Here is a 63,677-nt window from a genome sequence, read left to right as displayed (position 1 = left end):
CAGGCCAGGTTTAAGAACCGCCTCCTGATTGCTGCTGACCGGTGCCAGGTGCGAGAGATCGCCTGCCTCCACCTCAGAGAAACTGCTGCCAGCCTCCAGGCACATCCACCACTCACTCAGACCGTGACACTATCTTTATTTAAGTGCAAAATCCAGCCTAAAGAGACTTCAAAATGATCACCACTGCAATTCTACAAGTGTAGGTGCAGATAGAAATGGATGCTAAATTGCTAAGGGGCTCACTGTTCATTACTGCCTTCATTACCTGTTGAAGATCCAGCTTTGGCAGCTGGGCTTGATTCGGCATCCACTCAGCTTTAACATCACTGTTCATGGCTAGCTTTAGGTTAGCATGCTGTCGGTGCAGATGTTTTCAAAGAGCCGTTGTCTTAGCAGTATACTGCGGTTGTTTCTGTCCTGGACCCAGTTTACATGTTACCACAATGCTCTTGACCTTTCACGCAAAAAAAATAAATAAAAGTAATATTCATATCTCACCACTGTCAGGAGTTTTAGACCATAGAACAGGAACATTTGATCATTTTCTTTCTAGCAGTCTTTGTAATAAATATTAACAGCATTAACAACACAAATTATATGTGATTTCTGAGTTTAGCACATTACTGAAAAAAGCGTAAAGTGATTAAGGTGACTAAAATACGAAAGTACTAAAATAACTACTGTGTGATACAGATTGTCCATTAATTCTGTTCTCAAATTTAGGTAATTGAAGCTCTATTATTTTTTTTTAGTCTAGTACTTACTTATTAATCTGAATGTGGCACCTGCAGCTTACAAAACAAACTTTCTTCAATCTGATGACAATTTAGGATGAAATTTTGGGCTGTAGCAGAATTACAAATGTGTTGAAAGCACGTTTACTTTTTTGTGCATGCACAGTTGATAATGCTGCGGTGCATACGGTTCACCTAGTCAAAATTTCACCTTTGCAGGTGACTTACTTGGACCCCAACAACAAAGTGTTTAATAATACAGGGGACTGAATGTGAGATACACCTTTCATCTTTGCATGGCTACTTCTGCTTCTGTGGTTTCCATGTAATAAATAAACTCAGTAAAGAAGCTTCTGAGAATGTAACTGGAAGGTAACAAGTAGCAACTCTACAGCAGCTTGTTGTTTGCTTGTTGACCTTTGTGATGAACTCTATGTACTCTTACAGTGATGCATAAAGAACTTGACTTTCTTAAAAATGACAAGTTTAACTATCCAGCTAACCTTGAAAATACATTTGAAATGCATTGTGTGTAGCCAGAAGAAGAGGAAATGTTTTTACCCAAATGTGTAAGATGACATTAAGCCTCTGTGGAAGACAGCTGACTCAAAGTCTGAATCCTGAGTGGCCAACAAGGCTGTGTTCATTTCACCAACAATCACACAAATTGCCCCTGCCATCTATTGACTCATGCCTAAAAACAATTTCTATCAACAAAACATACGAATTAGGGCGAGAGTGAGTCCATGTGATGACAGACTGTTTACGTAGTCCTGAGAAAGGTCGCTGTGTCCCTGTACCCACTGGGCTGGAATCATCGTTCCAAATTTCTAATAGTTGCCGCATCTCGGGTGATTTCCTCAGGGGTGCAAACTGAAATGGACTTTTCTCAACTCAGGATACATCATATGTTTTTCCCATTTCCTCTTGCTGGTGTGATTTTTTTTTGATCCCTTTACACAAAAGTCATATGTTCTGGTTAGAAAATATGGGTTGCTGTTTTGTTAAATAGACTACAATGAATATATTATTAGTAATCAATCGAATAGTATGAAAGGAAATGCTGTTCATGGAAACCGCTTCTTGAGGTTTTTTTTAAAATCTAAGTCTGATATTATGATGTCGTCACGCTGCCTAGGAACCACTGTACTGACCCATTTTTCATACACAGATAATTTTATTTAAAAAATATCACTATCATTGTCACTTTCATGACAATAACATCTAATTTATATCTAAGACTGAATATTTAGATGTTATGACAACATTACATTGCTTAACAACCACCTTCTAACATATATATGTATGTATGTATTTTTATATATATATATATAAAAAAATACATACATATACAAGTTTATTTGTATAGCACAATTCAACACCAAGGTGATTCAAAGTGCTTTACAGAGACGTTAAAAAAATAAAAAATAAAATAAAAAGCATGATTTAAAATTGATTAAAAAAAACAGTAGATAAAATCAGTAGTTAAAATGTAAGTTTTGAAATTTAAGCTTAAAAGTGTGGATTTGGTGTTTTATTCAAATGCAGCTGAGAATAGGTGAGTCTTCAACCTGGATTTAAATAAACTGTTTCAGCTGATCTGAGGCTTTCTGGGAGTTTGTTCCAGATATAAGGAGCATAAAAGCTGAATGCAGCTTCTCCGTGTCTGGTTCTGACTCTGGGAACTGATAAAAGACTTTACCTCATATTAGTGGAGGAGGGAAAGACTCATAGAGGGAAAAAGATGTTGAAGATAATAAGGCTGCTCACAGCTTCTAGGTCAGGAGGCTGGGACTGGTTAATTAGAGGGCTATGGTTTGGGCTTCTGTAGCCTGCAGTGTGTGTGTGTGTGTGCATGTGTAGTTATGTGTCTTCCTGGCAGGATGTGGGGCCTCGTTCCTTGGCTGTGCCATTGGCGGCTCATGGTGAGGCTTTGTTAATTTGCTGAAGTAATCGCTGCCAAAACACCCCAGGAGCTGTCACCTTGGAAGGACAAGAGGAGAGGCGACAGTGTGTGCTTTATACTGTTGTTCACAGGATGTCAGCAGCGTGACACCTGCTAATCACAGCTGCCACTTTCATGTGAGGAAATCAAGATCTTCCACAGAGCTGATTTATTCGTCAGACAAGGTGGAGCAGAGCTTCTGTGTTTACCTCTGTGTTTCTTGGTGAGGTCGCATCTGATGATATATAGGCTGTGTACACACAGGCCAGACCCTGATGTGCTACACTGAAATTACTCCCCAAAAAACTCATTGAGAAACTGGTGTGCCTCAGGATTGGGGCTTCTGGTCTAATAGATACTGGTGACAGTTTGGGAGGGATGAAAAATTCAGCTAATCAATAAGAAGCTGAGGAAAATGCCGTGTGAGGTGCAAGACATGGTACCACACTCCCATTTTTCCACCATGTCTCCTAGAAAGTACTTATTTCTTATCTAGTACTCATTTGGGTTGGTAGGAAGTATAACTGTTGCTCAGATTATGTTTACAGGCAACAATTTTTTCTTCGTTTTTGCTCTTATGAGCAGTGGTAACAAGGAGTCTGGCGTTAATGGGGTTAATATAAACAGCAAAAGATTTTTACATCCTGCAAAGAAAGTGTGGGTGTGTTTTTAATATTGTAGCTTGAATTAAGGTTGTAACCTAAGAGATGTAGCCACTATGGAGTGAGCTTACATTTTAAAGCCTTGGTTAGCATTTTGGCTTCATAGTCTGATGTGTTCCCTTGTCTTTTTCATCATGCTTGTTGCTGTGGGTTTCATGTTTTCCTTATCATCCTGTTTTAATATTGATTATTATTAGCACCTACAGCTACAGCAGTGTCTGCATATACTCCGCCTGTCCCTCAGAGCAGCCATGTCTCCAACAATGCAAAACTTTAAGCTTTAAAACAGATTAAACTTGGAAATTACATTGAAGAAATCACTGCCCTCTGTAGTTGTGATGGAGGGGAAGTTTAGCTGCAGTAATGCTGGGCTGCTCCAGATCTAGCTATTCTAACATGGTTAGACTCACTATACAAGAGTCTGTCGTAGTCTGAAGAAAAAAGGACAAGCAGCCTACTTTGATTAAAAATGATTAAAGAGCAGAGAAAAAATGCATTTCAGTAGTTTGTTTAAACACTAGATAATTGATCTGTTAATTAGGTTGACACTGGTCTAATTCAGTTACATATCTCTGTGTTTAAAATTCCCTGACCAAAATTGATCTCAACTTAACAAACAGTAGAGTTACTTTTACACCAAAGCATTTATTGTCTATGATTGTACCAGCTGTTACAGAAAGTAGAAGCAAATATAAATTTTTAAAGCCAAAACGAAAATTGCACATCCAAACGTGCTCTGGCCTCCATCTGTATTGTTCTGCTTATTTGATTTCCTTCTCCCTCAAAACAGATTTGAATCACAGCCTCGGCCTTCCTGAATGGCCGAGCTCATTCCCCTCCCAAAGATGGGAGTGATTGTGGGGCATGAGCCTGAAGATTGCTGAAGTAATTAACGTTCCTGCCGGCTGGCAGATCCAATCGTCTCGTCTCGGATACAGCGGGAGCTGCTGCATGCCCGCACGTTCACGCACACAAGCACGCACAGACATGCACGTGGAGTCTCAAATTCAAAGTTTAATTGCATACTGTAGCACAATAAAATATGTCCTCATATGCACAGACAGCTGTCACACTCAGAATGCTGTACTGCTTTGATGATTTAGTTAATATGAAAGCGAAAGTCAAAACAACCAGAGCGTCTGTCATCTACAGCATGTTCTTGCATGTACGTATGCCAGTGAAATAGCAATGATGTTGTTTTTCAGTGCTTGTGTATCTCTCTTTAATTTTAATAAGGCCATCATTACAAAATTGTACTCCTTCACGCAGCTGTAATTTCACCCAAGATTTGAAGATGCTTGGGATCTTTTCACTGGAAGGTTTTCCACATTTCCTGGTTTTCCATATTGTCGTCCTGCAATTCAAATGATAATCCTTCCTCTGTCAGACACAGAGAAATAAATCTTTCCTTACCTCTCTTTGCTCTCCTGCACACTTCCCACCTGTTCTCATATCAGCTGTCCTAATATTTTTCTCTTATCCTTCTCCTCTTCTCTCCTCATTCCCTCCACCTCCCCTACCTTATTCTCTCCATCTCCTCGCCGAGCCACCTCATCTCGTGCCCTCCTCCTCGCTTTCTGTCTCTCCTCCTGTGACAATTCTCAGCCATCTCCTTTGCCATCTCTAGTTTCCCTCGACAATCTTTTTTCCTCCCCTCAACTCTTGCTCCAAATATTTTTCTTCTCTTCATTTCTACCCACACATTTTGTCCTCTCATCTCATCCCTTCTTCCTCTTTCCTTTTCCTTCTTCTCACCTATCAGGGAGGGCAAGCCAGCCTTTTGTCTCAAGGTGACTCAGAGCATCTGGAGCTGTTGCCGCGATATGTGAAGCAATTTATTCGCAAGCGGGAGGTGTGAGGAGACCGGACTCCGGCTCTCTGGTGACTCCAGACGTTGTGGCCGTCGACCCTGTCAAGGTTGCTGCTTGTTTATATCCGTATATTTTAAAAAAAAGAAAAGCATATGCATAATTAAAAATTAACTGGGCTGCCAGATTCAGTTTGTGCTTCTTGGCATTAATTTTATTTAAAAAGAGGTCATAAACAAGCAGATTTACACACTGGATGAACGAGTCGAACATCCCAGTGTGAAGTGAGGTGTGTCAGTGCAAATGACAAGATGAATGGATGAATAATGTTTTACCTTCAAGGGTGTCTTTATAGACTACTGTGTCCTGACATGAAAATTAAATCAGCAAGCTGTTAAAGGTGCCTAATTGTTCTTCATTTCTTCATGTGCTTCCCTCCCCTTTCATCCGTGTCTGGGATTGAGATGCCATATGTTTATGTGTGTCAGTATGTATTTATAGATGGAAAAAAATGATTTGAATGTGTAAATGTTGTGCAAGTACTTCATATTAAAAACATGTCAATGTGTTGGTCTCTGTGTGTGACGTCGGCAGCCTGTCCCAGGTGCTCCATTGATGTTTTCATATGCATGAGTCACATCTTTCATCATTTGGCAGGACAGGTCCTTCATCAGTACTGATGGAGCCTCTACACACGTAATCAAGACACAGGCACACAGACACACACACACTGGAATACATCCAGGTTTCCAGGCATTTAGTCACCTCAAGGAATGCAAATGACTGTGCTTATTTTTTTTTTAATTCAAAGCACTCAAGTAAAACACTGAAATGATTTTCTGTACAGTGTCTCTCACAGTTATTGTGTGGCTATTACCATTATCTGCTAGCTGTGCCAGCCTTTTCATGCTGTGCAACAACAACAAAACAGAAGAGTCTGCAGCCGTTTTTGCTGTCCTTAGGCGCAGTGGTTCATCGAGCAAGTGTCGCAGCCTGCACAGTTTGTGTATACAAAGACATATGACTTGTTAAAAAGAAGAGACTTGTTGGAATTAAAAATAATCAAATGACTGATCATCAACAAGTGTGACCATCTCTATGAAAGCTGTGGTTTTCACAGTGTTAACGCAATGACACAATCTTCGCGGCAGTGAAGGCCCCAGCATATACACCCTAAGATCAGACCATGCGATACTGGGCTACATCTGAGACTCTGCAGGCTTCAGTTGTTAAAATGAATAACAGTGCAGTTATAAAAAGACTAAAACCATATAGGTTTGTTTTCTTTTGTGAAGGATTTCCAGGAAAAATCTTAATCTGTTTAAAACATCCGCTTTATCTGAGACCGGGTCGCGGGGGCAGCAGCCTAAGCAAAGAAGATGGATGAAGATGTTTAAAACATTTTTTGGCCATAATGTGCATAGTTCAGCCGAAGTCCAGATCTCAGTCTGATTGAAATGCTATGCAGGACCTTTAGAAAAATGTCTATAAACAAATGTCTGAAAACCTCAATGAACTGTAAGAAGAGTGCGCTTATTGGTTATTGTTGCTAAAGGTGGTTCTGCAAATTACCTAATCATGGGATTACTTAGTTTTACTTCGACTGCAAAGAGTCCAGTGAAGATACACCAAAATCTTCATTTTGTCTTTTTAACCACTCAGAGGAGGCTTGCTTTTATGTTTCTGGCCATTGTCTTACTGAATAACACAAGTAAGGCTACGCTTCAAAGCATTTCCTTCAGGATTTTCTAGTAGACAGCAGAAATCATGATTCCATCAATTATAACAAGTCGTCCAGGTCCTGAAACAGCAAAGCAGCCCTAGACCACCACACCACCTCCACCACGTTTAACTGTTAGTATGATGTTCTTTTAATAAAATGCTGTGTTAATCTTATTTGGGCAAGTGTGGCATTCAGATCTTCAAATGTTGTTCCGGGTTCTTCTGTGACCTCTTGGATGTGGTGGGCTCTTGGAGCAATTTTGGTGGTCCAGTCAATTTTACGAAGGTTCACCCGTGTTTCTCGCTGTGACTTTTGATTTTTTTTTTTTAGATCCATACATGCTCCAAAGGGTGGCTGGCCTCTCCCTTAGAGATAGGGTGAGAAGTTCAGCCATCCGGGAGGGGCTCAGAGTAGAGCAGCTGCTGCTCCACATCGAAAGGAGCCAGCTGAGGTGGTTCGGGCGTCTGACAAGGATGCCTCCTGGGCGCCTCCTGGGTGAGGTGTTCCAGGCATGTCCCACCGGGAGGAGGCCCCGGGGCAGACTCAGGACACGCTGGAGAGATTATATCTCTCGGCTGGCCTGGGAACGCCTTGGTGTTCCCCCGGATAAGCTAGAGGAGGTGGCTGGGGAGAGGGAGGTCTGGGCCTCTTTGCTTAGGCTGCTGCCCCCGCGACCCAGCCTCGGATAAAGCGGATGAAGATGGATGGATGGATGGATGGATGGACATGCATAACAATCCATAGATCCATAGAGATCAGGACAATTTAAAATTCAGACTCAATGAAAACCAAAGTTTTGACAAAGAGTTTTTATGAGTCATCTTAAGGTTAGTTATTAGTTATATTCATGCAATAGTTAAAACTTTTCACTAACAACTAAAAAATGTGAACTGTAATTTAACATATGGTAAATATAAAAACAATATGCAAGAGCTAAAGAATGGCAAAAAAAAAAAAATGGTGCTGATGTGTTACAGTTACATAAATGTGGAGAGATCTGGTCACAGAGCCCCAGATGGCCTGATAGCATGTAGAGGGTGTTTACTGATGGCTGGGATGAATTACTTTCCCCACAGCAGAATGGAGAAGCTCTTCCAGATGTTAATGTGTAACAAAGAAGTGAAACGTGCAGTTCTTAAAACCTCCATCTGAAGAAGGTTATTTTAGATTATGCTATATTTAGATTATGTTTTTATTAGCACAAGTACATCATTCTCCACTGTATACATTGCTGCTTCATAGATTACAAGTTCAAATTCAGAAGCATCCATTTTTTCCTTCTCACCAACAAAAGAAAATGACATAGATGCTTTATGATATAGAGATGGGCATCTCTTCTAACTATACTTTCCTTTTGCACAACAATGCTATCAGATAGTTGTACCCAAAAAGATAAAATCCACCTTCACCAGTTCAAATCCAGGCTTTTTATCTTGGGCCAAAAAGCATGTCTTAATTACATAATTACCAAAGCCCGCTGAGCCTCTTTCTGATCTTCTAGGATGAAAAGCAGTCCAATTACCTCAAATGCTAAAAATATGGGATCAGCAGCAGAGAAGAGGATTAAATCAATATTATGGTCCAATCTAAGGCAATGCTCCAATAACAAAGAAGAAAGTAATGGAAAAATCATAGTGCTCAATGTTTTTGCTCCCGAACATTACTCATCTGGCTTCCTCAATGGAGTCTTATCTCGTTATGACAACAGCATGGAGTAAAAGGTCACCTTGGACTGAGGTATGTTATCTTTGGTTGAATTTGCTTCAGGCAGGGGTTACTGGAGAGTTAACAGCGTGCCATGATCGCCACTCTGTCAGGTTTGGTAAACGCTGACAGAAATTATGTCAAAAGTTGAAAAGTTGACAGCAGATTAGAAGTGACAGAAGAACATCACTGCCAGTTGATGGTATCTTTTTTTCTGCCTTGTATTTGTGTCACCAGCTGACATGTGACCCAAACACCAAAAGGATATTCCTCCCGGATGCTGCAGCAGATGATTGACCTCCATATGACAAGATCAGCGAAGGAGGCTTTGATCTGTGACCAGATCCTCATCTTCGTCCGCTAGTCTGTCTTTCCTGTCCTTTCTAACTTGTATATTTTCTAAGTTCTTAGTTATCAGATATCACTGTTGTGCCATTGTTTGATATTTAAGTATGTTTAACTATATTTTCTACACATATGTGTTGATTTTTGATATGTGATCAGAGGTTTGGCAAATAGAGAAGTTAGTTCAAAAGTCATGTATGTATTAACAGATGTGTATTTACAGAGAAGTCTGAATTAAGACACTGAACAGCAGGCACTTAGCTGTGCCTCATAATCTACCACAAAATCTCTGTAACATACACACAATGACATGTTTGTATATTTTCAACATGCAACAATTCTTTACAAAAACAGTACTCACCCCTCAGAACTTGATCTTTTGTCACAGCAAAGTCACTGATAACTCAGATCCGAGGTCCTGGTGACATAGTTACTCTGCTCTCTTATCTCCTTCCTCCTTTGATCACTATTACAGCGGTCACCAACCCCTGGGCCATGGACCGGTCCGTGAGTCGTTTGGTACCAGGCCGCGAGAGTTGAGGCTCAGGTGTGAAATTTATGGTTTTCAGGGTTTTTATCATTTTTTGGCGTTATTTCTTTTTTTATTGTTTTTATCGTTAACTCTGTTTCCCTGGATCTTTTCCCGGGTGTTATGAATAAATCTTCTCTTTTTTTTGTACTGGTACTGGTTTTATGTTGTTGCATTTATCTGCAACACCTTAAAGGCTGGTCTGTGAAAATATTGTCGGACATAAACTGGTCCGTGGTGCAAAAAAAGGTTGGAGACCGTTGCACTATTATATTACTTTACCTGCTAAACGTAATTTATAATGCCACTGTGCTGACGACATTTACTATAAACAAATTATTGCATCGTTGACGTCAACCGGTTCACGAGCGTTTTCTACAAATGACAGGAAGCTAAATCAAGAAGCACAAGTGATACATTTCCCAGCATTCCCGTCCACCATCAAAACTTTCCTGAGGCAATGCTTGTTTTAAATAATTGAGTGCAAAACGCTTGAATAAATATTTGATGCATAAAAAAAGGCTTTGGTTCACAGTCTGTCCACCTTAACATAATAGTGAACAATGTATTCTGTGTAACCTGAAGGATCCGTATGATATTCCTTTTGATTTGACCCCAGGGCTGAATAAGATTTGCGATACAGATGTGTAGCTAACCAAAATCTCTAAGGAATGTTTCCACCACCTTGTACTATGAAACTTTCTATGCTGTGATGAACTAAGGTCATGGAATCAAGTATCAGGCTACCCAGAGTACTGTAATATGGCTTTGTATTCTATTAGAATACAAATGTTCCTCAACAAAATAGGAGCAACAAAGAAGAAGTACACATGCATATTCTTTCAAAAAGGCTCTTTAATTGGTCTAAGTGATTAATTACAGGGTGAGGGAGCCAGGTAATATAGATACTAGAATAGCTTTCAATTACCTCATTTAAATTTGATCATTAAACAGTTAGAGGAGATGGGAAATAGGGACAATGAGGGAATATAAAAGAGTGGAAAAGAGGGAGTGATGAAAATCGTAATATAGGCAAACTGTAGAGTTAATACAGTAATAACAAATGTTTCAATAAATCAGCGACAGCTTTACAAAAAGAAAAACTCAGAATGTGCCAGAGGTGTATTTAGAAAAAGAGTGACTATAAATTCCTATCATATGTAGAATACATGAATATGACACTAACAGCCTCAATTAACACATTTCTCTATATTGATATAGTATTTAGGATATAGAATTGATTTAATGTCAGGCCCTGTGCGATGTTGTGCTGTACTGTAGCCTCACAGTGAGACACAGCGAGGAACGAGAGTCCATAGTTTAAGACACCTAGTGCTGGTCAATCCTGTCCTGTCGCTTTCACCAGTTTGCAGATTGTGTTCACATGGACTGCTTTCACATAGTCAATCCCTTGTCTGCCTCATCACTACATGAAGACGTGAAGATTTTAGCTCCAAAACATTATGAATATTTAATTAAGTTACCTGAAAATAACAGATGTCTCAAAATGATTATTACTTCAGTTTAGAAAACTGCTGCTGCTTTGTGTTTCTGGAATACAAGCATTTTAATACTGAATGTTTCATGTTGGAATAAAACTCTCCACGTCTGCTTTGCATCTCTCTTAAAATATCTTGCTACAATGGCTGCTTGTTTTTGGTGGTTGTGTTTAAAGATAGTCCATCTATTCGACACCCAAGACTAAATCCCAACCATCCACAATAAAATATACACAACACACACAGCATGAAAACTCTGGTTATAGTTTAACCATGCACCAACACCATAGACTGCTGTAAATTTTGGTGCACATTGAAGCACAGAAAACACATAAGCGTTGTTCATAAGAAAGCAGCAAGTGGGTTTAACCTGCCAACGTCAGATTTCGGTAGCTTTCTTGAGGATATATTGGTAACAGTGCAGTCTTCTTTCTGTACTGATTATCGCGTCAGTTCAACATATCCGTAAAATCTGGCGAGCCAAAACTTTGTTCTTTACCACATAAAGTCACATCGAAAATCAACAGTTACTTCAAGTCACACACTTTACCCTTTTACGTTAATCTAACCAATAAACTCTCTCCACAGTGGTAATGTTTTAATGTCCTGTCAACTGTATAACCACAATTTTCACCTTTTGAGGTCCTAGAGGTGTCCAATCAAACTTCAGATTCCAAGCTGGACACCCGTCGCCAGGGCCTAAGTACACAGGGGCTCCCCACAGGCTGCCCCCCTGCTCCCTGACCTACCTGAGCCTCTGATCCAGTCTGGGACCCCTGATAGACCCCGTAGGCTCCATACACACTGTCCTGGTACAACAGAGCCCGCTGCCCCCCACACCCCCCACCACCACAAGCCAACAGCTGGCAAACTGGGCTGGATCCTGGGTGATTGCTAGCAGTCTGGCTGTGGTGCTGCAAGTCCAGAGGACCATGGTAGAGGGGGAGTCCAGGGTATGAGTTCAGGTAATGTGCATACTGTCTGCTGAGCAAGCTGGTGGCTCTCCGTACCACGCCCCGCCCTATCCCAGTCCCATGTTGCACTGCTTCTCCATATGTTGGTAGGTGGGTTGAGTGCGAGTAGCGCAGCCGCTGGCCCTTACGCCCATTGGGCTTCCTTTGGTCCTCCCTTATATGGAGGTAGGCCTGGTTCCTCGGGAGGCACAGGTTGTTTCGAAGATGTGCAGGATTGTATGCCTTAGCAGGTGTAGTTTGAGTAAGAATACATGGGAAGAGGTCTGGAAGGGTTGAAGGTGATTGACTGGACAGGGAAGACTGGGATTCATCAAGCTGGTGGATCTGCTCGCTACCCCATGTTGCTTTGAGAAAAGAGGGGCGTCTGTGCCTGCGTCTGCCTCTCAGCACAAGGTCCTCCGGTGGCCAAGAGCCGTAGTTCTCTACACGCGGAGGCATCGTCTCCCCTGTGTAAATATTGTCAACGCTCGGGGACGACATGTGGTTGTCTTGGAGGTGGTTGACTTTAAGCTCACTCAGACACACAGGACTTTTGTCACTCTTTTCCTGCTCCCCGTGTATTCTCCTCTCCACATCCCCATCGTCAAACTGAAAACTCTTGGACCTCCTTTTCCGTCGGGAAAACCCCAGTTGAACATGCTGGTTTTGGGGTGAGGAGGCTGGGTGAGAGGTGTAGATGTCAGGTAGCTGGAGATCGGTGCAGGGAATGAAGGACGAGTGTGAGTGGGTGTCTACATAGAGTCTCCCGGTGGTTTGGTAGTGGTGTGGATGTTGATGAGGGAGTGGCTCTCCAACGGCCAAGTGGGGACTGCTGAGGCTGGAAACAGGAAGTGGTCTGTCATACAGACATGAAGTAGAGCGTGTTGGTAGTGTGTAGCGCAGTGGTGTGGGCCTGCTCATACCCCTCTGCTGTTTCAGAGAGGTTACAGCAGTCAGAGGTGGGGTTAGAGACTGCTGAGGAAGAGAGCAATGATTCTCTGTAATATAAGCAAACCCTGCTGGTACAGCTTCTGTGGCAACTTGTGGAACACGAACAGGCAAGCTGCCACCATGTCGACTCAGCTGTTCAATGGTCTTGGTGGCGTTGTCCAGGGAGCTCTCTACATTAGCGGTGGAGACCAAATCCTTTGCAGTTCGAAGCATCTTAAGCATATTTGCTTGCGCGTAATTGGAGGTCAAATCAGGTTTGGCCAAACCAGACGAACGCCCAGTATCCTCCACTCCATTGAAGCAACTGTAAATACCCTGAAAGATAAACGAGAGGGACAAAAAAAACAAATAAAGAATGAAGACAAGACGTGAGAAAAATTCTTTGCCCCCAAAGATCTTTTTAAGGACTACTTTGGCATTACCTTGAAATACTGTTTAGTTTCTTTTATATGTTTGTATTTCATCTGATCTAATGAGAAAGGCTGAGCTGCATTACAATACAATGTTGTGTGTTATAATAGACCATTGCTGGTTATAACTACAGTGAGAGTTGGTGAATCCTTATTTATAGCTGCTGTCTGTGTTTCTAATATTAGGAAGAAACAGTGAACATAGTGGTGGTTCAGGCAGGGTTCAAGAAGTCAATCTCTGCAACAGTCTTGGCCACACTACTGAAGCTGCTTTAGGCTACTCTCAGCTGTGGTGTGTCTGCAAGCAACTTTGCAACCCACCTCCATCTCAGCTTCTCCTCTTAATGATGTCAGTGATTCTGGCTGTAGCTGTGCATTGGATGTTAACCTGACATATGTTGGTTGCACATATCTGAGGGAAGCACAACAGGTTCAAATAATACTAGTCCTATTCTAGCTGGATATGTCTTTCACAGATTGAACCAACGGAACATATCCAGCCACAGCTTCATCTGTCACAGCAGGAAGAGAAGCTACCGTTCTGCTTACATCCAGATGTCTACTGTCTGTACTGCAATACTTCTCTCAATTACCACAGACAAGAATGACTCAAAAGACAAGAAAACAGAATTTAGGAATAAATCAAGAAATCACTGGTTAGCCACAAACTGTTTAACTTTGAATCGCCCTAGTGGGAACAATTTGACAGATGAGATTTCCCCCATCTTAAAGTGATGACCCACCTCTTATATACTAAACATCCCATTGGCATAAAAATAGATTTCATTAATATCTTATCTTGTCACCAAGGCAAGTGTTAGTCACCAGTAAATTATGCATTCTCCCCGAACCCAAGGAAAAACTGTTTAAGCTGAGAGGATTGGACCAATAGTGGCACATGGGGACACATGCCTAAAGTCCCTTACAGAACAAACTGTCTCTAACTCTAACAAACAAAGAGCCAAATCCCATGACTGTTCTCTGCTTACAGTTAGCTGAGACATCCTGAAAGAGCCAAATTTAATTTGGTCCTTGGGGCCGCCCCATATGGATTAATGATCAGATAGTCATTTAGCCGTTAATCTGATAAAACCCAGATCCAGGCACAATGGTATGATTACACAGTAGAGGAGGCTGGAGTCCATAGACATTTTCCTGGCTGTAACTGAGGCCAGAGCATTTTGCCTCAATAACCACATTCCAAAACAACTGCATCAACAAACTGGGTAGTGATTTAGGCTAATTGAACATTAGGCAATCAAAGTTAAATGCTGAGTAAACATCAGAATTAGAGCTGCTTTTCATCCTTTTTTGTCTCTCCCCTCCCCTCTCATTCTTAATAAGAATACTGTACCATTTTAGCTAACATTATAACAAGGCCTTTCAATAACGCAATGTAATTGCATGCAAATACACAGCCATTTGCATTAATTTATCATCACATAAAAGCCACTTCGTGTAAAACAACATGTTAAATGAAGAAAAAACCAACCAACCACTTAGAGCCAAAATAATATACCAGCCAGTCTTTCAATCTCTCCAGCAAGCTGTTATACAACTAATCAAATTACAGGGGCCAATCAGTCACTTAACTAAATGATCAATGCAAAAATCAGCGAGGCAATTTCTCAATCCCCCTTCTGTAAATCATGCAATCAGTTATCAAACCAACCGAGGATGCATAAACAACCCAGCTCTCTCACAAAAACAACTTAATCAACTGACAAGAGGCAACCTGATAGCTGAGAGGTTAGAGCACATAACAGCCATCCATCCATTTTCTTCATCGCTTATCCAGCCAGGGTCAGAGTGAGGCTGGAGCCAATCCCAGCTGACACTGGCTAAGAGGTGGGATATACTCCGGATAGGTCACCTGTCCATCTCAGGGCTAACACAGAGATAGACAGGTGTTCGAGCTAACATCAACACATACGGCCAATTAACCTGAGGCAGGAAGCCTAAGCACCCAGAAAAAAGCCAGGTGGGCACAGGGAAATCATTCAAAGTCCACAAATAAAGGCCCCAGCCAACCAGCAGGTCAGAACCCAGCGTTAACCTCTGTACCAAAGAGCCATATCAACTGTTAAAAAAGAAGATTTAATCCAATATATGTAATATATTCATTATATATATTAAAATCAATATGTATGTCTAAATCTTTTTTGCATTTTCTGTGTCCTCACTGGACCACAGTGCAACCCTGGAACATACCAGATGTGCACAAATGCCATCAGCAGTGATCCCATCCCAATTCCCGCTTGATTTTTGCTGCCTGCTTTCTTTCTATCCTGCCTGTTTTTGTTGCTCCTATTTCCACGAAGGCAATAAATAAAACAACAAAAATCAGTGAACAAACTTGCAAATCTCACCCTGCTGATGGCCAACAGGAAGTCGAGTTTGTGAGACTTGTGAAGGGAGTGTCTTAGTTTCCAGTAAAGCAGGTGTTCCCAGGCAAAGACCAGCAAGCTGAGGCCCATAGCCACCAGTAGCATGTAGAATACACCTGCCATGTTGTCGATGTCCAACTTGCTGCTCATTACTTCGTTCTTCTCATTCTGGCAGATGCCTGACAACCAAACTGTCTCTAAGCGCTCGGTGTCTCCTAAAAGGGATGAAGGTTTATGGGAGTTAGTCAGAGACATGGCAGCTTTATAGTAACCTGAAGATAACCATTTCCATAATGAACATGTCATATGTTTTAGAGGTTTTTTACACTGTAGTTGGACAGAGCTAACTTCAGGCAACTCTGAATTCCATAGTGTGAATGCTTGTTGTAAACAAAGCAAACAATTATTCTGGATAGATGAAGTTTTTAAGGTGATTTAAGTTTTTGGAGTAGAGCAAAGTTTTTGTTTTGTTTTGTTTTGCTTTAGAAAACAAAATATTCAAATGTCATAGGTTTCAATTTCTCATAATAAACCTATGATAATTATTATTCAGTTTGCATGACTCATTCTGTATTGCGGCCTAGGAATCGTAACAATTGGGGGCTCGTCCAATATTCCCACCTTTAATTTTGGGAAAATGTGAGTAAATATAGTCTAGTTGTTGGTTTAGTGGACTGTATGATTTGCACTTGTCTTTCCACTTTCCCTGGCCACATTAATGGCCCAGTCACAGGGCAAAGGGTTATTAAATGTTGATGATTTCCTTCTATTAAATTAACCCTACATATTGGGGAGAAATGTGCTCAGATTGGAGTGTGTTTAATTTGGTTTATTGTTCTTTTTGCACACACATCATATGCCACACACTTGCCAGCTCATCCATGCACTGCTTCACACCACTGATATGAATTTACACTCATCATGATTATTATTAAGTTTAATTAACCTGTGGTAATCCTTATTCATTTGGTGGTGCAACTTCATTCTTTGTTGCCTATGAGCTGACCATATATAGTGGAGATCTGTGTGGCTGGAACACAGGTATGTCTAACTGAAGTGAATATTTCCATCTGTGGAGATACTGTATAGCTTTAATGTGAATATGTGAATTATAAAGGGAGATATTAAGTGCATATTATACTGTATATTTAGGTAATTATTAATGTTTTTTAAAATTCAACAAAGTTTTGGACCAAAACTCAAAGATATGTATGCATAAGGTGTACACAAAAGCTTTATACATATGCATATTTTGTCTTCTTTGTTTTTCTGGTCATGTTAATGCATTCCCCTGTTCCAATACAGCACCCTTTATATCAGAGAACGTAAGGTCCCTGAACATATCTCCATTAAATATCATTACCACAAAAGCCACCCCTCTAGGCCTCTGAACAGGTGGCCACCTCTTGAGCTGAGCTCTCCCCAGCGGCCCATTTTATCACCCAGTTACCGTATGTTGACCATAAACACACTGTTAGTTACATCATCACGGAAAACTCGGAGTGAGTGTGAGTGTGTGCGTATGCGGGGAGGGTGCTCTTAAGCTCTCAGAGGAGGGAGGATATTAACTCCACACCGGCGGCAGCCACCATGGTGAATGTGTTTGTGTGTATGTGTAGGTAGGACGTGTATATATATGTGTGTGTGAGTGTGTCACAGAGATAATCATATCCCTAACATTTCCTGCTGTTCTGCAGGATATTAACTCTTCCCTGTAAGCCCACTTCCCTGCTGATACAGCACACACTGAACTGGACTGACTCCAGATACATGGTGCACATACAGTGTGCCACAGAGACAGAAATAAACACAGACGTTTACAGTTGAGGAAAATCTAAAAGTGTGTGCAGGTACGAGATGTACTTTTGAAAATGAAAGATTTGGATCTGTGCCTACCATCTCCAAGGAACTGCAACAGTGCTAGATCAATAGGTCGTTTCCAGCGTGAGTCTTTCTCCAGAGCGATGCCATACCCCGTGGTGGCAAACACTTTCCCACTGCCGATGGTCACCAGTTTGCAGCCCTCATCCTTCCCGGCCATGTAGTTTAAAACAGCAGCATCATAAATGAAGGCGTCCAGCTTCCTGCATGCAAATGGAGTATCTTAAGTGTAGTGGCTGTTTGATGTTTTTATATATACATATATATATTACTTAAAATGTTCTCTGTATGATTTTATTTCCACCCTGATGAAGCTTCAAATCCAAATGCATCAGTCAGTCAATAAAGTTATTCTATATATTACAAGTTCTGCTGGATTTTTCAGACTGTAAGCTGTCCTCATGAACCACAGACGTAGGTGAAGTTGTTCCAGAATCCCCTGCACCGTGTGTTTCACTGCCTAACTTTACCCTCCTTCTGATTTCTCTTTTCCGTTTTGCATATTTGTCATATTTGCATGTGTTAGATCATGAACACATTTTAATATTAGACAAATATTACAGAGTAAACACAAAATGTATTTTTTTTAAATAATGACTTCTTTTATCAAGCAAGTAAAGTTATCCAAACCTACCTGGTCCTGTGTGGAAAAGCAGTTACATCCTAAACGTAAGTAACTAACAACCTGGCTGTGACAAGAATTGCAATCAAGTGTTTGTGAAAACTGGCAACTGATGGCAGCAGATGGCCGCCCCACCCTGAGCCTGGTTCTGCTGGAGTTTATATCCTGGTAAAAGGAGTTTTTCCTTCCCACTATCGCCAAGTGCTTTCTCCTCGGTGGTCTTTGGCTGTATTATTGCAGGATCTTTATCTTATAAATAAAGCGCCTTGAGACAACAGATTAATTTTGTGCTATTTGAATTGAATTGAATAGATGAAGGCATCTTGAAGCAGCAAAGCAGCCCCAGACCATCGCACTACCACAGCCATGTCTGACTGCTGGTACCATGTCAGGACTCAGAGCTTCCAAAATGTTTGTCTTGTCAGGCCACTAAATATTTTCCCCAAACTCTTAGGGATGATCAAGATTTGGCAAATGTGAGAAGAGCTTTGAGTTCTTTTTGGTCAACAGTGGTTTTCGCCTTGGAACTCTCCCATGAATATCATTTTTTCCCAGTCTCTGAAGGCCCAGTGAGGCCTGCAGTTCCTTAGATGTTGTTCTGGGCTCTTGGAATAACTTTGCTAAACCAGCCACTGCTCCAAGTTTTGTCTATTTGTGGGTAATCACTCTCATCGCAGTTTAGTGGAGTATCAAAGCCTTAGAAACTGCTTTGTAAAGCTTTCCAGAGTAATAGACATCAGCGTGACTTCAGTGTCTTTAGAGGGTGGCATAATTATATGATGCTTTTTCGACAGGTGTAACCGTAATCATGCCTAAGAATGGTTTGTGACATTTAACTCAAATTAAAACAAAAAAAAGGTTAATCGCAGTTAATTCATGTTCCAACAAGAGTTGGGTGTATTTTTTCACAAAGCACCAGCATCAGCTTCGATAGAATTTCTCCCTTAGTGAATTTTTTTTGTACTTACTGAGTTGTGTACTCTGTGTGTAGTTTGGGGTATTTTAGCCTATCAAATAGGAATGTGGTATTTTACTTACTACAGCCCACATTCTGCCTTCTAGTCCGACATTACTGTTAGTTAATTTAAAAAGCAATCAACTAGTTTGAATCTTGTTTGATAGTAGAAATTCATCAAAAAGAAGCTTTACTCAGCTTTTTTTTAAAGTATAATGCCAAATTTAAATGCACCAGTTGAGAGCCTCTCTCTTATAACACTCTGAAGAGTCTCGAACAGAAACCCAGGCTGTCGGATACAAGGATATCGTTGGACCCCAAAGCTACAGCTAGAGGCTCTGTGAGGCTGAATTAAGATAAAAAACACTTTGGGCAAAGAGGAAACGTCAACGGGTTCACAATGACAGGCAAGTATTCACGGGCTAATATCTGTTCCCTGCAGACAGTGACTGTCTGCAACAAAATTGAGTTGGTTGGATAAAGTTTAAAGTTAGGACATTGCATTAGATTAAAAAGTCAAAGGATCAACACAATAGTTACGATTTATGCTCTTGGGCTCATGGATACCTGCACTAAATTTAATGGAATCTATCTCACTCTCTGACACCAAAGTATCTGATACAATTACTTCATCATCTCGCCACCGTGAATGCTTTTGCAGAATTTCAGAGCAGTCCATAAGTCGGTGGTCTTTTACGTCTGGAACTGACTGACAACACACTCCATCAGGTGCATTACTAATTAAAGGTAAACAAGAAAGAAAGAAAGAAAGAAAGAAAGAAAGAAAGAAAGAAAGAAAATGTTGGATCAGATGTCTGAAAATCTATTTTTATTTCAGAGGGAAACCAAGAAAATCAGTAAAAAAAAATATAAAGAGCGCACAACTGGTTTATAAAAAATGTCCCAAATCACCTGTATGGTTCTTCAAAAATGATCTGGTCCTTTGTGAAGTTGGCATTCCCGACAGCTCTTTTCTATACAAATTAAGCTCTACTAGAAATTACTTTAAACCTAAAAATACACCCATCAGATTGGCCTATTTTAGAAATAGATACATAGAGCATCAAACCTCAAGTGTACTATACAAATTCTAATAATTATTACTATGTCTTTACTTGGATGAGGACCAATTAAATATAATTTTCTATCAAAATGTGTAATATATTTAAAATGTAATTAAAACTTTACCCATTTTTGAGGCTTTCTAGGGCTTCCTCCACCCCTTTCTGGTTGTATTTCACCATGTATGTATGCATGTCGGGGTAGTTGCTGCGGATGTTTCTCTCTGTGCTTCCATTTGGGACGGTCCCGAAGCGGAAAGGAGGATAATGCTCATGTGGTCTCTGGAACTGCAGGGAGACGGAGGAAGAGAGAAAAGGGAAAGGGGAGAAGACGCATGAGATAAGTGAGACATAGTGAAATAAGAGACTTTCAGTGAGGAGAAAAACATAAAGAGAGAAGGAGTAAGCAGTGACAAGAGACTGACGGTAGTCAGGGAAGAATATGGAAGTGGGAGAGAACAAAAAAAATGCTGATGAGGAGAAGAGCAAAAGGGGAAAAATATATTTTAAAATGTAGACAGGGAAAACTGAGGAGAGTAAAGAAAAATGAAGATATGAAAAAGGAGTATGGGCTCAAATTGTGGTCATAAATATTTTGTACTTGTAAATCAGTTTTGTATGTGTAAAAAGAATTTGTGTGTGTAAAAAAGATTTGTATGTGGACTTAGCCAAAAAAAATACGTGTGAAACTCTGCAAGTTGCAAGTACGAATTTTGACCCTATTTTTCTTCCTTTCATCTGATTGGTCAATGTCATGTCAATCACATATTTAACTATCCAATCAGAGAACAGATGGGTTTGGCTATTGGAGGGGTGCTTTATGGAGCTTCAGGTCCTTGAAGGGAATAAATGCCCTAAAGGAGTGTCAGAGAACAAAAAACAAAGGAAAGACCAAAGGATGTGGAAAAGAGGAGGCAAAAGACGAAAGAGCAGAAGAAACAGGTGAAATAAAATGAAGATGAAGGATGTGCAGAGGAAAGAATAAAAAGGAAGGAAAGGGGAAAGAAAAAACAAGAAGAATTCAGGAAAAGGAGAAAAGGAAACATAGGGAAATTAGGAAGAATCTTAGGCAAGAAATTGTGAATCAATAAATGGAGAGGAAATTAAAAATAAACTAAAGAGCAGACATAAGTGTGAAGTAACATGGTAGAAAGGAGTCAAAAGGATGAGGGACTACTTAGAATAATTTATTTCAATTTCATGAGCTGGACCACACCCCAAACACTTGAATTTCTACAAATGCCTGCTGGCACCACGTACTCTCTGCTGCCATTTTCCCTGGCTCAACGTCTCTCAAAGGTATGATGGCGATTTGCTAGGCCCAGAAGCCACCACCGATCCTTGGTAAAGCCTTTTCCAAACTACAGCCTCTGCCCAAGCTCCCTGCTTCATCTTCAATTAACGCCTGTCATTCATATTTCAGGTTGAGGTTCTTGCTAATGAAATCCATCTTAAAGTCATTCCATCTTTTTCCAAAACTGATCTTATCGGCGACTAAACGTAACGCTGTATAAATGGAATGGAAGCCACTCACTCACCTCAGTGTTATTAAAATCTGATATCAACATGCATGAGTTCGAATCATTTCACTGCACAGAGATGATCCTAGCGTGGTTCAATCTGTGGCTGATCGAAGTTCGCGTTTGATTAGATGATGCAGAGAGCAGAATGAAGCCGAAATATGTCTGTTAACGCTCAATTAGACTGTAAACAGCAAAGAGCTATTCATCTTGGTTACAGCGTTGACCTTTTGCGCTGAGCACGAATGAATGGGCCAATCAAAATGTGAGCGTACGAGTAGATGTGTCTATGTGTGTTCATATAATCACGCTTTAGCTGCATTGCAATGGCTTTCGATGAGAGGCTTTTTGTTATAATGAACTATTTGGGGAAAAAAAAGTCCACATCACAGCCAGAAGATTAGAAATTACAGGATAGGTTCACATTGTGCAAGTCTATCTTAATTTGACACCCATACATACAACTGAAGAATTATTGGTTGCTGTAATTGCTGCTCCCGTCCATGCTGGCCATCAAGAGATTCCCTCTAAAAGCAATTTCATTGTAATTGATGGGGCGGCGATGTCCTGAGCTCCTCTTGTGTACAAAATTGCAGAGTGTGTTTAAGTTAATAAAATAATAATATGTAGCATCAACAGCCTTTTAGTGACTAATTGCAGCTTTGGAAAACAGTTTCTGTGGAAGCAAAGGGCAGAATTTCACACAACAATTCCTGAACTTGAAAGCTTACTGCAATTTTATACAGATCAAGGACTACAGAGTTTGTTCCCATTAGTTTGAAATTACTTTAATAGAAAAAAGGGCAGTTATGCATGTCTCATATTGTATGTGGGCATTAAAATACACTTATTTTAGTACATAATGACTGTACAAAAAGTCCTCTTACTGAGGAAACTCTTTAGGTTAAATTTTAGGAAATAAATTTCTATCATTAGGATTAAGCCAGTAATCTCGTTCAGCAGTGCGTCCTATAACCTTTTTTTTTTTTTAAAAAGTACAAATGCCTCATGGTAAACTTAAAACCTCATGATTGCGATTATAATCACATCACAATTATAATCATCCTTTTACCTTATGTATCATCTGTTCTTATTTACAGCATCAGAAGATTCCCATTTCATCTGAGCTGGAGACATTTTTCCAAACCTGAATATGAAACACCTACACTACAGTGATGTGTATAATAAATCCACAGCTCACAAATAATCCCCTCCAAAAAGTATTTCATCCTGTTTGAGAAATTTCAGAACTTCACGGGTGGTAAGGTGGTGCGGTGATTAGCATTGTTGCCTCACAGCATGCAAGTTCTGGGTCCTCCTTAAATATTCTGTGTGTAGTTTGTGCTCCCTGTGCCTGTGGATTTTCTCTGGGGATGCCAGTATCCTCCCAAGGTCCAAATACATGCTTGTTAGGTTAACTGGTGATCTGAAACTGACTGTAGTTGTAGATGTGTGATAGATAAAGCACTGCATGAATGGCTTTAGTGACTTGTTGTGTAAAGCGCTTGAACAGTAAGACCACAAGCCTGCTATGTAAGTGTTGCTACACTTTATTATTATTAGCCAGCTGTTTAAGAAAATTGAAAACTTTATTTTTCAATAAAAAAAAATTCTTGTCATCTTTTTCATCACTGTGAAGTCACCACAGTACTGCAAACTAACCTGTTTATCATGCACTAAATAACACACCATTTAAAATTATTACAGCTTAGTTTGTTTTGCAGGATGTTTCACAATATGAAAATACATACTTTATCCAAATGCATCATATACAATTCAAATATGTGATGATAATTATGGCATTACACATAAGCTTTAAATCTGCAATTTAGTGCTAGCTAGATTCTGGAGTACTGCAAAAGACACCTGCGCTTCTTCCGGCCCACTTAAGCTCCAGAGTTAAACCAAAAGTAATGAGTCCATTTTTAAAATGTAAGAAGTAGAAAGTACACATATTTGTTTAAAATTTTAGGGAATAACAGTAAAAAGTTATCTGAAAAATAAATACTCAAATAAAGTGCAGATACCTGAAATTCTATTTAATTTTATTTAATATTTGCACTTTATTACTTCCCACCTGTGGCTATTAGCAGAGATGGACAGTAACTGTAATCTGATTACTTGTTTCAAGTAACAAGTAAGGGATTATGATTGCAAAACAGTAATTAGTAATTAGTAATCAGTAAAGAAATGGCATTACTTTCTTGGAGAAGTAATCAGTAATTAGTAACTAATTACTATTTTCAAGTAACTTGACCAACACTGGCTCTTAGTAACTTAAACCCTATTTAGTCCAATTGGCTCATGATAGAGAATAAATAATAAAGAATGATCATATAGTTATGCATGCTAAACTAAATATTGAGATATATTTGGGTTTAAATAAAGCTCTTCTTTTAGATAGATTCATATTTTGTCCATAGTTAGTGCCACAGAGCAGATTTCTTTCTATTAATTTTCTTTGGAAATTCTAGGAAATTATGATGTTATTTTCAGAACAAGACATATTTCAAAGACTCCTAATTGTGTGTCCTTTAAACCTGCAACATGTAAACCTAGCGAGGGTACGATCTAAACCTAACCAATCTTTTGTTGTGCTGAATTAAAGGAAGGTGCGGCTCTATGCTGTGCAGGCTAATTAATATCAGTTCTGGAGCATAATGCATTTGCATAAAGTTAATATAGTCAGTTAATACAGCCATAGATCACTGAAGTGGCTCTGCTGATCCCTGCCTGGGAGATGTTTATGCTATGTATGAAGACAGGCTTTCTTGTAAAGCTCCTCTGAGGACCTGCTTCCAGGTTGAGTGTATGTGTGTGTGTCTTAGTATGTGCATGCACATTTAAGTAAAGTATGTGGGTGTTCTTTTCTTCTGTTGACCCTTTTTTGTTGCTGTTTAGTTTTTTTTTTTAAATCATTTGACATTTTCCGATCTTGTTTTAACAGTGTGAGCGAGACAAGCGATGGAGACGGCACAGAGAGAATATTGATGGACAGACCAAAACACTGACAGGACAAGTTGAGACTCAGACACCATCTGTATTGACAGAAGGGAGTAATTGATTAGTCATTCATGCCACTGGGCTCCCCAGTGATAGGAAAAGGACAGAGACATTCACATCAGAGTCTTTTTACTTGACTTCATCTTAAAGGCTTTCTGTGAGTCTTTTGTCTCTCCTCCATTCACGGCTTATTAGTCAATGCGGAGTGACAGCGAGCAGATGATGTGGTATAAGCTGGATTTGAACAAAAAGACATGATTTTCTCCATATCTCACAGCTCCACGAAAGCTCTCTGTGTTTGAGAGCAACTGTTCCACCTCATTGTTCCTCCAAGTGAAACTTTGTTCAGTGTCTTACCTTTTTGTCAGAGAGCCCAGACACGGTGTCGATATATTGCTCCTGGATCATGAAAGCAGCCAGGTTGGCGGTGTAAGAAGCCAGGAAGATGACGGCAAAGAAGGCCCACACCAGGACCATGATCTTACTCGTGGTGCCTTTAGGGTTTTCAATCGGGACAGAGTTGTTGAAGACGATGCCCCACAGCAGCCACACTGACTTCCCAATAGTGAATGTTGGACCACCGGGCGCTGATGAAATAGAAACAGGAGATAGTATCATCTAACCATGCAAGTTTTATCTTTTAGAGTAAACTAGTAGGACCTTGAGCTCATCTTCCTTTATTGGATTAGTGGAAATAAACAGCGAAGTGGGAAAACTGTGGAACTGTCCCTGGATCAGTTGCTGCAAATAAATGCCACTATCTTCAGTTAACTGTCTGGATTGCACTGTGATAGACATTTCATATTTGTTTGCACTTTGAAAAATGATATTTGCCAATTATGTGATGTGATGTAAAAGTAAAGGCTTTGCTTTGGCTTAAATACCCACGTTTCAAGGGTCAGAGAAGAAATTATCTGACGTCAGAGTTTTCTTGACCAGTACCTCTACCCAGATCTCCTCTTACTGCAGACTTTGTCCTTCCATGTTCTTTCCTTCTTTGCTCCTGACAAACTAAACTAACACTCCCTGCAGTTGCTTCCAGGCTTTTTTCAGTTACAAAACCCACTGCGGCTGTCATTTCCTCAGCAGAACAGTCTTGTTTTCACTGGGGATTGGGGCTTTCTTCAGCCAAAATATAATATAAAAAAGAAATCTCTAAGCAAAGCTAAATTATCTGCATGGTAAAATACCACCAGAGTTAAGGGGAAATTAAGTTTTGTTTGTTTTCTTTTTACGTGGATGAATGGATTCTTTAAGTGCAGTATTTGATGACAGTGTTCAGCCCTTTTCTTTATCTGGGTTCTTTCTTCACACAAAATATGTCTACTGTTCACTGTGTAAGTATTCATCAGCCATCTCATGCCCTTCTACAAACTTCAAGATGACAGAACAATTTCACAGCATCAGCCGGTTTCCATCGCTCTCTGCCACCATTGCTCATGTGCAGCAACGGAGGGTGCCACCGCCATCAATCACACTTCGATTAGTGAAGCGACGAATGCTAATTAAAACAGGAAAATGACCTTTCGGACCTGGAGACGAGGCACGCTCTGTCAGCGCTGAATTCTGGGATTGATTAGCCCTCCCAAACCCAACCCAAAATTTTGGGTTGCAGGACATGCTAGCGGGAAGGGGCGGGATTTAGAGGCCTGTAGGCAGGCTTACTTTGAAATGCTTGGTGGATTCAAATTGAATAGCTCTGAGCTATTCTGTGGATAGTTTTAAAAGAAGAAAATACTAATTGACTCCATTTGACACATTACACTCTGAAAAAAACAGACTTTGCCTCTGCTTTAACGATGATCTAGTAATTATGAGTCCTGTATTATCCATCATAAATTCTTCCAATAAGAAGATGTAAGACTCACCTTTGGCGCTCACCAGACTGCGATTGTAGCCAGCTGGGCTGAAGTATTCAAACACAAACACCGTCACAGCCACCACAGTCAGGCACATCACAAACATCATGACCCAGACTGCTGGGCTATAAGGCTCTGGAAGAGGGGGAGGAGAAGTGAAGGAACAAACATGGGTTGGCGTGAGTCTCTTTTGTGGTTCTGTTTCAAAACCTCAGCCTGAGATAGGCGGGATCAACGTGTGTGATAACAGGATACCAGGAGGGAGAATGAAGCTGAATTTTGTTGTTTGGTAAAGAGATTTAGGTGTGTGTGTGTCATGCATTAGGGGATTTAGTTGTAGGCTACAGTCATTGGTGGGATAAAAGCTTAATGAAAAGTTTCCTAAAGCGTCTACGGAGACAGAACTCGTTTAAGTAGGCCACCCTGCAAGAAAGTGGTTTGAAAGACGGCAACATCGCACTCCAAAGATAACAAATGATACAACCAGCTTGAACAGAGGAAATTGTAAATGTGAATGTGCTTCTCACCAAGAAAAGCAGACGGAGATACTGTTCCGTTGCTGCGCGCAACCATGACGCTGATGCCCGTCTCGACAAATGGCACAGAGAAGTCGATGATTTCAGAACGCTCCTCGTTGATAGTGAGAGAGCCAATGGCCATGTCAGCCCGCCTGTACAGCACCTGAGAGAAGAGACATAAGCAGAAAGCAAACAAAACCAACACAGAAGCACAACAGTGAGCCAGCTGTAGTGGTCAACAATTTCCCCCTCTTTATCCTACATGTGCTCTGCTTAAAATAGAAATATTTACACATTTTACAAGCAATCCTTTTAAAACAGGGAAGCCACAAGCAGCAAGCAATAAATGAAAAACATTTCTTTCATCATTTCAGAATCCACAAGGAGAAAATGCTGCATCTCAAGAGCTCTCACATCCAAGCCAGTTTTTCTGTAAAGCATTTTTTACACACATACACACACACACGCGCGCAATTATACAGTTCCAAAGCACAACGCCTTCAGGCACAAAAACACAAGCAAAAGTCTCTCCTGAGGAACACCTGTTCAGGTGCTTCACTTTCAGATGCAGCTGTGTTGGACGTGGCTTGGTGTGTGCGGGGAAAATGATGTATTAGCACCGTATGCATATGCATGACATCACACCACTGACCTAAAAAAAAGCCCATCCAAAAAACCAAAACTCTTGACTATTCTTGACTCTCAACTATCATTACTTGAAACTGTATTCGTGCAAAAGTAGGAAATCACTGCCTACAAATGCTCAAGTACTGTTCTCAGGTACTTTTACCCTGACATTTTTCATTTTAGCTGGACTAATGTTAAAATTTCCAATTTAAAAGATAATAAAATATAATGGCTTCAATATTAAAAAAGTGTACCTGGTGTAAAAACATTTAAAACGTTCCAGTCTTGTTTTAGTTTCATCACAAATTGTATTATCTGACAAGTATCTGATAGGAAATTATTACTCTGATCCCGCTCTACTTGATGGGGCTTACTCTGAAGTACTGTTTAGTGAAAATTTATACTTTGACACTTTTTAGTTCTATTTTTTATGTTAACAGTGAATAAAATTTTTATTTAGTATGACCACAAGTTTTCACCACTGACTTGTGGTGAAAAACCCACAAAGAATCGTCAACCTCTCTGTACTTTCATTCGCTTACACAGAGTATTATAGTGTCTCAGTTCAGTCGTCGGGTTTTATAGCCTGTGGGTTTAACCTTTTACTTTATTCTCATTACTCTCATCAGCCTTGTTTCCAGCTTTAGCACGCAGCGCTGGTTTTAAGTGAAAAAGCTTTTATAATAACCACTATACGCTAAGTGCACCAGGGAGCAGCTTTTTAGCAGCTAAAGAAGAGGAGGATGGTAGAAATCAATGTAGATCTACAAGAAGAGTGAGTATTGTAATTAGATGTATTGGGGGGGGGCATGGAAACTTATAATTGTCAGTTACAGCTTTCTGCACTTCCTGCAAGTAACCCTAAAATCAGCCTCATACATATTTAAATGGTTAAAATGAATGTTACTTTGTGTGTGCCATGCTTCTAAATACAGGAGTCTCTCTTTTTAAAGTTGGACTATTTCTGAATTCAAGAGAACTGCTTTGGTTGAAAGGAGTAGACAACTAAAGAATAATTGTTGCTGTGTGCTGTATTTGATATTCAGTGCTGTTTTTGGCTGATGTCTAATATGCTACTCATAAATAACTTACATTTATGTTACTAGGGCAGGCTGTAGCCTAAAACCTCCATTTATTGTGGTTAGATCTGTGGCTGAACATCTTCATACACCTTTTTTATAATAATTGTCTGTTCAACGCCAGCAGGCAGCTCAAGAAAGCTGTAATGTCTGCTGGATTCAGGGACTTCTTGTTGTTTCAGTAGACATATGTCTCACCTCTCCAATCATCCCGTTCCAAACGCCGCGGACCATCTTGCCATGTTTCCCATTGGTAACCAGGTAAAGGTCATAGGAGAACTTGATGGTGCGGGACAGCTTCTTCAGGGTGTCTATGCAGAAGCCCTTACAGCACAGCTTTGTGTAGGACTCTGAGTGGCCAATAATGCTGCAAGAAGGGTGAGAAAAAGCAGAGTCACACACACGGTTAGTACAACTTTGCTTAACCATCCTGTGATCAAAGATCCTCGCTGGCAGCTGGGACAGTTGCTATCTTTAGCATCAACACCAATGCTGTTGTTTTACTTTGCTTCAGAGAGCGAGTGCTAAATAGTCGCAGGCTCTCATGCTGACAGACACCATCGTCTACAGCAGCAAAGTGAAGGGCAGGCAACGGCTGCTTCATTAGCTGGAATCAATGTCGGTTAACAACACGTCTTTCAGTGAGATGGAGGCGATGCCTAAAAATGACAAACAAGCACAAATACACTCGCACACTGTGTGACAGAGGCCACAGCGAATGGTTGACTGACTGTGATGGCCTCTAATCAAAGCCCATTAAGGTGTGTAGCATGTGTGGGGTGCACTCCCTTCCTCTCTGTGGCCTTGCTACTTAATGGGGTGTTGAAGAAGAGAACAGAGGGAAAGGAAATTGTGGGAAAAAAATAATAGAATAAAAAATAATGGAAACCTCAAAAAGTGACACCAAACAGGGAAAGTTAAAATCAGACAAAGTGAAAATGGAGTTGACACACTTCCTGAGAAAAGAAAAACTCTCTTTTTCCCCCTCCGCTCTTTCATCTATTCAGCTGCCGAAGAAGTGGGTCTAAAATCTACGAGGGCTGAGTCACTCGGTGTGTGTGTCTGTCTGCGTGCGTCTTTGTGCGTAACTGACTGATAACCTCGGCATGTCAATGAATCAGCATACGAGCTGAAGAACGATAAAGAGACGACGTGAGTGAATAAATGAGCAAGTGATTGAATGAAAAAAGTCAAGTGAGTAATTAACATTAAGGTGATTATTTTCCAAATCTTAAGAGTTCATTTTAGAAACATTTTAAGTGCATTTGGAGGGCTTGGTTCTTTCACGGGAGTCTAGCTCTGATAAACGCCGTGTTAATTAATTGCTTCAGGAGCTGGCCACCTGTCGTCATTATACACACTCCACTAACAATTCACACACAAACACACACAAAAGCACGTGTAAACTGGGCCGTCTCTCTCCGTTTCATACACGAACACATGCACGCATACAGTACAATGTCCCCTGGGGATGCGCAGCAGCAGTTGTGTTGTGCTGTGCTGTGCGGTCTCCACAAATGCCCAGAAACTAGTGCAGCGTGGAGGGGAGCATGTTAGACCAGAGAGAGTGAGAGAAAGGGAAACTGTCAGCTGAACAGCAGACAGGAAACATACGGATCAACAGCCAGACGATGCAGCGATGGGGCAGCGGATTCAGTTTTGAGGGAAATGAGGGCAAGTGCAAAGGAGGACAGATGGAGGCGGAGGAGGAAGAAGGAGAAGAGATTGTGAAATTACCATCACTGTGATCCAGTTGAAATGATGAGGAAAACACTACAAAGTTAATGCCCGACAGTATTGCACCGCACTGATCGTCCTCGTTGCTGCACAGTGCAAACTATTAAAGTTTGTATTTCCATCAGATAATATAAATCTTATATTATTAATCTCATCACTGTTTATCATTTATTTTCTTTTAATTGATTACCTGAAGCAGAATACATTTTATCAAACCAACAGTCAAACTCCAGAGGCACGCTTTGTAACCATAAGTATACGGATACTAAAGCTTTGTGATTCTTCAACATTTTATTACTATTTTAAACCTTTGGATAGAAAGCTGGACCTAATCTAAAATGAATAATAAAATATTTGTCTTATATTACTTTACTGGTTTATATAAGGATATTCAAGCAGAGCTAAAGCTATTCAATGAACACTGTGCCTCACAAGGACTGCAAGTGAGGTAACATTGTTTCGCATTACTTATGAGTCTTGAAGGCGTCTGTACTTTTATGTGTGCTCTTTATGCAATCGTTAATAAACTTTGAAATGGAAAGTGGATTCATTTTCTCAGAAAGACAAATCAAAGACGTGCCAAATGACAGAACTGATGCATAAAGTAAGAGGGAGGTGGAACAGTCAGACATGGACATGTAATAGCCTTCACTCTTCTGGTTTTAAGCTTGCACTGATACTGGTTTACTATAATGTTCCAGTTCAGGTTATAGTGTTAGGTGAGCGCAAGGCCAAGATTCTTCCATATCAAACTCAGAAAACCATTCCTTTATGGACTAAAATTTGAGTGGTCATACTATAATGGTCAATTCTAGCTGCTATACAAATAAACTTGCCTTGCCATGAATTTAAATGTGAATGCCATCCATCCATCCATTCGCTTCCGCTTATCCTTTTCAGGGTCGCGGGGGGCGCTGGAGCCTATCCCACCTGTCATAGGGCGAGAGGCGGGGTACACCCTGGACAGGTCGCCAGTCTGTCGCAGGGCCAACACACAGGGACAGACAACCATTCACGCTCACATTCACTTGCACATTCACACCTAGTGGCAATTTGGATTATCCAATTAACCTATCCCCACAAGCTGCATGTCTTTGGACGGTGGGAGGAAGCCGGAGTACCCGGAGGGAACCCACGCAAACACGGGGAGAACATGCAAACTCCACACAGAAATGTGAATGGTTTACTATAAAAAAACAAAACTGTATTTTAAAGTAATGTTATTTGTCAGTTTATCTTTGAGCAAAAATGCATCAAGGTAGAGGAAGACCAGCGCCTCCAAATGACCTCATTATTAGATACTTCTGCTGCACACAACTAACAGTCATGTGAAAAGGAGCATTTTCAGAGTACTCTGAGCAGTCTGGTGAAATGCCAAGTAAACCCTATGATTCAGTAGTTTGTAGATTTTTACCAGCAATAATTTGAGGTAGTCTCACATATGACTTCATCTGTCTCTTACAACTTGTAGAGGAATTCTGGTCCTCTTAATTACAATATTTCTGAATTTCATTGAGGTGTGTGTTGATGCACAGCTCTCACACCACAGCATTTCAATCAGGTTGAGGTCTGGACTTTGACTGGGCCATTGCAACACCTTGGTTCTTTATTTTTCAGCCATCCTGTTGCAGATTTGCTGCTGTCTTTGGGATCACTGTCCTGATCCACTTTGGGCCAAGCTTTAGCTGTAGGCCAGCTGGCCTCATATTTGACTCAAGAATACTTTGGCATTCAGAGGACGTAATGGTCGACATAATGACTGCTAGGTGCCCAGAAAACAAGCCAAAATGATCATGCCTCCATCACTGGGCTTAACAGTTGGTATGGGGTGGTTGTGTTGTGTATATGATCAAATATCTCCACTTTGGTCTCATCTTTGCAAAGAACAGTGTTCCAAAATATTTAAATGCAGATTTGTAAACCTAACCCCTGCTACCGTGTTCTTTTCTGCAACCCTTCCAAAGAATTAATACTTTTTCAATCTTCTTCTGATATTACTGTCATAAAGTTACCTTCCAGTTTCCTAATACTGACCTTCCAAGTTACTATGGAAACAGTAAGGATGTACTTTCTCAGGACTTCAAAGAGTCTTGTGATCATCATGTGAAGACAATGTAGACAATAATCTTTGAAAATAGTGTTTTCAAAAAACAGCAACTTTTTTTTTACATTTTGTAAAAATTGTGACCTATCAGAGTTCAAAGGTGTTTATAGTATACAATAAGAGAAAAACATCTTAAGATAACATAAGCAACTCTTGTCAATTTTGAATAATCAGTTGTCCAAATTATTTATCAATTATCTCAAATAATAAATTATCTAAATTCCTATCTGTTAATTTTCTGCCCCAGATCTTATCTAATTTAAGAACTGCTTCCCATTAGCAGCTGGTCGCTCAGTATTGGGTTACACCATACTATTTCAGACAGCTGAGATTTGAGACGCTGGATTTTAGTGTGGAATTCCTACTCTTAATCAGCCCGGAGAGGTAGGCTTAGCCTTTTGGCAAAAGAAGCTATCATCTGTCCAAAGAAAGGGTTTTTAATGAGCAAGACAAAAAGTTTTAATCACACTAAACATCTGCTCTGCAGGGAAGCCGCTCAGACCACACAACAAGATTAACTGATTTATAGAGCACCAGTCGCCTCTCTCCCTCTCTCTTTCCTGCTCCCTCTTTGTTGGTCACCGTCCAAATGGGACATGCCAGCCAGAGAGAAGTAGAGAAAGAGAACCAGAAAGAGGGTAGGCTGGGATAACATTGTCCCACTATGACAGATGTCCCCATGTTAGATAGATAAATCTTCTTTACTAGCAGTCAATGTGCCATTGTGCCCAACAACAGCCGCTACATATCTCATTCTATAATTAATGTGCCAGCCATAGCCAGATCTGCAATCTGCATAAATGATACATGCACCACAGACACATGTACACACATACGTGGAGTCATTGAAGTGAGCATGAACACAGCATTAATTAAAATAGTTTATCTGCTTACAATCAGATGATTGAAGATCGGTCAGTTTGTGCAGACTGCAAATATTACACCTAGAAATCTTCACGTTTAGCTGTGATATACAGATACAGATTCCTCTTTACTGCTGAGAGTTAGATGAGAAGATAGACACTGCTCTTGTGTCTATATATTATGCTACAACCTGCACCCAGTTAGCTTAGACTGGCATAAAGAAGTACGTAAATGCTGGACACGTAACATCATTAAAACCATAGCAAGTTCTGGTTTTAGTGGATATTTAAAGATTAAACAAACAACCGATCAACCAAAACCTTAAAACCACTGACAGGCGAAGTGGATGTTGGTACAACACAATTTTCTGCTGGGAAACTATGGATTCTTTCATGTACCATCCAGCTAAACATTGTGGCTGGCCAAGCACGGTGATAACACCTCCCAATGGCAGTGGCCTTCCTGAGCATGACAATGATGTCTGCCACACTGCAGAAACTGCTAAGGAACCGCTTGAGGAACATGACAAAGAGGCTGAGGGTTGACCTGTTCTCTAAACTCTCTAGATCCCAATCCGATTAAGCATCCATGGGATGCACCAGAATGAGCTCAATCCCTGCACACCCGACCGTATAACCTGCAGGACCCAAAAGCTCCACTGCCAAGATCCTGATGCCAAAAGCTACACAACACACCCAGAGGTCCCGTGTCCATGCCATATCTCTCTCTGTCTCTCTCTATATATACAGTTTTGAAAATCATTTCAAAACTGGATAGCACTCTTGCACTCAGCCATGTACCAAGCACATGTCTGATGGTCAGACTCTACCAAATGGAGCAGACCTTACAATCAATAAGGTTCCACACTTGAGCAAACACTGCAAGCAAACATACAAAAATGAATAAATTGTAACATAATCAATAACAGGCAGTGAGATTCCAGTTAGCGATAACAAACTCCCAGAGTACAGGGCTAAGAACATCAAGGAAACTACAGTTACATCCTTTTGATACATTATCATACCAATGCATTGACGTAGCTTGTTTGCTGTCAGTTGGGATAGTGCATCATGATATCTGACTTAATATCCTGCCAGAACTAGTTATTAAAAGGTGCAGAATAAACAGCCATTTTTTTGCTGTCAGTGACCAACTGCAAGGAGTTGCATTGACAAACAGGTTAGCCAAAGGCAGGACATGCAACCCCTTAAATCTCTGGGTAACCACGTTTGATCACAGGTTGCCTGGTGGGAGGCAACCTTTTTAAAGCCAATGTATCAATCGTAACTTCATTGCACACAGTTGCAATACTTTGGCTGTACAGTGGTCTTTAGCTACTGTTTTCCAAATGTGACTGTAGCGTTAAAGATAAGTCCAAAGGCAACTCGGTGCCTATAGATAGTGAACAAGTGGGCTAAATATGTTTATACCTTTCTGAGCATGTTTTTAATGTGATTAACTTATCACCAATACAGCTTGCTTTATTATACAGCCTGTCCAGGCGTTTGTGCTCCAGTTTTTTATGGGTGAAATTCTAATATTTTATTAATCTTGTTGTTCAGCACTAAGTAGCATATATCTATCTGTCCGTTGCATCCCTACAGTTTATGTACCCACCACAGTCAAAATGCAATCAATGCAGTCGATGCTTGTGGCTCATAATAAAAACATCAACATCACTGACAGATTATGAGAAAAAAAAATGCTGGATGAAGATACAGTTTAGTCATTAAAACATAACTTTATGAAATAGAGGAATTAGCAGAACACGAAACAAAGACACAAACACATCCATGCCCCAAATGGCTAAATTATTGGGTTTGAATTATTGGATTGACCTGCCAATTCTTAGTCAACATGGAAAACTTCAGTCCTTTTTCTCTTTCTTTTTGGCACTTAGTAAAACAAACCAAAACATCTTACTTTAAGAGCTAACAAACTAAAAATAATCTGTTCCTGTTACACATGTTCCTTAGATGTAAATTTTATATTCAACGAAAAACTGGTAAGTAAGCAAGCAAAGGCCCTTAATAAAATTTACCAGCACTGTAGCATAGGTGCTCGTGTAAAATAGCTAATCCAAGACACATAGAAAGATTTTTATTAAAAAAAATAGTGTTTGTAAATATATTTATAGTTTCAGTTCTCCCCTTGTCAACTTGATAAGTGAGATGTCAAAGTCGTAAACACTGCTTACAAGACATATCTGTGAAAAAACAACAACAACAACTCGTGATATAGTTTCATTTCTATTGTGTGTGACCATGATGAAGATAGTGTGTATTCTTAATGAACACTAGTTCAGAGGTAATAGCTGTTTAATGGCGGTTTTCTGCCATGCTGTGATCTGTGTTTGACACTGAGGGTGTGATTTTAAAGTGCTTAGACACTCAGCACACACAATTACTCTGAGTTTAATGAAGTGTGGAGGTATGCAGTGTCTACTCAAACCTAAACTGGGGCAAAGGAAAAGGGAGTGAGGGAGGGTGTAGATGTCTGAGTGTGGGACTGCAAATTTGCTAGAAATAGTGCCAATATGATACCTTTGTTATTTGCTAAGTATTAAAACAGTAAAAGCTCATTTAATGACTTTATAAAGGAGCATGTGATGATGGAAGTTCATAACTATGACCAATTCAAATCTAGAGTCATTGAACACTTAGGTACGGCTTTTCAATAGCTTGTTAACGCAAACATCTAATCAACCAATCACACAACATCAACTAGATGCATATAAGCATGTAGACAGCCTGCTGAAGTTCAAACCGAGTATCAGAATGGGGAAGAAAGGTGATTTAAGGGACTTTGAATGTGACATGGCTGTTGGGCTGGTCTGACTATTTCAGAAGCTGGTATTAAAATACTTTCTTAATGGCAGAGCAGAATGACCTGACTGCTTTGAGCTGAAAGGAAGGGAAGAATAACTCAAACAGCCCATGATTACAGATAATATATACAGATGAGCATCTCTGAACACATAACATCTTTAAGAATGTTGGGCTACAGCAGCAGAAGACCACACTGTTTGCCACTCCTGACAACAGGAAACCAGAGATATAACTCACCAAAATTGGAAAAGTGAAGACTGGGAAAACATTGCCTGGTCTAACGTGTCTCAGTATTTGCTGCAAGTCTTAGATGTAGGGTCAGATTTTGGCATAAACAACATGAAAGTATGGGCCATCCCCTTATCTCAGTGGTTAAGGCTGCCGATGGTGCAATGGTCTGGGGGATATTTTCCTGGAACTCTTTGGGCCTTTTAGTACCAACTGTTGCTGACAATCTCTATTCTTTTATGATACCAGTTTACCAGCAAAATAATGCATCATTTATGCATCACCTCAAATCTCAAAGTGGTTTCTTGAACATGGAAATATTCTTTGTGTTCACAGATGGGAGATAAAATATATAAACATGTCATCAAAACATATGGCTAGTTGTATTTTGCCTGTGTAGCCCAACATGCACATTGAGACACAGTGTCTCAGTCTGGGTCAAACTACTGGCAAGTTCTGCTATAACCAAAAAACATGAAACTAGACCATTTATTTTGTATTTTATGAATATATGCTGACATATGTTGTCCTCTTTTCATTGGCCAAGACCACTGCTTCAGAGGTTTTTTTTTGAATGCATACTGAAACAACGCCACCAACACTGTGTCACTGGAATTGCACAGTTTTCATCTATTTAGAGCCACAGCACTACATTTCATGAGACAATGCTGTGGTATAAACATCTGTGACCATGTATTTGCTTACATCTATGTATTTATTAAGCTGTGCGTGTGTTTGTGTTGCCATGTGTACCTATCTGTGTAATTGGACTGACGCCTGCAGGGCACAGTGTTGCGGACACAGGTACCCGTGCCTGGGTCTACATTCTCAACCATGACGAACGGATGCTCCTCCAGCGTAGCCACGGTCAGGTGACGATCATCAGACACATGCTCCAGGAAGTTGCCATACCGAGGCCAGATAGGGTAGCGAACTTGGAGGACGCCCCGGGCATACGTACCCACCTGAGCAAGAAGCGTGAGAGACAAAGATCTCATTGGTATCACATGTGAGTCCCGACCTTCGTGTCAACACCTTCCCTCTTCACCTACCCTGCCATTCCTAACTTCACAGGATGAATAATTTTTACAAAAATTTTATAATGAAAAAATGCATGCGCTGACCTGGAGGAAGAGGATAAGAAGATCAAAGGAGAGTATACTCATTAACACATGCTGAGGAGACTTAAAAGTGTTTGAGAAAGACTTTTACTGGGGAGGAAAAACCCCTCAGAAACTAAAACAAAGAGTAAACCAACTGTATCACATTAATAATACAGCCCAGCATGTGCTGCTTTCGCTGTGTGTTCATTTTGTTGACTGATTATTCAATTAATAATTTTCCCTTTTTTTAGACTAATAAACATTTCGAAATGTCACTATTCATAATGGTAACTGTTCAAGTGATTACCGCTATTTATTTTGTGTGTTTAAAAGATTTTCTGCATTTGTAGAGCCGGTGTAAGTAAAGCTCACTGAACTGAAAATAAATGAACAAACTGAGATTCTGACAGATTCGTTAACGAGATTGCTACTGAAAGAAAGGAATAGACTGCGTATTTTAATGTCACGGAAGCCACTTTTGCACCAGAATTGCTGTACAATGTCACATCACGCAATGGATAGTCCCATAGATGTCGGCGGTAAGCTCAACGAAACTCTCCCCATGAGGAGCAAGACTGTTTGTCACATCAGCCAACCTAATGAGGCGTGCTGAGCTTGGCCAGCGCTGACTTACTGCATATGAAACTCACTCCCTTACAGATTTAATGAGACCTCTTTTTCATACCAACTCTTGATTCTTTCTTCACCTTAGTCATACTAATGTTTTTCCTTCGTCATACATGGGCGACTTAAGGATCTGTATAAAGGTGCAGCACGTAAGGCTGTGATTTGTTTCTGTGCGCCGTCTGTGAACGACAGAATGGCAGAACTGCCAGTTTTGAAGATCAGTCATTTGAATTTATGGGATCCTCGTGTGTCTGAGCATCTTAAGCATCTTAAGTGCTTTCACTGGACCAATCATTGAATACTGGGTTAAAATATGGTGTGATGATTGAATGTGCCACACTCCTATCTATCAATCCAGTCAGGTTTTGACAATAAGTAATGCATTTACCTTGCTTTAAAAAAGAGTCTCTTTGTCAATGCCAAGACAGCACTAGGTAGTAGCAGAGTAGTTTTATGTTTGGAGTTATTTTTTTCTTGAAAATACATCTTTAAAACACGTCAGTTTTCTCGCTCTCTTTTTGGCTGTTTCTGCAGCTATTTTTCTCTTTTTTTACACATTTTATTGTCTGTGAAAAGTGACAAATAATGACCTCTTTCTGCTGACTTCTGTTAATTCAAAACCACTGCCAAGAACCAAAGAGTCATGATTCTAGGATTCACTGAGCGAGTGACAACAATAAGCTGCGAATAACAGATCCTTCAATTTTTTGTAACAGAGCCAGAGAAACTGTCATTACGCTCCCCTATCCTAAGCTTCTTGTTTAGTTTTTCAAATTCAGAAAAAAGGTGCTACTAAACAGCAAAATGTCTACTGTTAGAGCTTCCTGTTTTGCAGTTCCTTCAAAATAAAAGGGTACTTATTGAGCCTGAAAATGAACTGTCATTTTCCATTGTGTTTGCCATTTGTGTTTAGCATCTTGTGTTTTCCTTGTATTGTAGTTTATTATTCTCGCCTCCTCTGTGTCACTGGAATCTTGTTCACTGTAATTTTTCACGTGTCTTATTTTAATTAGATGTTCTTGTTATTTCCTCATTTATTTTCACAGTCAATCAGGAAATATTTCCTGATTTATCTCTCTGTTAATGATCTTGATTATGTGCACCTGTACCCTATTCCCCACCTGTTTCCACTTCTCTAATCACCCCTCTGTATATAAATAGTCCCATCTTACCTTTATTGTTTGTGTACCTTACCCAGGGTGTGCTTTGCTTTCCTGGCCAAATGATGATGAATGATTGCTTGTTGACTTTTGTTTTGTTTGCTTTGTAGAGTTTTGAATTTAGCCTAATAGAAGTTTCTTTTAGTTTGGCTCTGGATGCCTTGGGTCCTGTGTTTATTTCCAACTTTCTGCTACCATAAAACTGTTTGTTTTTTTGTTTTTTTTGTTGGGACAATCTCACTTTAGGTCAGTTAGAGTCTATTTCAGAACAATGGTGAAGTGAAAAGGCTATACTGCACATAGCTTGTGTTTTTTGCCAGTAAGTCATATTCAGGAGGCACTTCACCCCTACAAATTCACCATACAGTAGTCAGGTTTTCCCAGCATTAGCTGGCTTCACAAAACCTAAAACCCAAGTTGGAGATAATGGATAGCAATTTCCTTTATCAAGCTTCAGGCTCTATGTGTGCTCATATAAAATGAGGGTGTCTGATACATCATTCGACTCTTCCTATGCACAAAATGGATCGATGGGGCACAGTCTGTTCCAGTCATACACATTATCAGTGGAAAAGGTGATGGTGCTGCTCTCTAAAGAATACAACACTATTGCTGCAAGTGAGATTAATGTTACAGGAAATCATTAATCAAAACTTCAGAGCAGTTAAATAAATATATATTAATGTGAGTTACTGCTCTGTGCTGCAGCAGTTTAGAGTTGCGAAACTAAACAGTATATATTTAAACACTGAATGTTGTTTGGTGTGTTCAGTTCTGACATTGTCCCATAAATGGGACAATAAAGAAAAATCAATTATTTTATTGATCGAATAGGTATTTTTAGTGATAAATAGCCTACAAAGCTAACTGATCAATTTCAGTTGCAGATGCAGCAGTGTGAAAAATATTAGTTTCGGACTAAACGTAAATCCTTTAATTCAAAGTCCTTTAAATTCCTGAGACACTGGGATACCAGCAGTTTGCACTACTGTAACAGAGGGGTTAAGATCTACAGGTTGCATATAAAAAAACCTGCTCCTTCGGCAAGTATCATACCAACAGGATACTGTAAATGAAACAATATGCAAAATTGTGGCCTCCCAGCCAATTTTAAACTGAAACTCTGAGGATAATCAGCTCCAGATCAGTTTATGTGTTCGCTGTCAGTTACCATGGTGATCTAGCCATGTTAAAACAAAGGAAAGAGGAAGAAAAGAGATCCTCCTCCACTTTATATTCGACTTACCTCACTTATACCCCTCTTGTCTACTCTTTGGGGTTGGGCAAGAAGTCTGTTTTTCCTTTAAACATTGCAGCTCTGTTGTTAATAAAAATAAAAGGCAGAGCTGTGTGACAATTCACATCTCCCATGTATATAATTTTATTGATTATCGCTGCTTTGTATTTACTGTGTTGAGTCTATAGGTGTAAAATTGATACAAGATAAGACCTGGGAGAGGATCCTGGCAGTGAAAGGGGACAAATGTCACCCAGCAGCACCCTTCAGATGATGATAAGGAATAACAGCATGTTAAACTATCAGGCTGTCACAATGAAAAGAGAGAAGCTTGAAAAGAGCAAGTACTCCACGACATGTCATTATAACGGATGAGATACCTGACACAAAGAGGAGAGGGAGAACAAGCGGCGAGAGATCGGGCTGTAATGAGATGGGATTGAAAAGGAGGGAGAGGATTCGCAAAATTTAGATGCTTGTATGGCATCTTGTCAGATGTCTTGTTATCTGTAACTTGTGAACGTCAATACCTGTGCTCGGGGACTAACATGGGGAGGGAGAATACGTGATTTTAGGATCTACAAGCACAGACGATCCTAACCCCACTTCAGCACAATGACATGTCCATGTTCATACACATATACACACATGCACACACCAGCCAGGAGGTGACATTGATAAAGTAGGTTGGTCTTTCCAGGGCAGAAATAAATGAGTTCAACTGTAGCTGTGAGATTACGTTTAGGTCTCTCTGTTCAGTCTGTTTTTCAATACACCCTCAGGCTTTGACTGCATGTGTGCGCTTGTGTGCGTAAAAGGGATTGAAAACACTCCCTAGGCTGCAAGGCATGGTTATGAGGAAACGGGAAGGATTCATCCTCACCAGGAAACAAAGATGCACACTTCTATTGATCTGAAATAATGATGTCAAACTTCAAGTCTAATGCAGTTTTTCAGGTGTAAACTATCAGCATTTATCCAGATTAGATCTTTAAGTTGGATGCTTTCACACTTAGAGGCTGTGATTCTGAGCCTATGGAAGTAATGTCCATCATTTTTGCTAAAAAAAAACAACAACTCATGACAAGCCTGAGCACACAGGCATGATACACATACCCACACCAACACTTATGATGTCTGTTAAAAAGTGCAAACATTTTGAAGGAGAAACAAAATCCCAGATTTTATTTTAAATGCATTTTGTCTTGCCCTGCTCATGGTGTGTTTCTGTGCCAGTGTGTGTAATTCAGTTAAAGCTTCTCAGTACCTTGTCCCAGATTCTGTCCCGGTCCAAAGAAATGATAACCATAGAAGGGTTTGAGAGGAAGCCTTGGTTGTTGAACGACAGATCTCTTCTCTCCCAAGTCACATTCAGCATGTGTCTAATCCCAACAGAAACATAAACAGTATGCAATCAAGGAAGTTTGACTTCTGCTTTCTAGAAATCAGAATATGCATATTCATTCACACGGATGCATGCACATACAATGATCACCTGCTAATTAAATCTAAAGCTCCCCCCGGGAGCTTAATCTAATGTAGGAGACTGGAAGTAGCTCATTAGGCGATGATAGCGGCAGGTGATTGGTCTGACAGCCTAGTGTTCCCACTGAGTGATTTCACTGTCTCTTAATACATTAATCCATGACAGACTAGACTGTTTTTAATGAATCCAAATTAATTAGCATTTCAGACCACATGCTAAAGAGGCGCTATACTCGCACAAATTTCAATGAGTAACAAAACTGTTAATTCCTCTAGAAGTTAAATAAGTTAAAAGTTATAAAGATTCCAGGCAATACTAATGGAAAAGTCATACAGACAGGCTTTACATCAATCATCAGCAGATTAAATTCTGCTTATTAAAATCTGCAAGCACAAAAAAATAACTACTATGATACATATTGGAGCTTTTGGGAACATAAGGAAAACAAGTAACACCTGCATAGTGTTGCTTCACCTGAACAGAGTGTAGTTGTCTGAGTGTTTAGCCGGCTTGTTGCAGTCACCGTGTCCCTCGGGGATAAAACCATATTGCCGCTTGAAACTATCTGCCCCTTTGGCTACGATGGCGACACCCTCCCTCACTCGCTGCCGCAAGCTTTTCCTCCACTGGTCGGTAATCACACCGATTACACCTATAGGAAAGCTGGCAGGTGGAGAGCTGTCAGGGTTGCCCACGGCCAGACTGGGGAGGATCCAGATGTAGCCTGGCCCCAACAGACCAACCTCAGCGGCATTTTTAAAAAGGTACTGCGCCTCTTCATGTGAGCAGTACGCCAGCAGAACCTGGGAGTCCAACTGCAGATGGACAATAAATCAGAATATCCTGAGCACGCTGCACTACTAAGTCATCAGAAGCAGCTAACTTGGATAACATAGATGTTTACTAAGTTTACATACAACAAAAGAAGCAGCTCTCATTAAAGAGGAAAGCTCACGGTGTCCACAAGATGCCTCGTCTCCCCAGCTGCTGCAATATTGAACACCTAGAGCTAACTTCCCTGTTTTAAGCAATATTAGGGTCTGCATATGGAGGCAGGAGGGATGCCTGTGGCAAATTTTCCAAGTCTGCCACCAGAACACAGCTTGTTTCCCATTTGGGAGGTTTGTGTTTTGCTTTGTTCTCGCAGGCTGATTACTTTCCTTTTCACTCATTTTGTACTTTTCACTTTTTACTCAGTATTTGGTCAGTTCTGAGCACTGAAAACGACTCCAAAAACATATTGCTTTATGTTAAATTACACGTTAATGTTAAAAAGATTAGTGCTGCAACATTATGCTTCAGAGTACCCACCCTGAACCAGTGCCATTACTTCGAACAGAGACAAAATGTCATAGCCGTCTGGCAACAGACAAAGCTAATAACATTTTAGTCTATCTCTGTGTGAAAGCCTTACAACAGATTGGTGACCTGGCCACGGTGTACCCCATCTCTCATCCTATGACACCTGGGATAGGCTCAACTACTTGCCTCCTGCCCCTGCGTTTCATGCATACTGCCCATTAAAACAGGAAAACAGTAGCTTGTGATTTAATCTCCCAGATAATAGAATCCCTTAACATTTCAAAGTGACTTGTCGTACCTGCTGAAGCATGCGTTTGAACTTCATGTCACTTGCTCCAACGGACATTTCCAGAGACATTATATCCTGCACATTCCACAAGAAGTAGGAAGTATCTGTGTAGGACTGAACTATATCCACAAAGGTGTCGTAGCCCGGCATTAGGCTGGTGATCACAGCAAATTCGCCCCAGTCATACTCCTCCATCATCTGAAACAGACACATGCAGAATTATCAATATCTGCTGCAAGAAAAAATATTGTCACATCCTCTAAGGTGCAGTAAAAGTAAAGAAGTAGAGTAAATGGTAAACCCTAACTTGGACAAATGTATTATGTTTTAAAGAGTAGATTAATATATCTACTGTCTGCTATTATGGGTCATTAATGTCTGAATTTTGCATCTTAAAAAATCATGTTCAGTTCTTCCAAATGATCTCTCCTCATCCTCAGCTACCAATCACAAGGGGGAAAAGGTACAGTTACAGTTAGTGAGTGGGCCCTGGAGCTGTTGCTAGGTGAAACAGGTCACAAAGAGGGTGCTGCTTTAGTCGCTAGCAGATTGCAGCAGTCAGCTGTAATTTGCATAAAGGTGCCGACATGTCTTAAAACACTTTTGAAAGGCTAAAGGTTAGTAAAATTTGCTGCAGCCAGCACGTTTCCAAAAACACAACTTTTGCTCTGTAGACAAACATTCTCCGTTTCTGGTTTTTCATTTTTCAGTCTCAATATTGTTTGGCGAGTACCTTATGCGTGTCTGCAAACATGATCTATGCTTGATAGGTGCAACTGCTGCAAGTTGCAAGTGACCAAAGCAATCACAAGGAGGCTTTTGCTTTTACCCTCAGCAACTACTGGTTTCAAGGGGTAAAGGCAATTGATTGCACAAAGTGTCATGGAGCTGTTTTTTGGACAAAGGTTTTTCTGTTGTGAACTCTGAATTCTTGTTGTTGTTGCTGTTTAACATTATGTTGGCTTTCAGAAATGTGGCAACGAGAATGAAAAAGTATCTTGATTCCTCGATGTTTCAGTTTCTGGTTCTTTCTGTGTTTTCTTTTGATAGAGTTCTTCTTCACTTGTCTCTTCTTTTATTTGTTCCTGCCGTGTAGTTTCCCCTGGGCTCATTACCTCAGTTTCCTTGTTTGTGTATTCACTTCTCATTGCTCTATGCTTCCCTGTGATTTTGCCTGTGTTTCCTAGTGTTTCCATTCCCTATGAAATTATTCCTTGTGGCTAAAACTTTAGTTTACTACCATTTCGATTAAACAACTAAGACAAAGTGTTAACTAGTAGGCTTCAGAGGTGCAGAAAGGTTGTCATCTGACTTCTGGGTGTACAGAAGTCTATGGTAAAACGGCCCTCAGATGCCTGCTCTGTAACCTTAGTAAACACATGACTTTAAGGTCACCTGGTGAAAATAAGGTCTACAGGTTTCAAAACACCAAGATGACAGAAACCACATTACTTAGCTTAAAGCCTCACAACAGCACTTCACTGACAAACGCATGAATTCATAGTGTCCAAGTAATTTGAATACTGTCTGTGGTATTGAGTTGCTTTTGGTTTTGTTTTGATTGTACGGCCGAAGTGATTCCTCTTTTTATTTAGAAATGTATCGAGCCTAACTTTGGGTTTAACATCAAGACAGTAATGACAACATCAATCAAAAAATATACCTGCCAATTGTAAAATAAAAGTCTGCTGCAGATTGTATTCGTTTATGGAAACTCCAAATTCAAATTGGGGATCTGCAATTGACTTGTCAGCCTCATCCCTCTTAAGATTTAATGAACTAGAATTTTCTTTCCTCAAAACTGAAAGAATTAAGTTTTTGTCAGCTTTAAAATAATGCACTTCCATACCTTGAATATGCAGTTGACCTGCTGCTCCAGGGAGACTCCCATCTGCAAGAAAGAGGATCCTTCAGCCTGCAATGAAAAAGAGTGCTTCATTCAATGCTTGTGGTTGTCATGGTTCTGAAGGTGGATGATGCAACAGCAGCTCAGAGCAGACTTCTTTAGCGGGGCTCATGCTTGCTGTCACAGAGGTTTAAAAAAGTGTTGAGATCGAGTACCCAACGGGTTTCATTTCATTTGTGTTGTGAAATATTTTCACCCATGGAACAAAACTAAAATATTCTGAGTAAATCAGCACACAAAAAATCCTGGTACAGTGTTGAACCTGTCACAACAGAAGCCAAACTGACAAGATATTCACATGAACTTGCTCGCTTGTCCTCATTTTAGCAACATCTTAACATTGTTACAGCTGCAGAACAGTCTATTTAAATAATTAGTTCCCTTGCTCAGCTGTAAAACGGTCCATGTTAAAAGTCACCATGGAACAGTCTTACATAACCAATTAATTAAGAACCAATAAAGACAAAGACAGGACTACATTTTAAGAGGGTGATGCACGGGTGATTGCATTTGAAATAAAAGATCTTTAGAGATTTCAGCAGTGTCTTTAAAAAACCTTAATTGGGCAGTTTAAAAAGTGACCAGAAGCACACCTTTATAGTTTTACACATATGACAGCAACTAGTTAGCAATAGCTCCTTAACACCAGATAGCTGTCAAAAATACCTGCACCCTATAGGAATAAATGTCCTATAAGGAAAAAATGCTTTTATTTTTTCCAGGGCCTTGATTCCCCAAATTGGCTCTCAATGTCTCTGAAGTGGAAATATTCAGTCCTGCTGCTCTCTTTATGTTTTAGGCGTTAGCGTACATTTTCACACCTAACTGAAGTTTACCTCCGAATGAACAAAATCCCTCTTAGCAGTGCACTCATACACAGACTAAGCATTGGCTGCACTTTGATTCAAACAGCCAAACCAGACAAAAGAGTTAACCATAAATTTCCACAGTCTGGACACTTTGCCCCTATCTTTTTTTAGACCCGCATCTGTGATAGTTAAAAGAAGTTGGAGATCTAAGGGGCCTAATGGTGCTGCAGGGCATAAGCAGACCTGTGATGTAAGCAGGTGCAAGAATATGCAGGGTCTTGACACAAGTAGTGATATGTTTTAATTTAATAATGGGTGGAGATGGGGAGGTTGGTGCAAGAAACGCAGATCAGGGAAATATTGTCTTTTTAAAATATGTACATGGTATAGTACATGTACTATACCATGTAATGCACAAGAGAAGAAGGCAAACAGAATGAATGAGAGAGAGAAGAGCTACTGTTAAACTGTCAAGTGCCATTGGGGACCAGGTCTCAGATCTTTTCAGTCTGTTCTCGTCTCAGAGGTGACTAACTGTCATCGCTCCTTCCTGTTGCTTTTCCCTCTCTCACAGCTCAGAGCCTCTGCAAAGCCCAAGAGAGTTCTGCAGCCTGAGGAATACCACAGAAGTATCACAGCCAGACTCTTTCACTCAATTTCTACCAATTTTATCTCTGTCTGTGCTTGTTTGAAACTCACCTCTATCCAGAGTTGAAATGCTACCAGACCACGGACTGGGCTAGGCATCAAAATAGCTATAAAAATAGCAATACTGAGGCTGTCAGTGAATGAATAAAAAATGGCTGTGGATTGGCAGTCCTGGTTAGCTATAGTGCCCCACTTCAGCTAGTATGTCTATGCAGCGGTGAGGTGCATCATTAGAAGAGAAAAATACAATTAGTTGTGCCCGAGCTATTAAACAAGCTAATAACACGGTGACCTCCTCGGTCAAGTCGGTGCTTCATCACTATTCAGTTTGTCACATCAGAATCAAACATGTTTGAAGACATTCACTTTCTCTTCCATAGTGAAACCAAATGAGAATTACAACAAAATCCTGTTCTCGACTAACTCTCACAGTGACACACCCACACAAAGAGACAGAGTTCACCCTCCCTCTTTTCATCCTCCACTTCCCAGCCGTCTTGTTCTCACCACCTTGGCAGTGCGGCTGTCACACACAAGCGTAATTAGCAGTCCTACTGCAGCAGCGTATGGTAATATGACAGGGAGACTGTGGACATGGTGGCTGCTCACACAGTCCTCTCATTCCACGGGGAGAACTTTGTACTGTACCGTTGCTCAGTGGAGTGACTGGTGTCAGTCAAGCACACACAGATGCTCATTCACATATGGACACAAATGTATTACACAGTAATACCCAGACAGGTCTGCTAGATTTACCATTTTAATTGCTTAACAAAGCCCCCTACCACAAATCACAGCCAAATATTAGCATCCATTAATGCATCTGATGGCCACAGATAGTTCACAAATTACATCAATATGTATAAAAATAACAATATTGTTAGCATGTATTTACACTCACAAGCCACTTTATTAGGTGTTCAACTGCCCATTAACGCAAACATCTAATCAGCCAATCACATAGCAGAGACTCGAGACATGGTCAAGACAATCTGCTGAAATTCAGACGTGGGTAGAAATGGGATTTAACTGACTTTGAACATGGCCTGGTTCCTGGTGTTCCATAGGCTGGCCTTTTAGAAACTGCTGGTCTCTTGGGACCAGCAGTTTCTCACACAAACATTTTTAGGCTTTACAGAGAATGGTCCAAAAAAAAGGAGAAAAAAAATCCAGCGAGGACAGACTACTTTGAGCTAATAGGAAGACAACAGTACCTCAAATAACCACGCATTACAATCAAGGTATGCAGAAGAGCATCGCTGAATGCACAACAGCTCAAACCATGAAGCAGCAGAAGACCACTTCTGTCAACTAAAGAAAAAAACAGGAAACTGAGGCTGCAATTCACATACCTCACCAAAATTGCACAACCCAGTCCAACCCAGGAACTGAAGGTGAATCTAATAAAGTGGCCAGTGAGTGTATAGTGCACTCTTAACAAAAATGAGGCATGAAAGCCAGCTCTCCCCACAAAATCTATATTTTTTAAAGGTCAAAGGTCAAGGTCAAATTTATTTATATAGCACATTTCAAACAGCCAATGCTGCACAAAGTGCTTAACAATATAAAAACTACAGTAAAAATAAAGGCACTTTTCTGGAGGTACACCAAATGTGTAATATACTGAATGTGACAATTTAACAGGAAAATCCAATAATGGTGTTTCTGTAAATGGTTCGCTGTCAAACACCATCTTTAAACCCTAGCTAGATTATAAAATATGATTCTCGTCCACCCTTTCAAAGGGTAATAACAACATGCCCATGATAAAAGGTGCTTGCGTATTAGCAGGAGCAACATGGCCCTATATGTCTAGCCCAAGGACACTTACATTGGCACATGGAGAGGCCTGGGATTTAACCACTAACCCTGCAATTAGTGAACAACCTGCTCCACAGTCTCTGCAGTGTCACTGGGCAACCCGTTCTCACTCCCAAAGCGTAACATTTTACGCTAGGTGACAAATCGTCACCATATTACGTTTTCGGCTACCCACCACGTTCCTAAATGACGACCTCGGAAAAAGAGGAAATATGAGAACCGTCTGGACTGAACCTACACATGTTCGCGCTCTTTTTCTTCAAATCGCTTAGAAACACGCTATTTAACATCATTAAAGTCCTGGTTAAGGTCAGGAATAAGGTTATGGTCAGGGCTAGGGATAAGGTTAGGTTTAGGGCTGGAATACAGGGCTGGAACGTCTACTCCCGCGGGAGCGTCATTGCACTGGATTCCAGCCATAACCCGCCGCGTACCATAAGAACGCCGAAGGTCTCCTTTCGCGTTCCTCAGGAACGCCGCGGGACGTGACAAAACGTCGACATGTTACGCCTCGGGAGTGAGAACGCTCTGCACTGGGGGTATGAGATATTCCCTCTTTTGGCATTTTAATGATGCAGTAATGATAAAATGTGCTTTCTAACATGTTGACTCCAAAGACAATGGCATATAATTTACATTATTTCTGAAATCTGAAATTCATACCCTCTAGAATGATAAAAAAAAAAATTTCATCACCAAAAAAAAGACAACTTTGTAATGAGTGAGCCGTGTGTATTAAATGACAAACAGGCACAAATCACGCCAGTAAACTGCAAAGGTTTCGCATTTTTTGTTTAATTTTTCATTCCATGAAAAATTAGTTCCTACCTGACTCCCTGAATTTATGATACATACCATGGTACTTTTGCTCGAAGTTGGTTAAAAAATGTGACAACATTTAACACCCTCTTGTCTGGGTGTAAAGTTTTAACAAAGCATAAATGTGTTTTTCAACCATGATCATTTCAGTCTACACCTTTGGGTCTTTGACACAGAAATTTTTTTTATTGTAAGAAGGTAAAAATTGATGTATCTTTCTAAATATGCTAAGGCCGATGCACAAACAAAGAAAGGAAAGAAAGGAGGCTCTCGTCAATTTTTTTTTCTTTTTTCATCAAGTTATCCGACATTAAAGCTACGATAATCACAGATATATTTTTGAAGACATGGTCTTGGTGACAGCTTCTCTCTTGAAAGGGACTATATCTTCAAAAGAAATGATCTCAGGCAGTATTTCAAAAGTAGTTGTGATGACTTGAGCATCAGCGACAGAATCAGATTATCTTTTGGTGCATTGGGGTTGGTGGAAGAAATCAAGCACATTCGATGGAAGTTGATGGAAATGTTTTTAGGGGACTTACTTGTCCTTTATATAGTGACATTTATCTCTTCATGATGTCAGGAAAAGTATTAAACTACTGAAATACTTTTATTACTACTTTGACCGACTGCCTTTTAGAAATTATTGGGTCATACTCATTGGATTTGGCCATTAATGTGATTTTATTCCCAGCAATGGAAAACTGTATCCAACGTGAATGCAGCAGCTCTGTTCTTCTCATGACCTGTTTATAGAGTGCTGTGGTTTCTGGATCATGAGGCCGAGGGAGAGCCAGAAGGGAGGCGGTGGAGAGAGGAAACAGAGGTGCAGAAGGACAGACAGAGAAAGCGGGTCAGTCTGGCAGCAGAAACAAACTCCTAAAAAAGAAACGTACACTGTGATCCAGTGACAGTTGTCTGGCTCACATCATCACTTTGAACCAAAATCACGACCAGCGTGTGACCTTAGACTGCAGCCAGTCCTCAGACGGTAACCCTTGAATATAATCTTCCACTGACAGCCTCAAATTGTAATAGATGATCTTATATGCTCGAATGCTCGAACTCAACGCTTTCTTTGCTTCAAAAATCCATCATGTTCACAGTTTAAAGGCACTTTTGTCCATGTTTACTGGCATCCACATAAAGCTGTCAGCTTTTCTTTTTTTTAAATTCCAGACCGTATCATCGCCTGCCAGTGCAGTCGCTCATTATTTGATGTTTGTAACTGTAACAAACAAAAGCTTGTTTGTGAGTGATCAAACATTTATGGCGCAAAACAGAGAGATTTAATAGTGCTTCACGAGAGCAGATAAGAGCTGTCATCTGCAGTTAATTAATTCCTCCTTTCCCAAAATGTTTCACGGCGGCTATTAAAATAATTTACTACCCTCTGTCATTATTTTAAGAGTGAACTCAACCCAATTTACAAAAGCAATGATGCTCTTTATATTTATGTCAAGTGAAAACTATTTGTTTTGTTTTTTTCAGAAAGACATTTTTTAAGATGAGGTGAGGTGATGAGGTAGTTTTTCTATCACGTCATTGCTATTATGTCCACTTCACTGTGGACGTAATATGTTCCTATGCCTCATGGTTTTTTTTTTAAATCTTTATCTCTTCAACTGCTTAAGTCTTTTCGTTGGAAGAAGTAATTGTCTTTTGTTTGCTTCTTGGATCAATTTAAAGGTTCTCAAAATTACGTGAATCATATATGTAGCCTACACAGACTCTAACCCATTAACACCCATATTGGATTTTGAACTGACTTGTTATCAGAATTAGAAAGACTTTATTTATCCCCAAGGGGCAATTAACATACAACAGAGCAGCATAATGTTGAATATAAGGACAATAAGAACAGGCAATGAGAGTGAGATAACAAATACACAGAATATACAGTATATACAGTTTTAAAATTACACAGTTTTAACATTAAAGTGATTGAAAGGTGAATAAATAACTGTAAGTGACTAAAATTGAATATTGTTATTGCATGCTCTACTATCATCTTTTCAGTAGATTTCAAGATACTTGGAGAATTAATGGTTAAGTAAATTACATTATGGAGATTTAATAATATTAAATTAAACTGCATTTCGTTGCCCTGTACCTGTGCATGTGCAATGACAATAAAGTTGAATTCTATTCTATTCTATTCTATTCTAAATAATAATTAAAGTAATGTTAGATGTGATGATACCAGAAATAGTGGATCACCTACTGGTGATGGCCAGATGGCGCGATATGGCAGCCTCGCCTCTGTCAGTCTGTCCCAGGGCAGCTGTGGCTACGACTGTAGCTTGCCTCCACCAGTGTGTGAATGTGAGAGTGAATGAATAGTGGAATTGTAAAGTGCTTTTAGGGTCTCGAAAGCGCTATATAAATGCAATCCATTATTATTATTATTATTATTATTATTATTATTCTGTAATATACTCACATATCTATATTATTGCTAATATATATTGTAATATATCTATATCACTAAAGCACTTCTGGATGGATGCAAACTGCATTTCGTTGCCCTGTACCTGTGCATGTGCAATGACAATAAAGTTGAATTCTATTCTATTCTATTATTATTATTATTATTATTATTATTATTATTATTTAAACCAACTGTTAACTGTATATTTCTGTACATTTAAGTATTATTCATATTGCCGCATTCATTGACCTTGTTTATAGGTAATTTCATTGTTTAATCACATTAAAATGTTCCTAATTTAATGTTTAAAAGCACCTGGAAAAGGCAAAATCCCATGTAAAATTAGGGCAACGAACTATATTGTCATTACTGAAAATAACCGTATTTTTATGAGAAAGTTATTTTCTGTTATTTTCTGGTATTATTTTGGCGCCCCAGCTGCCAGAATATTACTGTTTTTTTAGGATTTTTTTTTTTACGGTGTATCATGGCACGCTGGTTACAATCTTCCACTGGGGATTTTGCTATGGTTATGTCTAGTATTTCTAGTGAATGCAGTGATGACAGACGAGAACACTTGCAGGTGATTAAAAAAATGTACAGTTGTGATTTTAGAATTTTGGTATTAAAACGTATCAAGTATAAAAATGGCTGATTCTGGTGACATACCTACTGCAAATTGGGAAGGAAATTGGGGAGTTGTAAGTAAATACTCCCCTGGTGCCTGCATGTGGCTGCAGGGTGGTGGAGGGATTGAAATAGCAGGTAGTGATGTGGAGCAGGAGAGAGAGGGATGGGACATTTTGCAGCTTTAATTCACCACCAAAGTGGGAGAGTCAGGCATGTTACGTGTCTATGACATAATGCAGCTCGAGCGGCCTGACCTAGCTAGCAGGCTTCGCTTGATTATAGACAACAGTGTGGACAGGCATTGAGCCCTGACCTCAACCCTATCCAGCACTTCTGTGATGTACTAGAACATCAGCTGAGAGCCAGACGCCAACATTGAGCTCCGATGAGGGGCACAGCATGCCACCAGCAAAGCATTCAGCTGCTTGCAGCTTCTTCATTTGCAGTGAATGACGTTCAGAGCCACCATAGAGCCCCACCTGAATCCTAATGGGAATATGTGTGAAAGAATATAGACGCTAGTACAGCGTTAACAATATAACCACTCAACTTGGCCTTAGGCATTGTTGCTGAACTGAAGATGGTCTCTGCCATTTGTAGAGTAATGTTTTACATCTTTTTCTGTAGGACACCAGTAACTGAGTGATTTGGAGAATGAAAATTTTCTGAAATCTTTTTTTAGTTAACATTAAAGTTGCATTTGAGCTAAATGTTAAGGTTTGACAGAACTTATGAAATTTTGATGCAAAGAAATTTGGACATGTACTCTAAGTTACTAGATCTAGTCATGTAAATTATAGTACTATATATACATTGTTGTGTGTGTCTACTATTGTATTTTCTGTATCTGTAGTGCAGTCCCCAGCACATAAGTATCCTTTGTACTGGAACTATTAAAGTTCTATCAAAAAGATCCAAAAAGTAGAGCTATACTGTGGATGCTGTGCCCAAGAACAACATTCAAAAGTTGAATTTGTGCTCAAATATAATTTAATGGTATTAATATGTTACTGGTATAAGAATCTTTTCCAGTGTCTCTTTGTTATCTTTTCTCAGAATCATTACATTTATAACACCAGCAGCAAAAGCGAAGGATAGGGTGCCCCCTCCAAATGATTGATTATACTATATGTGCACTCTGAAGATTCCAAATTACCTGATATGCTGCTTTTTTGTCATTTTCTGTTAAGCCAAAAAAAAATCCCTTACATTTATTTTATTTAGTTAGTTATTTAGTTATGTATTTATTTATAACACAAATGATGACGAACTCTGGTTGGAGGACTCCCCTGTGAATTTTTGCCTTGGCCCCCAACAGACTCTACTGGCGTCAGTAACACTGACGCCAATTGGAGCAAACCTCTGCCCCAGGCTTCAAAATGTTATCTAAATCCTCAAAACAGTTAATCTCCTGATCTGCTAATTAATTAACCTATACAATTAATAGTTATTTTATGAAGCCGATTCATTGTTTGCAGTGGAATAATAAATACAGAATGCTTTTAATCCCTTTGCAACAACGACATCATCCCGTGTCGTTGTTGCAAAGGGGGCATTTCAGAAACATGGACAAACTTTCCTGCTGGAAATTTGAAGAGTATAGCTGGAGAAACCAGATTACTGTTGCATATACATTTGCAGCTAACATACAACTATTGTGTAGTGGCAGTGTTAGGTGTAACACATACTGTAATCACATTACATTTTTAGCAACATAGTAACGTTACTGAACTAAATTTAGTAATTACATATCAGTTAATCAGTTATCAGCACGCTGGGCAGATAGAAAGAGAAAAAAGTCAGACATTTGCAGCTATTGAGGATTGGAGATACTGACATTACTTTTATTTCTATTGCCCAAAAGGATCAGAGCGTGATTCTAAAGTGCAAACTGCATGCAGAACAGAAACAACTGCATTATACTGCTAACACATTGGCTCTTTATAGCCATCTGCACAGACAGGATGCTAATGCAAAGCTAGCTGAGAGCTCAAAGTCATTGTAAAGCTGAGTGCATGCCGACCCCGACCCAGCAGCCAGACCCTGAACTTCTCTTTGAGCTAGTTTTCATCTTTGCTTTGTTGCCCTTTTGTTCATACGCTTTACACTGTAAAAGATAGTTTAACAAATTGCGTTCTCTGGTAAGTAATTAAATGACATACTCCGTTACTTTTAAGAAAAGATTGATGTGTAATGCATTACTTGACAACCCCAACCCTATGTTTTGGGGTACTCATAACCATACTTTGATAAAACACCCTTAACAAAACCCGTGTTTAACACTTGGATTGTCTGATATTTTGGTGTTGTCTGCATACTTTTGGCCAAGTGACGTTTCTGAAAACATAAAACCCATCAACTCTGAAGATGCATCTTTTCCTCAGACTGAATACAGTTATTATCGCAATCACTGCCATCATAATTAGAATATTCATATATCAGATGTTAGAATTTTATTCCAACTGAATTAAAGTTTTGTTATTAAAGTTTCTTGTTGTTCCCCCTGCAGCCTCGTCGGCACCATGCTCCTGCCCCCATCCTCATCTCCTCTCTGTCGCCTCCTGCTCCACTGCTCCCACGACTCGACATCTGGAAGTAGCACCCTCTAATGATCGCCCAGCACACTGCAGTGACTGACAACCAGCCAGCCAAGAACACACAAACAGAAAACACGCTCAATCTCTGATTTCTAACTCCTCCGAGAGACACGTCACTACATTTTTTTCCCTCCTTCCCTCGCAGGCCCCATTGAACAGCCTTTATGCTGTTTTTCAGCGCTTCCTTAACCTTTAATTTCCTCTTCTTCGCTTTTGCTTGATGTATGTGCCGTCTGACAAAAGCCTTCAATCTTTTCATCTTTGTCTCATTCCCTCCTTCCTTGTTGTTCACCATAGAAAGATCACTGAGACAGGAGCCATAAATAGGCGGCTCGGGCGGCTGCTGCTTCTTTTTAAACCCACTATCAAAGATATTCATCATCATCAGGCCTATTGATAATCAAGCACTATTGAGCTCTTTTATCCCTTAACAGAATCATGCACTCACGGGCATGTCTTTCTCCATCCAACCCACCTGTCCCATTGTGCCAGACACCTCTGACAAGCTTTTTTTTTTCTTCTTCCGGACAACAAAGGAGCATATAGAGAGACTGAAGAGGAGTATGAGGGTATGGGTAAAATAATGCCTTCGACATGCAGGCCACAGGAAAATGCTTTTCTCTTTGTGTTCTACAGAGAACCACCACTCAACACTTTGGACTTCTCAGGGGCAACGTCACACCTGCTTGTTTGTGTTTGCTCGCTGTCAAGTTGACAGGTTTTGTGATTGGCTCTGCAAATTACCAACCAGAGACCAGTGATCGATGATGAAATTTGACAAAAATATTCTGGAGGCAGCAGAAGAACTGTGTGAGATGTGTGTTAAAAGCAGATCTGAGGTAAATGGCTTGGAGAAGTTTTCAGAGGGACAGAAAAAATTGAGGGAAAAGATGAGTGAATGGTTTGGATTTGGGGATAAATGGTAAGCGCTACAGGGTGCTTCAGCCTCCTGAAGGCTCTAATTAACAGTTTAATGCTGTCCTAGAGCTCCAAGTGAGCAAAAAGGAGCACAGGCCTCTGGCTTACTTCAAGCCACAGTCTTAATAGACTCTGCCAGCATGCAAAAAAAAAAAAAGAAGTAGATTCAAGGAGCGAAGGTGATGGAGGAAAAGAAGAAAGCAGTGAAGGTGTAGAGAGACCAAAGCAAAATATGAAATGCATGGGGGAAAGAGACAGGGTTAGAAGTGAACTAACCAACAGGGGGGGGGGAGGAAGAGAGAGAATTATGGAAACAAGGAGGACTATTTCACTCACAAAAGAGACTCAGCTATGAGACAGTAAAACACTGCCTTTGGGCACCTGTCAGCCAAGCTTCATCGAGGCATCTTTCTCTTCTGTCTGTCTCTTATTCACTCACTCTGCCATCAAAATACAGCATATCAATCACTCTCCTGCAGTTACAACTCCTCCTGTTTAATGCCTATCTATGACGTGACATCAACAGGAAGATGATAAAAACAATTACTGTGGTTTACAAAATGTTGCTGGGGGTGGAATTTATAGCCACAGGGCTATACAAGTTTCGATTGGTTGATAGGTGTAGGAATGAACCCATTTGACTGTGTGTATGTGTGTGTGTGTGTGTGTACTTCTCATATGTGACAGTATTCATTTGCATGTGTTTGAGAGTTGTTTCTATAAATACAAGGTGTTGGAGATAGCAGTTAAGCAATTAAAGGAAGGAAGGGGAGATGAGCCGAAAGCTTAGAGTGTGAAAGGAAGTAGAGACGGAGCCACATTCCCACCACAAAGTGGAGAAAAAGTAAAGATTAAGAATCCATCTGGTGTCATCAATCTCTTCTTTACAATCTAACTACACAGCTCGCTGCTCTCCATTTCTATTCATCAATGAGATACATGCTAAATCATAGCGGGAAAAACCTGCTGGTCTTCGACTGTGTAGACATGATTGATTGAAGCACAGATCACCCGTAGCACTTGTCTCCCCTTACGAAGTTTCCTTTCCCACAACTCAAGACTTTTCCCAGCCACGGATTAGACGAGATGATGAGGGTCGAAGGCTCTAGTCATCGCTGATAATTCACCCATCTGTATTGCTCATATCCAAATATTTGCATGCAGCGAGTTGCTTGCCAAAGTAGGTTTCACCGCTCTGACCTACTTAAGTTGTTTTAAGCTGAGTGATGCCGGTGCAAAAGAGTTCTGACTAAGACAGGAGGCTGTGAAGAGCGAGTGCTGCTGCTGACAGGATTTATATTGCAGGTTGTTGTTCATCTTATACCAAGAAGTTGTTTTTCCCTCATTATACATATGTGACTAGTATTATTTTGATACCTCTGACTGAAATGCATTCACGAGTGTGGTGCGAAGGTCCAATTTAGGCTCGATCCTGGTGGTGGGACAGTGTTGAGAAGATTGAAAGTCTCATTGTTTTCACAGTACCTTATACGGTATGACGACTGCAGACCCACCACTGATGCCCACAATTGGCAGAGCTGTCTGTGTGGAGAGGAAGTCCAAGATCTGTGCTACTTCTGCCACCTGAAAGATTAAAACAAACAGATTTCATATTTGAATAAAAGAAGATGAAAGTGTTGCACCAGAATAACTCATATTCATTAATATAGTTTTACCAATTAGTAGTGGTCGAAAGACCAGGATGTAAAATTCATATTCAATCCAGAAACTGATCGATTGCCAGTTTAATGGCAAACTAAGCACCTTTTTTTGTTTAAATCAAAACAGCACTTGAAAAGCAACAATTTTGTCAGGCAAACCTTAACCGGCATTAATAAAATAATACATAATAAAAATAAAATAAAATAAAATAAATAAAATAAAATAAATATAAAACATAATAACAAGTCTTTCAGATGTTTTAAAAAGGTAATGGTTTCAAAACTTGTAGAGCTCCAGTTTTGTTTTCATGTAATTATTATTATACTACACTCAGAATTTGTATTAAAATTACTAATAGGGGAGGTCACAAAATCTGCCAACTCAACCATGTGGAGCTTTCCGCTGTGGTGACTTCTTGTAGATAGGGTGACTAGCCGAAACTTGGGGGGCAAATGGGCAACATGGTGGCAAGAAGGTCCTGGGTTCAAATCCCCCAGGAGCCTCTTTATGTGATTGCATAGTTCTCCCTGCGCCTGCATGGGTTCTCTGGCTTGTGTGGTAAAACAGTTGGTGATTCTAAATTAACTATTGTTGTTCATTTTAATGTCACAGGCTCCAACCCTATCACAAACTTGACTTGGATGGATGGGTGGATGAATGGATGTTTGCAAAAGAAGAAGAATTTGACTGTGAAGTGCAAAGTTGCTCAGCGATCCAGGCATCTATGAAGGGAAAATTGTTGCATTAAAATAGCAGCAACAAAATCCAAAAAATAGCATGTAGCGGCCAAAACCTACATGTACCACGTCTACCCATGTGTGCTTCCATAGTAGATTCTCTATTGCCACAGTTTTCTTTGAGGTGTCTGGTTTTTACTGGCTGTTGTTGGAGTTATGGCAATAGTTTAATGGTAAATCAGAGACCTTGCTCTTTATTAGTAAAAGAATATGTGCTAACAATTAAATGCAAGCTTCAATTCTATGGTATTAACATTAAAAGGCATATCAAATAATAAACCTGTTTCAAGCGTTTTACTTCTAATGTTTAAATGCACTCATAAAACATTTCACTTTTTTCAGCAAAATTCTTTTTAGGAGATTTCAGTGATAAAACAAATCTTTGGATGATGTTTTTGGTAACTCTATGCTAGCTATACTTTTTCCTACGACTTCATTTAAGCTGAGAACAATGCCTTTTTTAGGTTAATAAATCCTCTAAAATACTGCTTTGATTTAATGCAACATCTCTTCCCTTTACGATCTGAAACCCTACCGACACCATAATTTAATTTCTGCAAAGACAGCAAGTAAAAGTAAGCATTTAGTACACACTTGGCATCTCAATTTGTTCCTCTTTGTGATTTAGGACAGGACAGATGCTTTTTTACATAAAGTCTTGCCTCGTGCAGCTTTAGGAAATGGATCTGGGTGACTGAACACCATGACTCTGGAGAGGATGTCGGATCAGAAAACACAAAAATGCATAAATTATTCTTACCTGAGCGCCGGTACCCGAGCCCACATCATCCTCAAACACCACACCGTGCAGCTTTTCCGTTGCCATGGTATCGCAGAGACGTGTCAGCAGGTCACGAGGGTTGGTGTCATTGACCAGCACCGTTACAGGGCTGACTACTACGGGAAGGTCGACAAAATTCTCTCCACTGAGACGACCTCTAACCTCATTCTGGTAGCTAGAGCCGCTGAACACCACCGCGACATTGATGGACGGGTGCAGGAGGAGCGGCCGAGCCTGCAGAGGAAGCGGGGAGGAGATAAGGAGGAGAAGGAAGAGGAGAAGGAGGAAGAGAGGGGGCCAGGGGGAAGGAGGAGGATGTCCCCTGGGAAGGGCCATGCTGGCAGGCTACTGCCTGGAAAGGAGGGTGGGAGAAGAAGAGAAAAGGAAAGGGAAGAGAGCAGCAGTCAAATATACAAGCTGCTTTACTTTTGTGATGCTTTTGACATAATGCCTCATGATCCCTCAGTACATATCCATCCCTTACTTCCCTCTCCTGGTCTGTCTCCCTCTCTGACCCCTTTGTATGACAGTATTAGCCCTGCATTTAGACTTGTGTCGTCAGGAAAACTGTGTCTGTGTGTGTCAGAGTGTGCGTGCATGTAATCCTCCAAAATCCAATCCCCAGTGTCATGACTGTAATAGAGATGGCACGATACCACTTTTTTATGTCCGATACCGATACCGATATCATAAATTTGGATATCTGCCGATACCGATATGAATCCGATATAGTGTTTTTTAATCAACAAAACTGTTTTTTAAAATATCTTGCTGCATTTTGCAAGTCTGCAAGTTCATACTCAAGTTTAAAACAACAACTACACTAAAGCTATTCTGTTATACCTGTATACAAAAAAAATATTTCATAGTTTAGCAATACTGATCAATCTAATAAACTTAGACCTACACCATCCTCCCTATTCTGGTATTTTAAAGAGTACTTAGCGTAAATATTAAGCAACCTAACTAATAGGGTTCCAACTCCCAGCAACAACAAAATTAAATAAATAAAAAATAGGGAACCACCCCTCACGCGCCACCTCATGATGCTTAATCGACGTAATCAACCTTAATTTGATGCAGTGTGAAAAAAAATGCACAGAAATCAATTATTTTTCAAGAAATATTAAATAGATTCAACATCTTTCTTCAACAAAATTGCAGACTGCACAGATGGTACCTTCCCAAAGTAAAAAGTACTATAGCTTACTAGGGTATATATATTAGACTTAATAGTCACTATGTACAGTAATTGACTTCTATTCATTTTACATCAAATTAAAACTTTGGGTGTCAGATAATTATTTATTAAAAGCTCGACATTTTAAATGAGAATAAGAAAGAAAAGTATGTCTTTGTGCCCCCTTTTCCCAGTTAATGCCCTATCGGCCCCCCTGGCTAAACTTTGCTAGATCCGCCCCTGCACAGTTACCAGCCGTCAGCTACGTAGAAAAAGATCCTGGTGTAGAAATTAATATTAAATAAATTCTAACAACAGCTTATCAAGCTTAAACGTGCTGCTGTTGTTCAGCCGCTGGTTTGCTCTTTCTGGCGCAAAGTGGACCAAAAACAAACGAGAGACAGACTCGCGACAGAAAAGCCGATCAGCTGATTTAAGCAGTTTCACGATTGAAGTAGCAGCCGGAGAGCGAGAGGCAGTCGCTTGTTAAGCTTAACGTGGGAATGCTTTACAAACATTCAGAGATGGACTTACACACTTGCTTTACTTCTCTCGGGGATAACTTTGTCGGAGATGAAATGCCAGGTTGCTAGCGAAGCTCCAAATGCTATCCAGACCACCGACAGGTCCTGCATGCCACAGCTGCTCTATCACGTGATGCATACTGCTCCGACGTGCTAACGTTCTGAGGTGAGTTACGGGGTGTTGCAAGTTTTGTGAGGTGCTTTCGTGATATTTAATGGATCGGATTACATTTTTTATTTTTCTCCGATATCCGATCCAGTAATTTAGGTCAGTATCGGACCGATACCGATACGTAATATCGGATCGGTCCATCTCTAGACTGTAATCACCTCCCCATCTCTATACATTTCTGATTTGGTGCACACACACACACACGCACGCACACACACACACACACACACACACACACACACACACACACAGCAAGCAGGATTCCAAAACTGTCACACATGTCCTCAACTCTCATTACTGGGATTACATTACGTTGCACCACATTACTTCAGCCAACCTCTCTCCATGTGGTGTGATGTCATCAGACTAACCCCAGAAATGCAAGATGCAAATAAAGCCATAGAACTGAAATTACATCAAACTCTTCATTTATGCATATTGTCATTACAAGGAAGAGTAATAAAAGCAATACATATAATATAATCCAAAAGTGTTGAAATACACTCATTCATCATTCTGTTAGGTACATCTGTTCAACTGCTCAGTCACATGCCAGCAACTCAGTGCATTTAGGTATGAAGACATGCTCAAGGTGGCCTGTTGACGTTCCCATTCTAAACCATGATTTAAAATGGGGAAGAAATGTCATTTAAATTACCCTGAACAATGCATGGTTGTTGGTGACAGACTGGCTGGTTTTTATCATTGTAGAAAGTGCAGATTTTGTTTATTGTCCCACACAATCATCTCGAGGGCTGACAGAGAATGGTACAAAAAAAGAGAAAATATCCAGTGAGCAGCGGTTCTCTTGCTGAAAAAACCTTGCCTATGTCAGAGTCAGACTGCTTTGAGCTGATAAGATGACAAATGTTAATCAAATAACCACTTGTTACAACCAAGGTATGCAGAAGAGCATCTCTGAATGCACAACATATCGAACCTTGATGCATCTCTCCTGTCAGCTAAGAACAGGAAAATTAGGCTATAGTTCACACAAGCTCAACAAAAATTGGACAATAGAAGATTGAAGAAACATTGCTAGGTATGATTAGTCTCAATTTCTGCCAGGACATTAAGTGGTACAGCAGAGTGAGAACTTAGAAACAAAAAAACATGATTCATCCTGCTTTGTGTGAACAGTTCAAGCTAAAAGGCTGTTGGTTTAACACCAGCATTTTTCAATTTTCTCAACTTCAATTTTCTCGATACAGGATGGGCTCCTTAGTAACAACTGAACATTGTTTAAACACCACAGCCTACCTAAGGATTGTTGTCCATTTCTTTATGAACATAGCGTACTCGTCTTCTGATGACTGGTTACAGCAGAAAAACAAGCCAGTCTCAAATTTCATATCGTCTTCTTGAACAGTCCCAAAGAGCACCTTTGGGATGTGATGGAACAGCAGTGACTGCACCGCTACGCACCCCTGCAACATCATCATCAAATTTGCAGATGACACCACTCTGATGGGGCTCATCACCAACGATGATGACACCGCCTACAGGGATGAGGTCCAGCGACTGTCAGAATGGTGTAACTACAATCACCTCACCCTAAACACCAAGAAAACCAAGGAAGTGGTCATGGACTTCCGCAAAACAAGAACTGATCCCCCTCCCCTATCCATAAAAGGTGACTATATGGAGAGGGTGTCCTCCTTTAAGTTCCTCGGCACCCACATATCCAAGGACCTGTCCTGGTCCACAAACACATCAGCCCTAGTAAAGAAAACCCAGCAGCGCCTCCATTTCTTGAGGGTTCTGAGATGGAACAGGCTGCAGACTGAACTCCTAGTGTCCTTCTACCGTGCCACTATCGAGAGTGTGCTGGTGCACGCCATCCCTGTGTGGTACGCTGGTTGCACAACAGCTGACAAGAAGAGACTACAGAGGGTCATCAGAACTGCAGAGAAGGTAATCGGCTGTCCACTCCCCTCTCTGGACTTAATTGCCAGCTCAAGATGTCTCTCCAGAGCCAGGGCAATTTTAAAGGACCACCTCCATCCTAACCTCCACCTCTTCAACATCCTGCCCTCTGGAAAAAGGCTCAGATCCATCAGGTGCAAAACCAACAGACTAAAGAACAGCTTCTTCCCGAGGGCTGTCAGAACTCTTAATGCAAACTAAGAGTGTGTAAAGACTTCCCCAACACATCCACCCTGACACTGCTGTTGATCATCTATGTGCAATACCTTCGTTGTATATTGGTTTCTCTTCTTCTTACTTTAGCACCTTTGTGGTCCAGCTACCCAATTTCGCTGTGCAAGAAACTGCACAATGACAATAAAAAGCTCTAAGTCTC

The 63,677-nt window shown here is 40.2% G+C and overlaps 1 protein-coding gene across 2 annotated transcripts; it reads right to left on the bottom strand.

Annotated features, from left to right (window-relative positions):
* Positions 1 to 11,608: 11,608 nt before the first annotated feature.
* LOC146626985 (glutamate receptor ionotropic, NMDA 2C-like) lies at positions 11,609 to 59,835 on the bottom strand. 2 transcript variants are annotated; one of them, XM_085360955.1, is made up of 16 exons: positions 59,479 to 59,835; positions 57,805 to 57,903; positions 45,590 to 45,655; positions 43,750 to 43,938; positions 42,624 to 42,964; positions 41,931 to 42,045; positions 37,290 to 37,501; positions 36,370 to 36,383; positions 28,974 to 29,125; positions 27,079 to 27,232; positions 26,561 to 26,686; positions 25,050 to 25,279; positions 20,297 to 20,457; positions 17,547 to 17,734; positions 15,633 to 15,865; positions 11,609 to 13,168 (listed from the first exon to the last, which is right to left on the bottom strand). In XM_085360955.1, exons 1-16 carry the CDS (start codon positions 59,833 to 59,835, stop codon positions 11,609 to 11,611), a joined length of 4,197 nt encoding a protein of 1,398 aa, XP_085217081.1. The 2 variants fall into 2 exon arrangements, with proteins under 2 accessions (XP_085217081.1, XP_085217080.1); XM_085360954.1 differs by lacking the exon at positions 36,370 to 36,383 and having other exon boundaries at positions 28,974 to 29,142.
* Between the last annotated feature and the right edge of the window lie 3,842 nt (positions 59,836 to 63,677).

Source organism: Diplotaxodon limnothrissa, linkage group LG8 (assembly GCF_057381915.1).
Source record: "Diplotaxodon limnothrissa isolate DT_005_m linkage group LG8, D_limnothrissa_male_GT1.1, whole genome shotgun sequence".
Taxonomy (NCBI): domain Eukaryota; kingdom Metazoa; phylum Chordata; class Actinopteri; order Cichliformes; family Cichlidae; genus Diplotaxodon; species Diplotaxodon limnothrissa.
The sequence above is the reverse complement of the archived record's forward strand: the minus strand, read 5'-3'. Positions and strand labels throughout refer to the sequence as shown.

What these genes read in the sequence shown, in the direction of transcription:
- LOC146626985 (XM_085360954.1), bottom strand. Translation starts at nt 59,835, where the DNA reads ATGGCCCTTCCCAGGGGACATCCTCCTCCTTCCCCCTGGCCCCCTCTC. An exon ending in GCTCGGGTACCGGCGCTCAG is followed by an intron (nt 57,904 to 59,478) that starts GTAAGAATAATT and finishes TTAATCTTTCAG; the next exon opens with GTGGCAGAAGTAGCACAGAT. An exon ending in CAGTCCAATTACACAGATAG is followed by an intron (nt 29,143 to 37,289) that starts GTACACATGGCA and finishes CCCTTCTTGCAG; the next exon opens with CATTATTGGCCACTCAGAGT.